A 72089-nucleotide genomic window follows, 5' to 3' on the forward strand; every position below is an offset into this window, starting at 1 on the left:
TATTGCTTGTTTCAGCTTAGAGCAGCGGCCATGCTGATACACCGCCGTTGTATATATATATATATATATATATATATATATATATATATATATATACGACGGGGTTCTTTCAGTTTCCTTCTACCAAATCCACTCACAAGGCTTTGGCTGGCCTGAGGCTATAGTAGAAGACATTTGCCTAAGGTGCCATGCAGTGGAACTGAACCAGGAACCATGTGGTTGGTAAGCAAGCTACTTACCACACAGCCACTCCTGCACATATATAATATGTGAATAAATGTATATAAAAGTTCCTGGCTTTGGGTAAAAGAAAATACAGGGGGATCCGTAAGTTATGATTTTGTTCAACATATTCCCCTCTCAGATTCACACACTTATTGCAGCGGTCCTTTATTTATTCCAAGCCCCGTAAAAGAACTCGAAAGTTTGGGCCTCCAGCCAGGCCTTTCGCGCAGATATCCTTAAAACCAGGAACTTTTCAGCCACCCCCTCGTGTGTGTGTGTATGTGTGTGTGTGTGTGTGTGTGTGTGTGTGTTGTGTGTGTGTGTGTCTGTCTGTGTGTGTGTCTGTGTGTCTGTATGTATGTACGTATGTATGTATGTAAGTATGTATGTATGTATGTATGTATGTATGTATAAGGAAGGAGAGAAGGAAAGAAAGAACAATCTTAACTACTTATAATTCAAACGATAAATATCCAAAATGTTCAGTGATGTATTAAACTCAGTGAAGCGTTGGAGGAAAAGATTTCCAGAATCGATTATTTACATCATTAATGTAGTTTAATCTCATCCAGGAATCAGGAATCCAATAATATCAACCAAAACAATTACGCTAAGACTTTATTTCTCTCAATCATGTACTGACACCATAACATTAGATTCTTACATAACAACAAATGTTTTTAATTAGATATTTGATGCTCACAGGATTAAGTGCGTACTGACTTAACTTCTGTTCCTTATACAGATAGTTTCTATGAATGGTAGAGTGGTTAAGAACTTCGCATTGCAGTCATAAGATCTCGGGTTCGAAGCCCATTGCGTGGCATCTAGCTATATTATCGTCTCAGGTAAAGCGGCAAGCTGGCAGGGACATTAGCACGCGGAGCTGACTGCTTAGCGGCATTTCGTCCGTCTTTATGCTCTGAGTTCAAATGCGACTTTGCCTTTTATTCTTTCGGGGTCGATAAAATAAGTACCAGTTGAGCACTGGGGTCGATGTAATCTACTTATCCCTTCTCCCGATATTTTTGGCCTTGTGCCAAAATTTGAAGTCAATATTATAGTTGCTGGTATACCCAGTCTTAATGAGTAAAATAGGATGGACAGAAATTGTATGAGACCTCGTCGGGTGAATTGTACTTGGAATTCAAAGGTCCAAGCTTGTCATGTATCACGATGTTTCTAGTTCAGAATTACGTTAAGGATACACGAGTCTGTGGAATATTCATCCACAAAGTAATCTAATTCAATAAGTTGCTCGTTCAGTTGATCGAACTTGACGCTCATGCGCCCAAATTGACACAAGCGTCCTTCATCATAATTAACCTCAATGATTACATATACATCGTAGCTGTGTGGTAAGAAGCTTGCTTACCAACTACATGGTTCCGGGTTCAGTTCTTCTGTGAGGCACCTAGGGCAAGTGTCTTCTACTATAGCTTCGGGCCGACCAAAGCCTTGTGAGTGGATTTGGTAGACGGAAACTGAAAGAAGTCCCCCACCATCGCTTGACAACTGATGCTGGTGTGTTTACGTCCCCGTAACATAGCGGTTCGGCAAAAGAGACAAATAGAATAAGTACTAGGCTTACAAAGAATAAGTCCTGGGGGCGATTTGTTCGACTAAAAGCGGTGCTCCAGCATGACCGCAATCAAATGACTGAAACAAGTAAATGAAGAAATGAATACACACATACACACACACATCTTTGCGACGAGCGGGAACGTGAAGCTCTGAGTTACAGCTTATGAAGATATAAGAAGTTATATAAGAGAAAAAAACATGTAATAATCGAAGTAGGAAAAAGTTCAAATTCATACATGAATTTGTGTTTGTTTATTATATGATAATAATGAATTTGTAGTGATCCTATAACGGTGCGCGCGCGCGCACCGTCCATTTTCTATTTCGCGCGTGCGAGTGTTGGTGCCTTCACCAAGGCACAGAAAGGAAGAGCCCTCTCGCGCATGCGCGAAGCACCGGAAGAAGAACCCTATTGCCTACGTAGCAGTTAGCGAGGCAAGGGGGTCGTAGAACGTTTGACCGCTAGCAGCAGCAGCGGGACTTTGAGACATGGCTATCGAAGGCAACGGTCACGTATATTCTCTCTCCGTCAGGACTTGATTCTAGCAGCAGTCGGCCGAATGCCTTTAACCAAATTGTTGCCGACCACATTCAACTTCCCTGTTCGACGCCATCTTGAACCCGTTCTGGTTTTAGCGGCTGAATATTGTAAATATTATAATCGATTAACTTTCAGCCTTGCGCGCCCCGAACCAAGGACATCAGATAACCACTTATTGTTATTGTTACCAAGAAAGAGAATAAAGTAGTATATATATATTTTACGTCTGCGTCTTGTTGTTTCTGACTGGTAGAATTCTGGATTATTAAAGCAACAGCTAGTGATTGCTTTCTTGTACCCCGAAAGTACAAGAGAAGATATTTACACTCACGAAGTTCGTTACAGTGGTGACCCCCCGACGTGATTCTGGTCTAAAACCAGAGATCACTTAACAACAAAAAAAATCCAGGTTTTCTGCGAAGTCGGAACACGATTTAACTCTACGCATTCATCTTTCGACGATTTGTTTCCGGCCACCACAAACAGTTGTAGAAGGAGCCTCTTTCTTATTCTACAGCCATGATGACGGACGCCATCATATATTCGATGCCTTTTCTCCACCTTCGTCATCGCCATCGTCGTCTTTCTACTTCACGTCGTCGTTATCTTCGTCGCCATCATCACTAAGAACGATGTTGTCTCAAGTCCACTACAGTCGCCTTCCTCCACCACCGTCGCCTTTCAACACCGTCGACCAAGATGTAGATAGCAACTCGCGGAACTTTAGCGTGCACGCTGTATGTGCATATGCACACCAAGGATTTACAGCACCGTCAATCTACGAGATTCTTCTGTTCCAGTTAACCTGTCACAGCATTGAAGCCACAACCGCTACACGATATGTGTTCAATCGGCATCTGCATTTGTGATCTCAACATTCTGTTACAGAACGAACTGCTATTGGGCATCAGGCTATTACAGACTGCTAAATTAACTCTTGTCTGGAATAGCCCCGAGAGACATTTTTTTCTATGCGCTGTATTTTTTGTATTTTGCTCGCATTCACCTTGCATGTATTTCTGTCGCACACACGTACACACACATAAATGCTCTCTCTCACATACATACGTCACACATGCTTTTCTCGCTTGTTTTTTCCATGCTAAATTTGCCTTTTGTGGACACACCTCATTTCTATAGACCCTAGCGGTCACGTATACATAGAGAGGGTTGTTTGTCCATTATAACGCGCCAGCATGTCATGCCTTTGTTCCTGTACGAACGAGGCATATAATCGCTCAACCACTGGCATATTCTTGCTGTTTTTTGGTCTGGCAAGCACTATTGCATTTCATGCGCCTTGCTTCGCACGTGTATTGCCTTGTTTTTTGCAACACGTTTGCGCTAGCTTAATTCTTTTCCCGACTCATAGGGCGTCGGATGTTCACATGCGCTGCGCCATGTTTAGGCGTAATTATTTTTCCCTGTTAGACCACTGTTGGTCACGTAATTAACAGAAAATTATCTGTGTCGCGCATCACACCAGCATGTTTGCACTTTTGCCTTTTGTGTTACTAGCGAGCTTCTGTCAATTCCATTTTCTCTCCTGCAGCAATTGATTTAACTGCTATTTTGCAGGATTAACCACCTTTAGAGAAGTTGGATTTAATTTCGCCTAGGTTCATTAACTGTGAGTTTTGCTTTCCCTCCGCTTCCTACAGCGGAAGGCTCTATACTTTGTGACGTATACACTTTCATGCATGCACTCTTGATTTTTGCTCATTGAGTATTTTTTCTCTTTTTCCTTTAGTAAATTTCTTGTGTATGTTATAAATTTTGCCATTATATTATTGTGTGCTATTTGGTTATCTGGTGTCCACCTTGAGTTTTGCAGTCACTACAATAAGTTTCCTTTCGTGCGTACGCACTGGAGGGGAGCCTTGTAGTGATCCTATAACGGTGCGCGCGCGCGCACCGTCCATTTTCTATTTCGCGCGTGCGAGTGTTGGTGCCTTCACCAAGGCACAGAAAGGAAGGGCCCTCTCGCGCATGCGCAAAGCACCGGAAGAAGAACCCTATTGCCTACGTAGCAGTTAGCGAGGCAAGGGGGTCGTAGAACGTTTGACCGCTAGCAGCAGCAGCGGGACTTTGAGACATGGCTATCGAAGGCAACGGTCACGTATATTCTCTCTCCGTCAGGACTTGATTCTAGCAGCAGTCGGCCGAATGCCTTTAACCAAATTGTTGCCGACCACATTCAACTTCCCTGTTCGACGCCATCTTGAACCCGTTCTGGTTTTAGCGGCTGAATATTGTAAATATTACAATCGATTAACTTTCAGCCTTGCGCGCCCCGAACCAAGGACATCAGATAACCACTTATTGTTATTGTTACCAAGAAAGAGAATAAAGTAGTATATATATATTTTACGTCTGCGTCTTGTTGTTTCTGACTGGTAGAATTCTGGATTATTAAAGCAACGGCTAGTGATTGCTTTCTTGTACCCCGAAAGTACAAGAGAAGATATTCACTCACGAAGTTCGTTACAAATTGTATGTCTTATTTCATTTATTAGTACAATAATGACATGCAAATTGAATTACAAATGCTGTGTTCTGTCAGTCAGATTTAAGTTTATTCGTCCTGTATGCGTGTATTACATAAGAGAAAAACATGTAATAACTGAAGTAGAAAAATGATGAATTTCATATACGAACTACTGTTTGTCATTCAAGCAGTAATCCAGCAACTTTTAGTGTTTGGCCCTGGCTTTTATTAATGCTGATTGCAAAAGAAAGCAGAATAGGAAAGTGTAAGGTCTAAAATTTGAATGGGACATTAGATGGTATAACTGGTATTCGAGGAACGGAGACGGTATCACTTTTACCACAACCAGTGAGAATATTTGCCTCAATGCAGTTTGTCATAGGTTTGTGCACAATTAGTGTTGCCTCCCTTGGACCATTTACTTTCATTTTATGGGACAAACAAACACACAAACGAACAGAATCTCTCTTATATATATATATGATGTAATAGTTTAGTGTTTAATTAGAGATGACATGGTTATTATACGGTAATGATTTATTTGGTCAGTGTGATAACACAAAGGCGATATATTTAGAATATTTAGTTAAGAAGTTTTGGTATCCAGAAGACCCAAAAGACAGGTAAGGCTATGTAAGTGCTACGGAAGGAGCGCTGTTAGACTCCTGGTTCGATAATAGTATGAGTGAGGTGTCTAACAAGGGTCGTGTATGAGTGTGTATATGTTAAAAAATGAGACAACAAAGCCAAAGCAGAGTGAAATTTCTAGAACATTTATAAAGAGAAAGGTAGTCTTACAGCTGTTTCAAGGATATAACAGACGTCCCATCATCAGAGACGATATGAGAGAATTAAATAGAAGGAAATAGTAGAGTTAAATATTTTGGAAAGGGGTAGATATAGGAAGTACAAAGGGAAATATGATAGGTGAATATATACTGGCTGGCCAAAAACACCTGGCAGTAAACTAAAACCATTTAATTCCAAGATTTTATGTTTAACAACTGAATGAATTTAATAAAATCATCTAAATATGAAACATCGTGAAAATCGTTCAAACTGAAGTCCTTCTTGAGCGACACATTTTTCCATTCAAGTCAATACAGAATTACAGATAGTATTTATGGAATTTTGATTTACTGTCGGGTGACTTTTGGCCAACCCTGTATATTTAACAATTAGTGACGTAACAGTGGCGGATGTAGGGGTGTCGCCCTAGTTGCCTGGGCAACACCCTTTCTAGCCAAGCTGACATCAGATATAACATTGTTATTTTATTTCCGGCAGTTTCACAGCATTAAAGTTTTATATGCATATGGTCTGCTAAAACAAAGTTAGAATACTTAAAAATGTATCTATTTGTTACGAATTGCGATTCCCACCTTACTTTTTTTACTCTTTTATTTGTTCCAGTCATTTGACTGCGGCCATGCTGGAGCACCGCTTTTAATCTAAGAAATCGACCCCAGGACTCATTCTTTGAAAGCCTAGTACTTATTCTATTGGTCTCTTTTGCCCAACCGCTAACTTACGGGGACGTAAGCACACCAACTTCGGTTGTCAAGTAATGGTGGGGGACAAACACATTCACACAAAGACACACACACATATGTATATATATATTATGCAGGTGTGTGTGGGGGGAGGAGATCGAGGATATTTTTGGGGGCGTTGCCCAAAAGTTTGTGGGTGTTACGAAAAATTGACACAAGCATTCTTCATCATAATTAACCTCAGTGATTACATATACATCGAAGCCTTGCAGAATATCGACGGTGGCGCTGCCCACTATAATAACCAGAGCATTCCGATGAGCGCGTAGTTGCCCAAGGTGCCATGCAGTAGGACTGAACCCGGAACCATGTGGTTGGCAAGCAAGCTACTTACCACACAGCCACGATGTATATGTAATCACTGAGGTTAATTATGATGAACAATGCTTGTGTCAATTTTTGGCAACACCCCCCAAAATATCCTCGATCCCCTCCCCCGACACACCTGCATAATTATTAATAATTCTTTCTAATCTTAGCACAAGGCCAAGAGTTTTGGGCGCGCGGGTTGGGGTGGGGAAAGTCAATTACTCTTACCCCATTGATTGACTTGTACTTTATTTTATCAATGATATTTACCGCAGTACATAACATGTTCTTGATTTAACGACTTAACAAATGTGAAAAGCAAGGTCGAATACGGCAGGATTTGAACTCAGGGCATAAAGGATTGTAGTTAAATTCCGCAAGGTATTTATCATGTGATTTATCATTTTGTATCAATCGCATTTTCCAGTCCGCCGCAGTCACAAATGTAAAGGTGGATGTCCTTTTATTTATATTATTTACATTATTTACATTTGATGGATATTTGTTCTCAACTTGTTTGTTGTTAACACAACATTTCGGCTGATATATCCTCCAGCCTTCATCAGGTATATATATATATATATATTATATATATATATATATATATATATATCTTGATGTGAATCGTCTATGCCAGAAATACATAGAGAAAGAAAAATAGAAATACCGAGACTGAAAGATGACTGAATTACACGTCATACAAATGTACAGCCGCCATCATCTCCATCGCTTCCCCCCCTCCTCTCTCTCTCTCTCTCTCTCTCTCTCTCTCTCTCTTCATGTGTGTGTGTGTGTGTGTGTGTGTGTGTCATTCCCCTCCTCCGCTCTCCTTATTCCACTATTCCACACAGAGAAGAGGGACGTTTGACACAGCCATTTCATTTCAAACTATCTTACTCTACAACGTTTCCTGACTGACAGAGGTTTGTGGTTTGTGGGAGATTTAGCTGTTAGGTCTCAAAATAAATGTTATGCAATACTTCCCAGTAAGATGGCGAACAATGATTTATATAGTTTTGCGGGTGCTTGGGCTTACAGACATAGTTAATTCATATTTAGAAAAACAGTTGATATTGAAACAATGATATGTTACATATGTTGCACAGCAAATGTTTCTAGAATCAATCTTTATTATATGATTATCTTCAAGACTGTTAATTGCGCAATTTATGTTTGAAACACATATTCTCGTCTGAACAGAAATCCGTGTTTAACACAGTATGCTATTTCTGGCTTAAGTTGCTGATGGTAGAAATCATTTTCATCTGCAATCAGCTGTGATTAGCTGCTGTCAGTCTCCGAATTAGATTAGAGGTTTATCAACAATCGACAAAGTAATAAACTGGCCAGAGTTGGCTGCACTGATAAGTCTGTAAAACATTAAAATAAACCCTAGTTTCGTAAGCTTTGGTTTTTATAATTATTAATTAACATTATTGAAAGATTATTGGCACCTGAACTGGCAATAGAAACGGAACTGCATTTTCAGGATAATACCATAAACTGTCTTACAAAAATTATATACTGACAAATGTTGATGTAACACGAATGCCATTTTCTAACTGTTTGAAGATGTTAGACCGGCAACAAGAGAAAGGAAACTAAAAACAAAGGTTGGCTAGATACTACCGCACGTTTCAAACGACAGTATTTTTCACTCATATGAATTTACATACACATATAAATGTACTCACATTCACATAAAGCATACATACATATATACATGGATGGCACTCCGTCGGTTACGAGGGGATTTGGTAGAGGGAAACTGAAAGAAACCCGCCATATATATATATATATATATATTTGTGTGTCTGTTTGTTCTCCGATCATCGCTTGACAACCGATGCTGGTATGTTTTCGTCCCCATAACTCAGCAGTTCGGCGCAAGAGACCGATAGAATAAGTACTAGATTTACAAAGAATAAGTCCTGGAGTCGATGTTTTCGACAAAAGGCGGTGCTCCAGCACAGCCGCAGTCAAATAACTGAAACAAGTAAAAGAACATATGCTACATATCCTACAGGAGTGGATGTGGTAAGAAGCTTGCTTCTCGCGCATGCGTCTGTGTATTCGCTGTGTTGATTTTTGACGAGTCGGACGGAATTTTTTGTGCTGCTTGGCAGCGGGTGTTATACCGGTAAAAACAATGTATTCAGACCTTAGCGAGCATGAGTTATCCTCAGTGGAAGAGGAGCTCGTTGAGGCGGTAAATAGAATGGACGAGCATTTGGAAAGGGTAAAGAGTTTTGCTGAGGCTGCAGAGGTTAAAAAAAGGGAGGTGGATCTAGCCGGACTGAAAGAGCTGAGTAATATAACACAGATGGTGGGCGGTGACGTAAAGTTATTACCCCCGAAAAGGGTAATGGAAAATATGGAAAAGAAGACTATTACCTACAAGGTGTACTCAGTGGAGAGTAGGAAGGTGGAACAGAGAGTAGGAAGGTGGAGCGGAGAGTAGGAAGGTTGAGCGGAGAGTAGGATGGTGGAGCGGAGAGTAGGAAGGTGGAGATGGAAAAAGTAGAAAAAGCATTGAAGGAGCTTTCGAAGGAAGTGACATACATAGCGAAAGGAAATGGATATGGGACGGTGGTTGTCCAGTTTCAGACAGCGGAGGAGGCAAAGAGGCTGGCGAGTGCAACTGTAAAAACGGAGGAAATGGTACTTCTGCCCATGTACCTTGGAAGAAAGACTTCTAAGGTGAGGCTAGAAGGAATTCCATCCGATATAGAAGTGGCTTGGATTGCGGCAGCCGTCCTCGTTGGAAGTGAGGAGGAGGTGGCTGTCCTCCAAGCCACGGAAACGGAGGACGGAGGATGGAGAGGAAAAAGACTGGACCTCATTATACAGGCAGAGGAGAAGCAATTGGAGAGTTTGGCGGAGACGGTGACGTTGGGAGAGATTGTGTTAAGAGTGTGGGTGTAGGGCAGAATCCCACGATGTTTTAAATGTGGCCAAAACGGCCACATTAGAGCACACTGCCCTCTGCAGAGGAAAACGACAGAAGAAGCGGTGATGGAGACGGAGGAGAAAAAGGAAGAAGTACAGATAAATGGAAGGAACAAGGAGGATGAATGGACAGTAACAGAGAATAAAAGGAAAAATAGAAAGAAGAGGAAGAACAGTCAGTGTGATGTGGGACCCCAGACCAACTCCATCCTACCCAAGACCACTCAGACCCACCCTCCCCATACAGACACGAAACCCACCCACCCCTCTCCCCACAGGAAAAAAGAAGAAAGAATGGACATCACAAAATTTACAAGACCCCTCCCCCAGTGAAAAAGGTTACGTATACATGGAGGAGAAAGTGTTGTCACTCAGCGATGGAGAAGACGGTAAACGAAAGACTAGATCAAAGACTAAAGAGGATTCAGGACTCAGAGGTGGCGAGTGGTGTTACTCAGTGTGGGGTGAGTAACACACTTTTCATATTCTCATTTCTCAAGTTATCATTCATGTGTCATTATTTTAATATTTTGATTTTAATGCTTTTCATGTTCATTTTCATGTGTCATTCATAGCATCATATTTTTATTTTAATTGTTATATGTCCTCACATCTGTTGTTGTGTCCCCCTCTATGTAATGCCTTTATGGCAATTTAAAAGAAATAAAAAATGCTTGCTTCCCAACCACATAGTTCTGGGTTCAATCCCACTGCTTGGCGCTTTGGGCAAGTGTCTTCTACTATAGCCTCGGGCTGACCAAAGCCTTGTGAGTGGATGTGGAAGACGGAAACTAAAAGAAGCCCGCGTATGTATATATATATATATATATATATATATATGTATATATGTGTGTGTGTGTGTGTGTGTGTGTGTGTGTATGCATGTATGTATGTATGTATGAATATGTTTGTGTGTCTGTGTTTGTACCCCCACCATCGCTTGACAACCCATATTGGTGTGTTTACGTCCCCGTAACCTAGCAAAAAGAGACCGATAGAATAAGTACTTGACTTATAGAGAATAAGGCCTAGGGTCGATTTTTTTCGACTAAAAAAGGCGGTGCTCCAGCATGGCCGCAGTCAAATGACCGAAACAAATAAAAGAATAAAAGAATATATATCGGGTTGGCAGATGAATTTGTTCGTTTTTTGGTTTCTTCTTGACATTCCGTCATATTAATGAAAAGCGGTAAAATTTATTCAGTTCAAAAACGATAAGCAAAAACTGTAGAGGAAAACTAAAGCTACAAAAAAAAAAGCATAAAATAATACGATGAAAATAATTTTCCTCTTAATTCAAATAACAATGTGAAGGGTCACAATAAAATGCAAACAAACAAATTCCAACTTTTAATTCTGGACACTCTTGCTGTGATAGTAATCGATCCCGTTGTTTATTGATCCCAACTAGATAATGTAAATATTTATAAATGCACTTTGAACATCTCGCAACTTCAAAATGGTATCTCCCAAAAATATGCAAATAATATCAAGATTATTATATAAAGAAAAGTTTGGCACTTTAGATTTTCACGCGGACTTGTTAATTACCCTGTTGTTGTTCATAGTATAGAGAGAGGAAGCCGGGAACTAAGCCGTATAAGAAAAGACGAAACTATGCCGGTTAATATCAACAGAAAAGACTTTTCTTCGAGAAAGGGATTAATCGAAAAAGAAGCAAACCTTTTACTTCACCAATTATTTACGATTTATGATGAGAAATATTTTTATTGCAAACTTACAGGAAATGTAAGAATTAGCTGGAGCAAACGAATGACCTCGTAAGTGTTAATGACGGATATGATGCGATGTCTTCTTTTAATTAATCTTTCAAATATGTCAATTTGTGGGAAAGACTTCCTCCCGTCCCCACCCCATTTTCTCGCAAATTAATGTTTTTTGTTAATTTTTGGGCTAAAAGCCCACCTTTTCGCATTACGGAGATTCCAGAAAATTGCCAAAAGGTCGGAATTTTGAAATGTTTTGCCCCACCTTACTTCTCCCCAATTTCTTCATTTTTCACTTTTTTCCATAATCCTAAAACCCCAACCCTATTTAGAAAATCTCCGCATTTTTCCGCCTATTTTGACAAAAAAATATTTGTGGAAAATTTTTATAGAAATTTTTGGAAAAATTTTTTTTTTCAGAGTCATAATCTCCGTATTTTCTCGCATATATTGTAGGGGACAAAAAACTCTGAAAAAAGTTTGAAATGAAGAATTTGGGTGAGCGGGAGTTAATTTTAAAATGCTGTTTTTTTTTTTTTTTTTTTTTGCTTGCCAATTTTTTTGCTGATTCGTATTCTCTCCTTAGCCGTGTACAAAAAAAAAATTTTTTAAGGGGTATTTGGGGGTGGGATACAAAAGGAAGTCTTGCCCAATTTGTGTTTACGTGTAATATTTACATCACAGCAAATTAACGGTTCGATAAAAAACGACCGATAGAATAAGTATCAAAATTTAAATGAAAATAAGCCCTGGGGTTGATTCGTTCGACTAAAATTCTTCCAAGCAGTGCCCCAGCTTGGCCGGAATCTAATAACAAATAGGGAACAGAATTCCTTTGTGTGGTCGCTTGAGCTGGTAGCAACAGCAGCCAAATTTCCCTTCCACCACAACCTAATTGTTAAAAACAAAGACTATCTCAAGTATATAATAGGGTGTTTGCTTTTAAACCCACATCAAAAGATTGTTCGACTAAAAAAAGGTGGTGCTCCAGCATGGCCGCAGTCAAATGACAAGCAAAAGAATATATATCGGGTTGTCAGATGAATTTTTTTTTCTTGACACTCCGTTACATGTCTGAAAAGCAGTAAAATTTATTCAAAAACGATAAGTAAAAATTGTAGAGAAAAACTAGAGCTACAAAAAAGTATAAAACAAAACGATAAAAATAATTTTCCTCTTAATTCAAATAACAATGTAAAGGATCACAAGGCAATAATTCTTTTTGTACCCCACCCCCAAAACACCCCTTAAATAAATTTTTTCTACACAACCTGCCCCCTTTTCAGCTACGGAGAATGCTTTGGTCCGCCCGAGGTACCACACTGCGGGACTGAACCGAGAACCATGTAGTTGGGAAACAAACTTCTTATCACACAGCGACTTCTGTAATATCATGCACAGGTCGACTTCAAACCGGAGTTGGACTCAAACAACTGTTATCTCTGCCAATGATTTCTGTTGCTGTTTATTTACACATCCAGCCGATTTGGGAAAAGGCTTTCCAACCGAAACCACCCTGATATTTTTATATCTGGCTTCATTATCTAATAAGTTCTCTATCCACCTTTCACCCCAAAATTAGTATTTGTGGATAATGTGACTGTTTTGGGTGACCATATATCGGCCCCTTAGTAGCTGTTGCCTTGATTTATACTTCAGTGGCTGGAATAATTGTTTGTGTCGTATGTGCTTGACAGTTTTGTCCAGATTAAGATACCTGTATGAAATCCTCGAGCAGAATCGAAATTCTTAGTAGCATTTCGTCCGTCTTTACGTTTTGAGTTCAAATTGCGCCGTGGTTGACTTTGCCTTTCATCCCTTTCAGGATTGATGGATCGGTTTCCCCTTCTCCAAACTTGCTGGCCTTGTGCCGAAATTTGAAATCTTCATTTAATCCATATTTAGATATACCCATCTATATTTTTTGCCCATATTAAGAAGCGAATCCGATCCTCCTCTATTTCTCTGCTCATTTTGACCTCCGTATACAATATGCACCTGTCCACCAAATATCTTCATGTACCATTCAGAAGTTATTGTTCTAGCATTAAAGGACAATCATTCTGTATCGGATTTACCTACAAGATTGGAAGGCTTAAACCAAGAGCTTCAATCTAGGGAGCTTCCAACCAAGGTGTGTATAATATAATTCTAATCGTGAGAGACTGGGAGCCACCTCGCGAATGAAATACCATAGGATTTCTCTTCATCTCAACTTGGCGCTGACATCACTTCATAACTTATGTCACCAATTAATTCCGGTTAACAATTATGAAATATCGTGATATTATTCACAAGCAGTTTCGACTTTCAAACTTAAACATTCTATGTTCGAATTGAACGGCCATCTTACATTTGTGTCGAAAAGTAAAGGAGAGCGGCAACAAGGTTACATTATCATTTGGAATCTTTTTACTTAGATACTAATGTTAAATATATTTAACGCTCCTTAGTTGCAAATTTAGACTTTACACCCCAATACATATATTTGTTGGTTTTAAATACACAAGCTATAGACATCAGTTCTCATAACTGAAATTTTTCGTTGTTTCATTTTAAACACCTAAATATCTAGGTTCGAAAAGTTTTTTCTTTTTTTTAACCTTTAATTTTTTTTAATAAGATGTGCTGGTTGTACCCTACAACCTGACGTAGACAGGATATGCAATATATCTTTGAGTCGACCACTTCTTGAACTCAGACCACTAGAGGATCTACTGGAGACGTTACTGGTAAATATATCCGTGTTTATACTCATTACTGCCAATGTTCCAGCTCTTTAAATATATCCACATAGTACTAATTGTAAAGTTAATTTCCAGTTTCATGTATTTGTCTCCTTATTCAGTGTTTCTTAGCCTTTCATAATGGCAAGAGGTAACCAAATTGGCCACCCAACTTCATTAAATGTAACACATGTAAAATGGCCGCCCTCTGCAGTCTGCACATTCTACACCACTGAATTTTCATAATATTCAATATCATTTTGTAATTTTTTTTTCTTAGTTAAAAGTCTCCTAAATTTCAGTTTTTGCTGTAATTGAAATTTTACCAGACTCAATTTTAGTTTTAGCAAAAACTTTCAAAAAACGAGTGGGAATTAGACAGACTAAAAGAAACAACCAAAATAAAGCTTTCGGTTGTCTCTCTTGGCCTTATATTGTCTTCTTTCCACTTGTAACTATACTGTGTGTGTGTGTGTGTGTGTGTATTAAGGTATCCGGCTCACGATCGTAAGGTTGCAGGTTGTATCCTTGAGCAAGACTTTCACGTTGCTTCTGTTCACTCAGCAGGCAAAAATGAGTTGTATCTGTAATTCAAAGGGACCAGCCTTGTAACATTCTGTTATGCTGAATCTCTGAGAACTTAAGGGTTCACGTGACTGTAGAGTGCTTTAGTCAGTTGCACATTAATTTCAGGCGCAGGCTGATCTAATCAAATGGAACACTCGTTCTCGTAGCCGGAGTGCCCAGTCGGAGGCGCATACACGCACTCCCACTCCTGAAGCCCTATTGTTCGATGTACCTTTCCCCTTGTGCAATAATACATTTAATTTCTTATAAAATTGTACCACATTTAATTTGTTAATTTGGGTTTATAAATTAGATTTGTACAAATAATTTTAAAATATTTTAAATTTATTTTTCAGCACGAAATGATCCATGCTTATCTTTGGGTAACTAAGGAGAATGTAAGTAAAATAAAATATATCTATAACTCTAGTTTTCTTGCGTAATGGCAAAGAATCGTATTTGACGTGTTTATTCTGATAAAATAAAACTTCATTATTTTTCTTTTATATGGAGGGCGTTATCGATTTGAAGACAAAATGTGAGTTTTAAAACGGAAGCTGAATCTAAGCACTTATGGAAAAGAACTATGAATCTTGGGGTTTGTAAGGATATTTAACCACTGTAATACGCGGATCAACACTCGTAGGATATTGCGCTAACATTTTGTAGTTAAGTTATCCAGACTAGATTTCTGGGATGCGTTTAATTGGCGGAAACTAGTATCTCACAATATGTCCTAAAGTACCCACACTATTTTATATCACTATTACATTGTGACAGTGAGTCACCTTTAAATTGTTTCGATATAATTGGTCAAATATATCTGAACTAATAGTTATTCCTAACCACTGATAAAGGGTCGTATTATTTTTTGGTAGTAGGGCATGTTTGATTAAATCGACTCCAGTACTTGTCTGGTACTTTAAGCTCAACGACATTCAAATTCAAATCAGAGCTGTCTTATATTTCAACAATTCTGTCACGGTAAAATATTACCCGATGAAATTCGTTGTGACTGAAAAATAGTATTTGATTTAAAGCCTCTTCTACGTTTTTCTTTCAACTTATCAATTTTTATGGGTGACACCAAATTCCGAAGTTTCGAACTAGCGCAAAATTTCAATTATCAGCTGAAAATTATTTTCCACTTTTGAATCTTCAAATAGTCGTGGGTCTAACTTTTAATGTATAACTCCTTCCTGCATTGGCACTTTTTTACTTTTGCAATTAACTTTCTAGAGATTTTTGTGCACAATGAAACGTTTTCTATGGAATTGAATTCCCAGTTCGGATTTCACGGTTTTTCTGATGTCTGGGTCCAAGTGTAGGCCTGGCATCATTGTCCGGACACGGTTTGGATTAGTGATTTTTTTTTCTATCAGATTGTGATTGGATTTTAAATGACTTTGCCTTTAGTCATTGAGGTACTTCAGTCACTGCCCAACATGGCGATCCTGTGTAGTAACAGGGAAAGTATCATGCATAACCTAATACACTCAATATATCAGGTTCGCCTGTCTTTGCCTTCCGGTCGCCTGTCTTTGCGTTTCGAGTGCAAATTCTGCTGAGGTCTACTTTGCCTTTCATCCTTTCGGGGTCGATAAAGTACCAGTTGCGTACTGGGGTCGATCTAATCGACTGGCTCCCTCCCACCAAATTTAGGGCCTTGTATCTAGTAGAAAAGAATATATCGGGTATCTCAATAAAACCTAGGGCGCTGAGTTGCGCTGTCTGGCCACTTCGATCCCGAGTAGGAATAGAACTATGTATGAAACCAATCGATACAGCAAATGGATCTCGAAAATAAATATAGAGGTATGTAACATTATGGCTGTGTGATCGTTTGCTTCGTAAGCCCTTGATTTCGGGTTCAATCCCACTACACAGCACCTCAGATTTTTTCCACAGTTCTAGGCTGACAAATTCCTTCAGTGAATTTGGACGATAGAAATTACGCGTAAGATTGTATGTGTATAATTTCCCCGCTTCTTGGAAACCAGTGTTGGTTAATGTCTCCGTAACAGGTTCAGCAAAAAGAGATCGGTGGAATAAGCAATGGAGTAGATTTGTTCGACTAAATCTTTCAAGGCGGAACTCCAGCATGGCTGCAGTCCAATTGCTGAAACGAGTAAAAGAATAAAATGCAGTTGTATACGGAAGTTAAATCTAAAGTCAGAAATGCGAAGTGCGGATAATTTTTAAAATTTTATTTTAGACGTGATGGTGGGGTGGTGAAGTCTATTGCAATTTATTGGAAACTATTCGCCTGTATTAATATTAGAACATTTTTAAAAATTCGTCTTTTTAATTATTTCTTTGCAGGAGCACCAAGAACATGGCCCGAAATTCCACGCGGAAAAGAAAAGAATTGAGAAACGGTCGGGAATGAAGCTAGAAGTGATTATAACTAATTTATTGAATTTATGTAAATTTCTGGCAGCGTTTGTTATTTGGTGTAGAATGTAAGAAACCAGCGCCAAAGAAAATATAATTTAAGATAATCATTAAAAAAAATTAACAATTTAGCGCTAGTTTGGAGCATTGCCCAAATATTTAATGTAAGTTATCTTTCAAACGTAGTCTTGTTTATAACAAAAGTGTATTGGTGAGTTTGTCTGCCAGCTGCATTTTATAATGCAATACAGCAATCTTTCTTTTGACGCTGTTTATTGAAAATCGGACACGAGTACCTTGCGGCACTTGGGCAATGTGTGGCCTTTTATGATTTGTATGAAACTCAGTACCACTATGTAAACATTACTTTCTAAACTGTAACAATCTCCAGATTCAATCGCGCTTTCTTCTCAGTTTGACGTCGTGCATTTTCTCTCCGAATTCTCAACGGAAGCTTACTGTATACAATGTTCTTTAAATCATTTTACTGCTACAACCTGCTTTATGAATAAAATTTCATAAAACTTAAAATGGTTTCTATACTAGTAAATTATATACACATAGTAAATGATGTACATAGTAAAAATAGCTTTAAACTCATGAAGTCGACTACGCGACATCTGTAATCACCTAAAGCTTTACTACAAAGTGTAAGTATATGGAGTTCTGTGTGAAGGCGCGTGGTCTAGTGGTTAGTGTTGCACTCACAATTGCTAGATCGTGAGTTCGATTCCAGGACGAGGGTGGCGCGCTGTGTTCTTGAGCAAAAACACTTCATTTCACGTTGCGCTTCAGTTCATTCGGTTGTAAATGGGTATCCATGCGATGGAATCTTCTGATAAGGGGAATGTTGGCTTGCTCGCCTAACCTGCAAGGCGGCATCGTCCGAAGGCTAAAACTATGCAAAGCGCATTGGGACCAACAACCGATCAGTACCGTGATATCAAATTCTAATAATTGGCTATTACTATATTTAAGTAAAATTCTTAAAATATAATCTAATATCTTTTATTTCTACAAAATTAATCGAATTGTCTCGTAAATAGTCTTTAATTAAAGACACCAAAACAATCCTTGAAATTTCTCTATCGATTTTAGAAACTTGTCCATAAGACGTGAGTTTGAGTTGCACGGGAATCCATCGACCCTTTTCTCTTTAAATGCGTTTTTCTACCCAATATTTACATGATATCCATAGCTTTTTGTGCTTAAAAATTTACTTCTCCAAAAACAATTTTACAAGAAAACTACTGAATAGTCTGCCATTGAATCATTGACTAAAGTCTGTTACATTTTAATCTATCGCCTAAATATTCTTTCTTCTAAAACAGATTTTCCATGAATTCCATTCTGAATGTCACCATCTGCAGACTCATGTTTGGAAATGTAACGGTCCATGTCGAAAATCTAACTACGAGCATAGAGTTATTCGACGAGCTCAAAACAGGCCTCCTTCCAATAAGGAGAAATGGTTTCGTATCCATGCTAATATCTGTGGCGGTACTTTTGTTAAAGTAAAAGAACCTTCAGAAAAAAAATTTGGTAATTTTGTGTTCATTTAAAAAAAATATTTATGTTGGCATGTAGGGTCAGCTGGCCAATTCGTTAGCATGACGGGCAAAACGATTAGCAGCATTTTTGTTCTTTACAATGAGTTCAAATTCCGCCGAGGTCGACTTCGCCTTTCATCCTTTAGAATTCAATAAAATAAGTATCAGTCGAGCACTGGAGCCGATGTAATGGAATTACCCTCTTTCCCGAGATCATTGCCCTTGTGCTAATATATGAAACCAATATTTATGCAGACAGAATCGTTAGCACGCCGGACAAAATGCTTAGCGGCCCTTCAGATTCTGTTCTGAGTTCAAATTCTGCTGAGATCGACTTTGTCTTTCGGGGTTGATAACAGAAGAGCCAGTCAAATACTGCGGCCAATATAACTGACTGCCCCACTCCCTATAAAATTGCTGGCCTTGTGCCAAAATGTGATCATTACTTTGCGTTGAAATCCCATTTGTTGTAAAGCAAATACTTTTAATTTCATTGGTTTTGTTTCACTTGTTTAATCAGTGGGTGTGTATTCCTGACACTTGTACTCTCAATAGTCATCAAGCAGAATCTTGATACAGGGCTCCTTTTAACTGTATATTCTATCGCGTCAGTAAAAGTTAAATATTTCGATTTGCACGTTATCTTCACAATTACATTATATTTGCGCGTTATTAGGGCATCAAAGGAAATGAGTGGGGGACACAGAAGTAAATAGTTTACGGCACAAAAGAAATCACTTTAAACTTCCTTAAATAACATTCCAAGTAATTTACATGGTCGGAAAAAATATTTTTGTAGTGTTTCTGCTGTTATAGTGAGGATTTGATCAGATTTTGCAATTAAAGTAGAAAAATGTGTAAGTATACAAAAGTAAACATTTTTCATCTTAGTTTGTTCAATTTTGAAAAATAAAAATTCATTTTATGGTTTGTTTACATTTTGAATTACATATAATTGGACACCAAGATCTTAAGAGATAAAGGATTCTTAATCTTAATCTGACCCTGTTTTAGCAATTATATTTTATACAATTGAATAATGGCGTCCTGATTATTGATTCCAGAGATCCAGTTCGTTGTTCACTGCATTTCGAGGCGTGACAAGGGAATGTCTATAACTCCATGCAAAACGGATCTCGAAGGACATTCATAAAATGCCGTTATTTCGGATCTGCAGCCAATATTTATCTGCACAAGAATACATATGCTTACGCCTGTAGAATCCCAGTCAGAAAATATATTACCCTAACCAAAGTAATGCCGCACCTTTCCCAAGGTATCGCACGGTGGGTGGTCGAACTCGGAACCATGTAGTTGCGGAGCGAACATTAACTACTCAGCCAATTCTTTCTTAGTTTGGATTTCACAAAGTTATATCGCTTATGCAACACATAGACATTAAACAAACTGTCTCAAATTAGTTTCTGACTAAAACTATCTTGAATATTAATTACAAACGAGTAATGAATTTGATGCTGACGTTTTGGGCGAGGAGATGTTTTACGGTGTCTTGTTCGGTGCTTTAGTTAAATTATTTCTGCTTGGCTAGCCTTTGTCAGGCCTACACCTGAAAATGCTGAAATTAAGCCTAGCAGGTATTCACTCATCGCTTAAAATCTCATTAAAATAGTACAGCACTTGCACAAACTGCAAAAAAATGCAGACGGTATAAGTTACCATTTTCTCCGTATTGTTTGGTTTGCAGTCACGATGAAACTGAAGAAAATAATGCAGCTTCATGCTGAGTGGTTGGGTAAAATATTGTTTTTATAAATTCGGTTCATTATATTGCTCTAACAATCACTACTTTGAAATTCATTTCCACATTTCTGAACGAAACAAGGCTTTACGATAAATCTCATTTGATAGGCGAATAGTAAGGTTTTTCTTGTTTATAGTCGATTAATTTTTTTTTTCACCTAAAATATTTTTCATTGCGTAAATCATTTCCTGTGTTTTCGTTTTTTCAAGAAAAGCATGTGATCAAAGCATTGCTTGTGTAGCAATTTTGATTACAAGCGCAATGGTATAGCCCTTGTCTGACCCCGTCTCCTCGCCCTTTATACAGGCTTATACAATACACAAAAGATGCAATCATAAAAGCGACTCTCCACCCCAGCTACGTTATTAGGTAATGTAGATATTTTTTTCTACTCTAGGCACAAGGCACAAAATATTGGGGGAGGGGCCAGTCCATTAGATCGGCCCAAGTTGGCAACTGGTACTTAATTTATCAACCCGAAAGGATGAAAGGTAAAGTCGACCTCGGCGGAATTTGAACTCAGAACGTAGACAGACGAAATACTGCTAAACATTTCGCTCGGCGTGCTAACGTTTCTGCCAGCTCGTTGCCTTAGATAATGTCTCCAGCAACAGATACAAGCGAACAAGTCACAGCGAGGTCATTCGATGGGCTAGAAATAGAAACCATATATTCCGCAAATCAATTTGTCTTTAATCCCCTTTTCCGCGGGCCTTTATTAAAGACAAAAGATTGCTGTTTTATCTGTTAATTTCAAACTTTAAAAGAAAAGTTGAAAAAAAAAATTGTATTCGAAATTTCCATTCTACATTTCTACTAATTTCGTTGGTTATTTTCCCCTCAGCTGTATCTAATCAAGAATCCGTCCAGGCAACTTTTGTTGGGTTCAGTCGGTAACTGAATCTTAAATGGTTTGAACAACGCTTCTCGATGTTCCCCAACGAAGTAATCCTCTGGGTACAGGAGTTGTACCAAAGTATCAAGTCTGGAAACCGAACTGTTAAGTGTACACAGACCTGCATCTGTTCGAACATGGCTAAATCAATGCCTATTACTCCCTTTTGGTAACAGAATATGGAAACCTCTTAAATCTCATCTCTAGAGAGATAGTTGTCTAGAATGACTCGAGTATTTGTTCCAAATCTTTTCTGAGATCAAATCCTGTAAAGATCGATTTTGCTTGTCATTCTCTAGGTATCGTTAAAAAATAGTATCAGTCTAGGATGCTGTATTGGTGGAACTGTTTCAGAGTTGGACATGGTGCCTTGTGTCTGTTCTGGTCCTCTGAGTTCTGAATGCGACGACACCAGTTCCAGGATGTATAGACCCAAATTAGTGACCTTTCGCGTGGATAAACATCAGCGGCGTGGAGAGACAACTTGGATGCGTGAATCAAATCAAGTCCTTCCGCAGAAAGAAAATCAGGCAAATTTATGAACTTCAACGTGGCGGGCGGCAGGCGTGGGGTGGGCACACATACATCATACGAATTGGTTTTTAACGGTAGAACTGTAAGTAGATAACACTATAACTGCGCGTAAGTATTGGTTTGAAAAAATCCTTACATTGACGCGCTGCTTATAGTTAGATCTACTTCGTGTTCTACCGTTAAAAATCATTTCGTGTCTGGAAGTTTGTAATTTCTAATGACATAAAGTCTATTTCTCTCTCTCTCTCTCTCTCTCTCGTTATTATGCAAAATTATCGTAAGTCCAAAACGTTTTTTTTCACCATTCCATGGCAAAACCGTTATACTACACTGACAATTTATGATATATTGGCAGCTGAAGATACAATAGTTTGACCAAAAGAACCGGCTATTGCAAGCAAAAATATTGAAAAAGATTTTTTAAAACGCCGAATTTGGATATACGACAGTTTAACATAATAGCAACGATATATATATAGTTACCATGTTTCAAGAAATATGGCATTTAAATATGGAATATTGGAAATTTTTTTTTCTCTAGAATTTAATCCAAGAATTGAAGAGGAACTAAGAACATATATTTCCAAAACGTGGAAAATTACCATAGAAGGTATTTATAGATTTTTCTAAAATTGTTGAAAACTTGGCATTTTTAAAAATATCAAATTCGTCAATGCTTTCGGGGTTTTATCAAAATTGTTCTTGCTATAAGTATTGGTCTTTATCAGTCACATTTGAGAATTGAGCCTTTTCCAAGATTCTAAATTAGTTTATTCTACAAACTGTTAAACATTCTTAGTCTAGGTTTAATGAACCTATATGTGGTCGTTTGAGTTGCTAGAAATATCGGTCAGGTTTCTCGAATCATACTTCATCGTCGTTAAAAATAAATAAAATTGTTTGGTAATCAGATTAACTGTTCCGGTTCGAATGGCTTTCAGATCTGTTCAGTCAGGGCAGATCCGGGGCTAAGTAACCGTACATAAAATCCGAGGTAGATATTGCACTGTATGTTGTCCTTCCACCTACATGGAAGATCCCTTGCGCTATGACTTCTGGAATGTCTGTACATGAGCTTGATATTTCAGATTTACAAAGTGGATACATCAATTCTTTAAGCCGAAGTTGACTTCCTTCTTCGAAAAGCGGTGGATAATATCAACATTTCCCATTTGTATTGCAAAATATTTTAGTTATTGACGTTTGCGATAAGATGGTCAAACGACTGTTTCATTGTCCAAAACTGTTAAAGAAATTAACAAGAAACTAATGGATAAGTCCCATACCATAAAATGAGTTAGTATTAAATTAACCAAGTTCTTCATGAAGTTCCTTGAAATTTGCTTTTAGCTTTTGTCACTGCACTGCGCCATGCTGAGGCACTGTCTTGAGTTTAGAACAAATAGACCCCGCCCCAACCAGTGCTAATTTTTAAAGCTTGATACGGGGACGTAAATAAATCAAAACTGGTTGTCAAGCGGCGGCAAGACATACATATACACATAACGGGCTTCATCCAGTTTCCGTCCACTAAATTCAATCACAAAGCTTTAGTTATCCCGGCACTATAGAAGACACTTACCCGAGGTGCAACGCAGTTGGACTGAACCTGGAACCATGTGGGTGGGAGATTCTTTGATCTCTACTTCAGAGTACGAAACTTGCTTTGAAGAGATTTAATAAGACCGAAACATAGTTGTCTCCCGTATTTACCAGATGAAATATAGCCATTGGCTAATAGTTTTTTCCTTCTCACTACATAGCTATTTCTAATTAGTTTTCGTACTGCTTACATTAAAGAAAGGTACATTTTTTAAGTACATTCTGCACATTTCTTGCAAAATCTCTTAAACCTTACTTTATTGCCTGGTGTTTTGCGTTCATTTGAGTTCATTTGTAGTCTCTTACTTATACAGTAGTTGACAGCTGTATTTACGATTTCGGAGTGAAATCTATTAACCCTTCTAGGGCCGGTGGGGTTGGAATTACACAAAAAGCCATTGGGGTCCCCTTTTATTTTTGCGCATTTTCGCACTATCCATAAAGTAATTTTTTAAAATCTTGTACATGATACAAAACAAGAAATTTAGCACTTTTATTAACTATACATTTGGCACTAAATATAGAATAAAAGAAAAAGTATATCGATTCCTACCAGTACAAATACGAAGAAAATTAACATAGTTTATCAGAATATCTGAAAAAGAACAAAAATTTCGCAAAAGACCAATGGGGTCCAGTTAAATCCTAATGACCGTATTTTATAACATCCATATGACTGGAAATTTATAACTACAAATTTGTATGTGCATACAGTAGGACCTCGGTTTTCGAACAACTCAGATCACGAATAAATCACGCTTTATATATATATATATATATATATATATATATATATATATATATATATATATATATATATAAAATAAATAAAGTGCGATTAGGTGTTCGAAAATCGAGGTATTACTGTATATAAACTATTGACAAGTCATGAGATTTAAAATCACTTAAATAAAAATTGTAAAAGTTGCATGACTTTTAAAATCTGCTGGGGCCCCAAGGGACCCCCGCCGGCCCACGAAGGATTAAGTATATGTATTTTAGACAGTCACCGTATTCATTGTTACTCTAAAGTGTTAAAACCTTTGAAAATCCTACACTTCAATTTGATGGTTTCAAAAACAGAATCAAGACAGCTTATATTTCTTGATTTCGAACATTTGTAATTTAAACACAAATTTAATTTTTTTTTACCCCATTATATTTATCCCATTTGAGCTTCGGAATTGACCAATGTTTGATTGTAATAAATGAAACTGTAAATTTTCGAAGATAAAACAGCCATCTAATTAATTTTGTGCAAATTGTTTGAAAATTGTTTCCATTTCCCAGGTCTTTACTAACCAGACCCGACTACGTATAACAAGGAGGATTATCTTGGTTTCTTTAGATCGTTTATCAAATTTGATAAGCAACTATAAAAAGAAATTTAGACAATACTTAATATATTCTACCAAGCTTATTTCTTACAGCAAGCGGATATCTTTAATATGAAATACAACTATGAATTGTTTCCGTTTTAAATCTTGGGATTAGTCTTTCATTTACTTGAATTCTGGGTTACTGATGTGGAAAAAATCAGAATATCTCAGCATTCTTTCTTTCCAAGAAAGAATACTTAATTCTAGCTGTTCGAAGGCTGAAAATGTAAATTAATCTGTATTTGTCTATGAATACTGTCAGATCTAAATATAAATGTGTACAACAATGTAAAATTACTTCCCGAATTGAAATGGGTCAAGGATTCCGTTTTGCAAAACATTTAGTAGACGAAATGGATTTTCAGGCAGCTTATTTCTATGTGATGTATAAAAGATCGATCGGATAATTTTGTCTGTGATAAAATAAAACCCTGATCTTTTTTCTTTCTTAGATTTCTAAGATTGGACATCCTTTATACTTAAACAATTTTTTGTATTAGACTTTCTCGGTCTTTTCAACGTAACACTAAAATAGAAATGCAATTCAGAAAGTTTAGTAGCTTTGCTTGGACTTCAAAACTAGGATCGCCGCTGTTTTGAAAGAAAACCCAATCTAATTATCGTTCAGTTCTTAGTGGAAACCAGTTTACTCGATTTATGTTGCAAATGTTCTTTGAGAAAGTGGTAATGTTGTAGCTTTGTATTTCCTCGATGACTTTATTTTATAACCCGTTTTGTGTATGTGTCTATTAAATGTTAGTCTATTAAATGTTAGTCTATTAAATGTTAGTCTATTAAATGTTAGTCTATTAAATGTTAGCCTATTAAATGTTAGTCTATTAAATGTTAGCCTATTAAATGTTAGCCTATTAAATGTTAGCCTATTAAATGTTAGCCTATTAAATGTTAGCCTATTAAATGTTAGCCTATTAAATGTTAGCCTATTAAATGTTAGCCTATTAAATGTTAGCCTATTAAATGTTAGCCTATAAATGTTAGCCTATTAAATGTTAGCCTATTAAATGTTAGCCTATTAAATGTTAGCCTATTAAATGTTAGCCTATTAAATGTTAGCCTATTAAATGTTAGCCTATTAAATGTTAGCCTATTAAATGTTAGCTCAATAATCTAGATATGAAGTGTTATCACTGAGGAGTAACCACTTTTGAAGAGGACTTCATCTATAGTCAATAAAATGTAAAAAAAAAAAATGATTAATTCTGTTTACTATAGCTAGACCTTTTTTTTTTATAAGAAAATGTACAATTAAATCAATTTTTTAGTTGGAAACCAAACGTTGACTTGTAAAACAAAACAAATTGATCTTATCTCTTGGATAAATCGGAAAAGAACAAAATGGTATTATCTTTCATTCAAGTCTTGGATACCAGAATTTTTAATTTACAACATGGAAGTTATTTTACCCAATTTCGAAGTTACATTTATTTTCATTTGTTCATTATCAGAACTATACCAATCGAATACACTTAAGTTTCTTAACGGAAGTCCCTTTTGATAGTTGTCTTATTCTAATGCCATCATTAATTTTGACTCAATTTACTTCAAATCTGCTTGCTGTTCTCATACTTTCTCATATAAAGGAAATATTTAGACAGGGTTGTATGGTTACCAAATTCTCTTCGCGACCACGTAGTTCCGAGTTTACACTGGACAAGATTTTCCAATAAAATTGAATAAATTCAGTAAGCGAGTTCACCATTTTTGTACATTTTCATGAGACTTGCTAACTGAAATGTCCGATCCTTTAAAGAATTATGGGTGTTGTAAAGTGCAGCTGCCACAAATGACAGACTGAGGTTGGATTTCGATATTTGCTAAGCCAGCCCTCAGATTAAGTCTGTTGGCTTCGTGTCTGGAGAATATAATATTCGATTGTTTAAATCCATTCAGTGTATTGAAACCGTTAATGCTACATTTCCAGATCTGTTTTTCACAAGCATAGAACATTCTGGTCAGAGCCTTAAATTTTGCAAGGTTGAACAAGACTTTTCTGGATGTAAGTTTAAGAGGGTCCTCGACTTTCTATCGCTCAGAATTATGCACCAGTTGAGCTTCCTATAGGACCTAAACTCTTGCTTGTTTGAAAAACATTTTAGGAAGTATAAAAATTTCATTAGTTTCAAGTAAGTATAACGGTAACGCAGCGGTATCTTTTAGTAAATGGGTTAAATCTAATATTCGAGCGACTTAAGGTAAGTCAGCCAGTGGGAGAATGGTATGGCTCCATCTAGGAACAGCAGGTGAATCATAGTCTGTAAAAGACATTACATAATGAAATATTAGATACACTGGTAGGACGTAGATGGTCTGAGATGGAATTCCTATGATCAGATTTGTTTGATCATAGCTGACCTGAAACTAAACAACGCCAAAGATAAACAACGAACCATTTTTGATTCCCAATTGTTGGCATTTAATTCTTGCTAAAGTTGTTTAGAAATCTTCACAGGAGCTCTTGTCTATTTCATAAATCTAGTCTCGTTGATCTGAATCACCAATTACAAACTCTAATTGAATTCGGATATAAGTTTGTGTGCATTATATTAAAACTTTGAAATATAAACTCCAGCTCTAAATGTACAAATATAAATTACTTGCAACGACGACTTTTCAAATCGATTTTTGAAACTGCTGTCAATATAATTTCGAAACTCTTGTACCACACCCTATTAGTTTTTTATTTTTTAATGTTTTTTTTTTTTCGAACAATGGTTAGATTTTAATCGTTACTTTTAAACATTCTCTTAAAGCTATGAAAAAACCCGCGTCATCTTCAGAAAGTGATTTCTCAAGCGACAGTGATGACATGATTCTCAATTGTTATTCATGGAGTAGCTATTCCGATTCTTTTAGCGATTCAGGTGAGCAAGAACGAAATGTCTCTTTCTATCTCCATTCTCTCTCTCTCTCTCTCTCTCTCTCTGTATATCTTTCGAGCATTTCATTGCGGCCATGTTGGAGCCCCGCCTTAAAGGGTTTTAGTTGCAGTAATCGACCCCAGGACTTGTTTTATCGATCACTTTTGCCGAACTGCTAAGTTGCGGGGATATATATAAACACAATCATCGGTTGTCAAGCGATGGTGGGTGAGGAACATAGATGCATGTATATATATAGTATACAACAGGCTCCCAGTTTCCGTCTACCAAATCCACTCACAAGGCTTTGGTCGGCTCGAGGCTAAAGTAGACATTTGCCCAAAGTGCCATGCAGTGGGACTGAACCCGGAACCATGTGGTGTTGGGAAGCAAACTTCTGAACTTTCTCTTTCTCTCTAGTACGTGTGTTTGTGCTTTCAAAAAAAAAATAGTGACCAGAGATGCGTTTCTGCAAAATCTCCATTTGTATTGATTTACCATTATGTCCGACTTAACCATTCTTTCTCAGAACTACTTCCTTTTAACTTGCAATAATTCGAATCCTTTTTTCAATATGCAAACCTTCTGTCCTAATCTATGGAAGGTAGTTTTACTAAGGTCAAACGTTGACAATTAAGTCTGTAGCAAGATTTCAGTTTTTATTGCTATAAGTTATGCACTTCAATTGAGCACAAAATGGAGCAAGTTTCTATGACCCTACAATACCCAACCGTAGCTAATAGCTAAGTTCTTTTGTTAAATACAAAAGGATATTCAACGCTTCATTCACGCTTGTGAATTTTATTGGTCAATTCTTGTCTTTATTCTAAGCCAGAGTATTTTGTTGAAAACAATTTCAATATTTATGTATTTAGGAAAAAAATCAACTTATTGTAATCACATTCGTTCAGGCTTACATCATTAAAGAATTTCCACTTGACTTCAAATTTGCCAGATATTTATGCTTTCTCAAATGAAGGAAAAATTAGTCTACAGACATGATCATTTTACAAATTCCCTTTGTGAACACGTAATTTTTTAGCTCAATCGCAATGCGCGCCACATTGTGCAAGTTCCTTCTACTCTGAACAAATTCAATAAGCGAGTTCGCTATTTTTTCTCTTTTCATGACTCCATTTCTGAAATCTTCAATTTTTAAAAGGTCATCTGGAGCTAGATTTCGACATATAAACCGGCCCACATTAAGTTTAAGACCTCTATATCTGTTGCAGAGAATAAGACCGCATTATTTAATCGGCAAAGAAATATGTTCAGTTTCAACATTTCATGAATATTTAAATGTCATTTTTTTTATTTCAGATTTTTCTACCGATGAAGAGTCAGGTGAGCTTAGCTACCCAAAACTTAATCCAGATGACATAGTATATATTCAAATCTAATAAACCCTATATTCTGTTTTGATTTTCAGTTTAACCTAAATCTTAATGGTTGTTGAATGATTAAAGATAGTTTTGTCGACACGTGTTGGAAGAGAGACGGACGATTAGCAGACATTAGAGATTGATTTGCGATAGTCACTTCGGCTGTCGACGCTCTTGGGTTAAATCTCACTGAAGCCAACTTTGCTTGTCATACTTTCAGGGTGATAATATACTAGTCATCTCGACATTCTCTAACTCTTTGTTTTCTAATTTCTGGTAGAAATCGGCTGTCGTCAGACCTGAGGAGAGATGAGCTCCTCCATGTCTTAAAATGTATCACACGTTATATCATGACGGGATCTTACGATTCTATCAAAGAATTGAGGATTCAAGCCAAAGCAAGGCAATATTGACATATTTATCTTGCAGTTCGAAAATCTTCAATTCTAGGTTTTCTTTACAAATCTATTTTAACAAATAGACCATTTCGAACGTATTTATTGATTTCAGCCTAGTCTAAATCTATTCACATTACATAGCTGTAAGATAATGTAACAACTGGATTCACCATCAACTTTGAGTCATCGGTTTATCAAATCAATGTAACGTTTTCTTTTGGGATTGTAAAAATATTTCAAAAACAGGGTTGATAGTTTAATCTAAAGACTGTTAGGATTTGATCACTAGTTTAAGTAGACGATTGACAAATTTCAATATTTAGTTGAACATCACCAACTTGTTAGAATAAACTTATCGCAGGAATTATGAAATAACTTATTAGTTCAGATTAGGTAGATGACTTGCATTTTATTTCATTTGCATTAAAGAATTTGTAATCAATGTTTTGTTTGACTTTCTAAACTAGATAATTTTGCATCTAATGAAAAAACCGAAATGAAAGCACCAAAGACCAGTTACTATAACTGATATTTTTTTTAACATTTTGCATTTCTTGACTGATTTGAAATCGTTGACAGTTTGACGCAACATTTTAAACAATTGAATAATTTTTGAGTCGGAATAATCAGCTATCTAATAAGGCGAAAATAGACAATGAAAACCAAAAGTTGTTTTGAAACAGGAAAAATAACATTTTTTCACAAACGCTTAATGATCAATACAAACTAATTGCTATTCCATGCATAGCAACTCTATAATTGAAGAGTATTTTTAAAGTCAGTAAATTTAATTGAATTTCCGACGAATTCAAATTAAAATGGATGAATTGAACTGTGGATATAGTAAATTTATGGTTTAATTTCGATTTTTCATAGTAAATTTACTTACGTCGTTGGTGGCTATCGACAGACGTCAAAGCTAACATATCCCTGCAGCCTTCACCTCAAGACTTTTAATTTGAAAAATTAACTTCTATCTCTTAATAGATTTCTTAACTTTTATTTAAGCAACTAAAATGGTTACTTTCAGCTAAATCAGTTAAACCACGGATGGAAAATAAATGTGAGTTTAGTTCAATTATTTTAAAATAAAACTAATATTTGGGGATAAAATGAGCTGTTCATTAAAAAAAAAAAATCTGGTTTTTCATTTTTCATAATTAACACTTTTCCTAGCTAGAACCGCTTTAACTGGAGCTGTATCAGTTACACTTCTAACAAATGATAAACATTACTAAAAATTAAATTCGAATTAAAACAATTAAGTTCACGTAGGGATGAAATTCCTTTCACTAAAATCTCTATCATTCGAGCACAAACTCTTTCAACATTGAACAAGTAAAGTAGAGACTTATCATTTAAGACTAATATTTTAGGATGAGTACAGCTAAAATGTCCATTTTAGTTGTTGCTTGATCTCTTTGTTCAGAATTTAATTTAAAATTCTTTTTAGCTGCAAAATCCACAGCTCAAGTTACACCAGTAAAGGAAAATCGATGTAAGTATAGATATTAAGGTTATTTTGGTTTTCGTAATTTTTTCTAGCTAAAACCGTTTAAACTCTAGCTACAGCACTCACACTACCACCAAGATAAGATAAACGCGAGTAAAAATTCTAGTTAAAACTATAATTGTCAAGTAGATGAAATTACTTTCAACAAAATCCCTATCACTCATTCCCCCACAATTGAACAAGTAAACTTCTCATTTAAAACTAATATTAATGGAGGAGTACAGCTAAAATGTCCATTTTAGTTGTTGCTTGATCTTTGTTCAGAATTTAATTTCAAATTCTTTTTAGCTCTAAAAACCACAGCCCAAGTTAAAGTCGTAACCCCACCAAAGGAAAATCGATGTAAGTATAGATCTTAAGGTTAAGATCTATACTTAACCTTGCTTTCTGATCTTTGTAAAGTTTTCAAGTTAAAACCGTTTTAACTCTAGCTACAGCACTTACACCACCAACAACAGAAGATAAACGAGAGTAAAAAATAAATTCCAATTAAAACTATAATTGTCCTATTGATGAAATTCCTTTCAATAAACTCCATCACTCAAGCTCAAACTCTTTCACCATTGAACAAGAAAAGTAAACTGATTTAAACCTAATATTCATGGATGAGTACAGATAAAACGTCGAATTTAGTTGTTACTTGGTCTCTTTGTTCAGAATTTAATTTTTAATCCTTTTTAGCTACAAAATCCTCAACTCCACTTAAACCAGTAACACTACCAAATGAAAATCGATGTAAGTTTAGATCTTATTCGTGGATAAGATGTTCAATTTAGCTTGTCGCTTGCCTTCTGATCTTCGTAATTTTTTTTCCAGCTAAAACTGCTTCAACACAAGATGTATTATTAACACCACCTCCGACAGAAAATAAACGTGAGTAAAAAAAAATGTAATTCCTATTAAGACTGAGACATGTAGGGATGAAATCTAGATTTATAGATCATATGCTTTGCTTTCTGTTAACTTCACATGACTGCTTGACATGCTTGTATTGCAGCCAGACCACCCTCAAATCACAAACTTTCACCTTAGAAAAAAGATGCAATGGATACTTTGGGCCTTTGTTACCTGTACACAGGAAAAGAATGACTGGTCATAGCTGCAACCCACTTCATCCTACATCTGCTCGATCAAGGATGACAAATGAAAATGCCAAGTTCCTTCTTGGTATAAAGTTAAACATACTTGTATTCCGCTCTGCGGATCTGGCTGGGCTCATGTCACCTCCAGGTTTTGCTAGCCTATCTCTCCCCATCTCATTATCCTACTTGTGTCCAATTGCCATCAAACCCCTGCACATTAGCCTCGAGTCCTATGATTCATAGTCGCTCACTTGCTTTGCGTGGCGTATTGATGACCTAGACCACAACATTCCCCCTGAATGGGACTCCAGTCCATATCATAGTTACTGGTTTACAGCGGAGTGAAGCTGGAAAAAGTAATTTGCTCAAGAGCACAACACCCGATCTGGGAATCGAAACCATCTTGTAAATGAGTGCAATATCCTAACCACTAGTGCTTTCGTGTCTTTTCTCACAGGCCCTCTACACCCAAACTTCCCTTTCTGGAATGTAAACCTCATAGAAGTCCCTTACTGTTCATATATCCCGCTGGCGTTGATTTATAAAGGTTCAAGAACCGGTCTCGGAGTCTGAGATACATGGACTCTGGCACTGCCTTCAGACTCAGCATTAGGACCATTGAACTTTTAGATTTAGCTTCTTTCCTGCTCGTGCATTATCCACTTAAGTTATACTTATAGATATATATGAAACGACTCGATACCTATTTTTTCTCTTTAAGTCTTTAATGCTGATATAGATTTCAAATTACTATTTACATGTCTGCAGAGAATATCTAATTTCTTTAGTTGCTAAATTTACGGTCACTATTTCACCATTGGAGAAAAAAAAAGTGAGTAAAAATTTTAATAAAACACGGACGAAATGTCAATTTAAAAGTTTGCATATTGTTCGTCTTTTTATTCCTAATTTAATTTTACTCTTCTAGATACTAAAATGAGAGTTCTGTTTAAATCATCAACAGAAAGTAAACGTGAGTAAAAATTAAATTCTAATTAAAACAATAGTCATGTAGAGATGAAATATAGATTTATAGATCATATGGTTTGCTTGTTACTTTGAAAACATGATTGCTTGGCATGCTTGAATAAAACTAAATTGCCCTCAGATTACGAACTACATGACAGAAAAGACATAGTATTCTGTGGATCTTAGTTACTCTCACTCAGGAAAAGACTTACTATGGGTGAAATGCTTTTCACAATAGGCTTGCTCCATCGGGGCGACACAATACTAAAATCTTATTTTCTCTGGCATGAAGTTGCATATACGCTCCAGCATACTATCCCGCCGCTCTGCCCTTTCTGTCTCTACTACAACGGTCTCTACTCCACGGGTCTGGCTGGGCTCGTGTCATCTCCACTGAAGCTGTGCCATCCTATTTATCGCTTCTCTTCTCATCGCTCTATTTGGGTCCAACTAATTACTGGCACTCTGGTTAGTTACAACAAGGGTTCCAGTTGATCAAATCAACGGAACAATCTACTCGTGAAATTAACATGCAAGTGAGTGAGCACTCCACAAATATGTGTACATTTAGCATAGTTATCAGTAAGATTCAGCGTAATACAGAATGTGACAATGCTGACCCTTTGAATTATAGTTCATTGTCCCCAGCTGAGATAGTATCTCGCTCAATAGCGCAACGAATCTCCTGGAATCGAACTTGCTGTCGTGAGCCGAATACCTTAACCACTGTCATGTGCCTTTATTACTAGGCCCTCAGCAAATTCCTTCCAAGATTCTCAGCAAATTCCTTCCAAGACTCTCAGCCCTCTGAACTCACCCTCTAATAACATCGGTTTCATTGATTTAGGAGCGCTTGTGAAGATACAAGAGTATAGCCGGTCTTCATCGAGACCAAACATGTAGAGAGAGAAAAAATGCCGATTAGTGCCGTAGAACTTTAGATTTAGCTTGCCTTCTATTCGTGACGTATTCACTTCGATTGTTTGTACTTCAAGAAAGATATGAAGCGATGTCCAATCTTGTCTCAAATTCTTCAATAGTATAACAGATTGAAAAATATTTGCAAGACTTAGGATATTTCATTTCTTTTTTAGTTTCTAAAATCAGTTTCACCGCTGAACAATAGTAATGACTTTTCATTTAAAACAAATGTATGTTGAGAACAGATAAAATGTCGATTTTAGTTGTTGCTTGGTCTCGTTGCTCAGAATTTAACTTTTTAGCTACAAAAACCACAATTCAAGTTGAATCAGTAACACCACTAACAAAAAATCCACTTAAGACCTTGAGGCTGTTCGTGAATAAGATGTTCAATTTAGCTTGTCATTTGCTTTCTGATTTTCTTAATTTTTTTCTAGTTAAAACCGCTTCAACACGAGATGCATTAGTTATACCACCACCAACGGAAAATAAACGTTAGTAGAAATTAAATTTTGATTAAAACTGAGACGTGTCTAGGTCATATGATTTGCTTTCTATTCACATGACTACTTGACATGCTAATATTGCAACCAAACCGCCTTCAAATCATGAACCTTTCAAAAAAGATATTAGGCACTGTGAGTTTTCGTTACCGATACACAGGAAACGAATGCCATCGGTGGATACCGCTTCGTCTTAGATCTCCTCGATCAGGGCGGGAAAACATCTAATTCCTTATTGCGGTAAAATTAGACACATTCTAGCCTGATGTCTCACAGGTATGGTGTCTCCTCACTGGCTCTGGCTGGAATTGTGCCACCTCTACTAACGCTTTGTCTCTCTTTTTCTCCCCATCCGTCCCATTCTTAATTACACCCAATCCTTCCTTCCCAGAACGTCTTCCTTCTGGAATTCATTCTCTGCTTGTATTTCTCGCTAGTATTGACTCAGTTTCAAGAGGAATGTTAATGATATCGATCTCATAGGTTTTAGGAGAGCTTACAAAGGTAATGGACCCTGCCCTCTCTTTGAGCCTCAGAAAACAATTAGCACCATAGAATTATAAATTTATTTTGTTTTCTGTTTGACTCATTTAAAATTCTCCAATTTTCTCTTTAAAATTCTTCCACTTTCTCTTTAAAATTCTTCCACTTTCTCTTTAAAATTCTTCCACTTTCTCTTTAAAATTCTTCCACTTTCTCTTTAAAATTCTTCCACTTTCTCTTTAAAATTCTTCCACTTTCTCTTTAAAATTCTTCCACTTTCTCTTTAAAATTCTTCCACTTTCTCTTTAAAGTTCTTCCACTTTCTCTTTAAAGTTCTTCCACTTTCTCTTTAAAGTTCTTCCACTTTCTCTTTAAAGTTCTTCCACTTTCTCTTTAAAGTTCTTCCACTTTCTCTTTAAAGTTCTTCCACTTTCTCTTTAAAGTTCTTCCACTTTCTCTTTAAAGTTCTTCCACTTCTCTTTAAAGTTCTTCCACTTTCTCTTTAAAGTTCTTCCACTTTCTCTTAAAGTTCTTCCACTTTCTCTTTAAAGTTCTTCCACTTTCTCTTTAAAGTTCTTCCACTTTCTCTTTAAAGTTCTTCCACTTTCTCTTTAAAGTTCTTCCACTTTCTCTTTAAAGTTCTTCCACTTTCTCTTTAAAGTTCTTCCACTTTCTCTTTAAAGTTCTTCCACTTTCTCTTTAAAGTTCTTTCTCTTTAAAGTTCTTTCTCTTTAAAGTTCTTTCTCTTTAAAGTTCTTTCTCTTTAAAGTTCTTTCTCTTTAAAGTTCTTTCTCTTTAAAGTTCTTTCTCTTAAAGTTCTTTCTCTTTAAAGTTCTTTCTCTTTAAAGTTCTTTCTCTTTAAAGTTCTTTCTCTTTAAAGTTCTTTCTCTTTAAAGTTCTTTCTCTTTAAAGTTCTTTCTCTTTAAAGTTCTTTCTCTTTAAAGTTCTTTCTCTTTAAAGTTCTTTCTCTTTAAAGTTCTTTCTCTTTAAAGTTCTTTCTCTTTAAAGTTCTTTCTCTTTAAAGTTCTTTCTTTCTTTCTCTTTAAAGTTCTTTCTCTTTAAAGTTCTTTCTCTTAAAGTTCTTTCTCTTTAAAGTTCTTTCTCTTTAAAGTTCTTCTCTTTAAAGTTCTTTCTCTTTAAAGTTCTTTCTCTTTAAAGTTCTTTCTCTTTAAAGTTCTTTCTCTTTAAAGTTCTTTCTCTTTAAAGTTCTTTCTCTTAAAGTTCTTTCTCTTTAAAGTTCTTTCTCTTTAAAGTTCTTTCTCTTTAAAGTTCTTCTCTTTAAAGTTCTTTCTCTTAAAGTTCTTTCTCTTTAAAGTTCTTTCTCTTTAAAGTTCTTCTCTTTAAAGTTCTTTCTCTTTAAAGTTCTTTCTCTTTAAGTTCTTTCTCTTTAAAGTTCTTTCTCTTTAAAGTTCTTTCTCTTTAAAGTTCTTTCTCTTTAAAGTTCTTTCTCTTTAAAGTTCTTTCTCTTTAAAGTTCTTTCTCTTTAAAGTTCTTTCTCTTTAAGTTCTTTCTCTTTAAAGTTCTTTCTCTTTAAAGTTCTTTCTCTTTAAAGTTCTTTCTCTTAAAGTTCTTTCTCTTTAAAGTTCTTCTCTTTAAAGTTCTTTCTCTTTAAAGTTCTTTCTCTCTTTAAAGTTCTTTCTCTTTAAAGTTCTTTCTCTTTAAAGTTCTTTCTCTTTAAAGTTCTTTCTCTTTAAAGTTCTTTCTCTTTAAAGTTCTTTCTCTTTAAAGTTCTTTCTCTTTAAAGTTCTTTCTCTTAAAGTTCTTTCTCTTTAAAGTTCTTCTCTTTAAAGTTCTTTCTCTTAAAGTTCTTTCTCTTTAAAGTTCTTTCTCTTTAAAGTTCTTTCTCTTTAAAGTTCTTTCTCTTTAAAGTTCTTTCTCTTTAAAGTTCTTTCTCTTTAAAGTTCTTTCTCTTTAAAGTTCTTTCTCTTTAAAGTTTTTCTCTTTAAAGTTCTTTCTCTTTAAAGTTCTTTCTCTTTAAAGTTCTTTCTCTTTAAAGTTCTTTCTCTTTAAAGTTCTTTCTCTTTAAAGTTCTTTCTCTTTAAAGTTCTTTCTCTTTAAAGTTCTTTCTCTTTAAAGTTCTTTCTCTTTAAAGTTCTTTCTCTTTAAAGTTCTTTCTCTTTAAAGTTCTTTCTCTTTAAAGTTCTTTCTCTTTAAAGTTCTTTCTCTTTAAAGTTCTTTCTCTTTAAAGTTCTTTCTCTTTAAAGTTCTTTCTCTTAAAGTTCTTTCTCTTTAAAGTTCTTTCTCTTTAAAGTTCTTTCTCTTTAAAGTTCTTTCTCTTTAAGTTCTTTCTCTTTAAAGTTCTTCTCTTTAAAGTTCTTTCTCTTTAAAGTTCTTTCTCTTTAAAGTTCTTTCTCTTTAAAGTTCGTTCTTTCTCTTTAAAGTTCTTTCTCTTTAAAGTTCTTTCTCTTTAAAGTTTTCTCTTTAAAGTTCTTTCTCTTAAAGTTCTTTCTCTTTAAAGTTCTTTCTCTTTAAAGTTCTTTCTCTTTAAAGTTCTTTCTCTTTAAAGTTCTTTCTCTTTAAAGTTCTTTCTCTTTAAAGTTCTTTCTCTTTAAAGTTCTTTCTCTTTAAAGTTCTTTCTCTTTAAAGTTCTTTCTCTTTAAAGTTCTTTCTCTTTAAAGTTCTTTCTCTTTAAAGTTCTTTCTCTTTAAAGTTCTTTCTCTTTAAAGTTCTTTCTCTTTAAAGTTCTTTCTCTTTAAAGTTCTTCTCTTTAAAGTTCTTTCTCTTTAAAGTTCTTTCTCTTTAAAGTTCTTTCTCTTTAAAGTTCTTTCTCTTTAAAGTTCTTTCTCTTTAAAGTTCTTTCTCTTTAAAGTTCTTTCTCTTTAAAGTTCTTTCTCTTTAAAGTTCTTTCTCTTTAAAGTTCTTTCTCTTAAAGTTCTTTCTCTTTAAAGTTCTTTCTCTTTAAAGTTCTTTCTCTTTAAAGTTCTTTCTCTTTAAAGTTCTTTCTCTTTAAAGTTCTTTCTCTTTAAAGTTCTTTCTCTTTAAAGTTCTTTCTCTTTAAAGTTCTTTCTCTTTAAAGTTCTTTCTCTTTAAAGTTCTTTCTCTTTAAAGTTCTTTCTCTTTAAAATTCTTTCTCTTTAAAATTCTTCCACTTTCTCTCTTCAAAAGTTATGTATTTTCTTTTTCAGTTACTGGAGTCCGTACCGTTGAAGCTGAAACTTCTTTACCATTGGACAAGAAAAGTAAATATTTGATTTAAACGAGCAGATACGAAATATCGATTTAGTTCTCTTTATTCATAATCTATTTTCAAAAATATTTTTTATTTTCTTTTAGCCACTAAATCCACAACTCGGGATAAACCAGCTACATTACTAACGAAAAATACATGTAAGACCATTTTCTTGAAGCTAATTATCAAGGATAAGATTCAATCTGCTTTGTCGTCTTTGTTTTGTAAGTTTTTTCCAGCTAAATTCATAACTCGTGCTAAATTGCTTACACTCAGCGAAATGCAGGCAAAGATAGTTTTATTTGAAATTCTAATGCAAAATTTGTCTTGATGAACTGGAAATCTCGATACTGTGGTTTGTTTCCATTCCTCATGCCTTTACTATTAAGGTTACGTCCACTTGATCGTCGACTTGTTAGAAATGTAGCCAAATTTCCCTCAAGTTGTACCCTGCCGTCTTAGAAAAGGGCGCGTTGAAAAGACAGACTGGTAATATTTTGGTCATAGATCTATTGTCCGAGCTAACCTTGAGCTAAAAGAACATGTAAAGAGTAATTTCCAATGAGATCACTTTTATACGGAAGCTGAATGCATTAGATTCAATCTTTCTGTTCATAACTTGTGCCAAACATTTTAAGGAAAATTTGAAATGTTATTGTAACCTTTTCTCCAAAAGATTTTGAATGCTGATGAGATTTTGAAGGGTTTTTTTTACATGTACGGCACATAGGATTGTGCGAAAATGGAATTTTTGTTACTAATGTAGTCTCAAGTTTTTACTGTAACCTCGAACCGGCCAAATCACTTGTGTGAAATTTGGTAGACGGAAACTGTATGGAAGCCTATTTATGTATAGAAATGTATGTTTACATTCAGACTTCTAGCATGAAGCGTTGAGAAAAAAAAAACGGTGGCGTTTGTTGATAGTCCTTAACGAATCACTTCGTAACTTTGTGCGTTGGAAAAGGGGTGGAATGGAGTAACAATATCTCTAACCCGAGCAATGGTTAGCGACAAGAAAAATATCGATATAAAACAATGTTTTGATACGTATTCGTCCGGTCCATGCTATGCTAGCATAGAAAAACGAACGTGAAATGAAGACTTCGGGCGATATTTAATTTCTATTTAGCGGCTGAAACTCCTGTTACTGCAGCTCAAATTCCTTTGCCATCAACGAACAAGGAAAGTAAATAAGGTTGATTTAAATAAAGCTAATATTCGTGAGTTTCATGAGAAAAAAGGGAGATGACGTATCGATTTAAGTAGTTTAATTTCTTTTTATTCACAATTCAATTTTAAATACTTTTTTAGCGTCGAAAGCTACCGCGACCCGAACGAAATCAGTATCACCACCACCAACTAAAAGTAAAAGTAAAAATCAATTTTTAATTCAATAAAACTAAGAGCATTGTAAAGAGTTATAGGTCGTGCGGTTCGCTTTCTATTTCCTCTTCACATTACCATCAGTGAACAAAAAAGTGAAAATCAATTTTCAACGAAATCAATTGGAAGATGAACGTAGTTGAAATTAACTCTTTTCATAGCTTTCTTTTCATAACTTAGTCACTTATAGTTTATACGTATAAAGATATATAAAAACGTCATGATATACTAGTTAATCTTGCTTTCTAAAGATCTTGGCTGCTGAAACACAGCTGAGAGTGGATCTCATGGAGCAGTTAGTTCCCAGATCGTATCGTACTAACACTTTATCCGGACTAGAAATATTCTCAAATTCCACTAAACAGATGATCACTTGGGGAGGAAGTTTGCCATATATCAGCTGGTGCAGCAGTGCAGAAACCAGGGCTTGCAGGCAGGTTGCGACGCAATAGTAGTGGGCTGTCGAGGGTTTTGTGGGGCATTCATTCTGCAAAGCCTTTGATGCAACAAAGAGGGCTATAAATTTCATTATTGAAGCTGCAAAGATAGCCTCTTGGGGACATTGAATAAAGGGCAGACCAGTGATTTGCTGCAACAGGAATGCAAACTGGGACTTCATCAAACTTGATCAACCCGGGGTGAGTCAACTAGGCGAAGTAAATATTATGTTGAAAGACCCTACCTCCACTTCCCTTTGAAACACAAGAAACATCACTGATGATGCATTCCAAAGCATCTGCGAGACATCTTAAAACTAACATACAAAAATATTCGAAAATATTTGCGTCGTTTAAATGAATGTCTTCAATCAAATAACATTCTTTTTATTTATTTAGCAAAGAAATTGCCTGAAACTTCTAAAAATTCAGCGGCGAAGGAAAAAGGTAAATGAAGTACCAACAACTATAAATAATGAATACTGTTTGAGTAAATTAGTTTACAACCTTTCGCTTCTTCAGAATTTACTTACTTGAGTTCCATTAAACAAAAGAACGTGAGGACTTCACAAGTCTGTCGTTCTATTAATAAAGGATTTATCCGTAAGAGTGTTAAAAGCGACAAATAAACTGAAAATCGTTACTGTGAAGTTCAATAACGGTGAACATGTTTTTGAATTCAGTGAAATTATTTCTCTAAATTTATTCAACCTGTATAGTACAGATATTCTGAAGTTACATGAGGTTTGTATCAAGAACTAATGGACGATAACTGGTATTTTAAGACTAGAGCAACTACTTTTAAAAATAGCAAGAGAAAATGCCAGATTTTAGAGATAGGGTATTGCAGTATGTAGTCGTTGACAACTGCGAATTTCTCCAGTCTTTTTCACGAGCTAGCGAGAAATACAAGCAGAGGCAATTTTTCCAATCTTTTTCACATGCCAGATCAAAAATGCTTTCCCCCTACTCTCAAAAATGCTGTTGAGTAAATACCTCCTTTAAAAAAAAAAAGGCTACTTAATTCTAAACCTAGTTTCCAATTCTAGTCGTCTCCACTTTTGACAAAGTTTAAACGTATTTCAATGATTTTATAGATGGCCCATTTTACAAATTAAGATATGCAGTTATTCCTGAACTGCTTCTACGAAGATAAACGTCACGATAGCTTAATCTTGTTTCCCAAAAAATCTTAAATACATTTAAAGTATAACGGAATAACATTTTTAAACAATTTGTTTTAAGCTAAGAAAACTGAAGCTCCAGCTAAGGTTTCATCAGTGAAGAAAAAACGTGAGTAATTTTACAAAATCAAATGTTATGACCTTTCGATTTTAATGAGTATGCAGCTAGTTTTCAATTCCAATCAACAAAAACACAAAACCTCACAACAGACTTTTTTCCCTTAATTCCTTTCTTTAATGAATTTAATAAAGGTTAAAAGCAACAATCAAAGTTTACTTTCCTAACATTCTGGTCAAATATTGATTTCAAATTCTGGCACAAAGCCAGCAATTTCGGGGCAAGTCGATTACGTTGACCCAATATTTACCTGGTACTCAGAGATCCCAAAAGAATGAAAGGCAAAGTCGATCCCGGCGGAATTTGAACTCAGAACTCGACGAAATGCTAAGTATTTTCATTGGTGTGTTAACGATTCTGCTCGCTGCCTAATTGTCAAATTATTGAAAATAATAAATAGTACAGATGTTGCAGTGGCACTAATTAAAACGAAATTTCTATTTGAAGAATTTTTTTCATTAACGTGAAATGTTTGAAGATACGTTGTCGAGATTGTATGCGCTGTAAAATATTCTTGAATGTCTTCTGATGTCTTAGCGTTGTACATTGTGAAAATCACTCAAAGAAGTAAAATGGCAAATTCTTGAATTTTACTTATAAAAACATTTTCTATCTCCAAAGTTTGAAATACAACAGAAATCCAGCATTTTGGGGTCTGAACTTGAAAATGAGATCCAAGCCGTTTCAAGTCTTTCTAAATGAAGTTCTCTCATTGTTATGCAGGATTACAATTAAAGAAATGTTATTGTAACAGTAACTAAAATGAATATTTTTCCAGCAAAAATATTTTTCACACTTTTTACACACTTCAGCAATTATTTTTGTTCATTTTCATTGTATGTCAAACCTACATTAAATCTTTGTTCTGAGAGTATGTGCTAAGGTGCCAAAGAAAAGTTCTGACTGCGCCTGAGGTGTGATGGCTAACACGGTTCCGAATACACATACAGACGCAACATCTGACGAAGTGTTTCCCACCGCATCTACGGTTGTAGTGGTTAGCTATGCGATTACGATGTCACACCGGCTGTGACAGCCTAATTGAAATTGCGATACTTCTATTCTCCAGTCATACATCACTCATGATCTTGTATACAGGCTTTATATATATACAGTCATTTGGCTGCAGCCATGCTGGGGCACCGCTTTGAATTTTAGTCGAACAAATCGACCCGGGACTTTTGAAAGCTTCGTATTTTATCGATCTTTTTGCCGAACCGCTAAGTTACGAGGGCTTAGACGCACCAATACCGGTTGTCAAGCGATGATGGACACACGGACATACACAGATACGACGGGCTTTCAATTTCCGTCCACCAAATCCACTCACAAGGCTTTGGTCGACTAGAGGCTATAGTAGACATTTGCCCAAGATACCACGCAGTGGGACTGAAAATGAAACCATATGGTTGAGAAGGAAGCTTATCACACAGCCATATGTAAATATACTGCATGAAGAGTAGAACTGATGCTCCCCACTCAGTCCCCACCTCCTCTTTTTTTTTGAAAATGCAATAGTTTGCGTGCTCCATAATTCTATGCCTTGATGTTGGACAACTTCAAACTTTTAAACCATCGAATTAAGCATAGCAATTTCCTTTTTTTTTTTTTCCAACTCTCACAGCCCTATTTAGGAGTGCTTATCCCACTGTTATGAGAAATACTGTGAGTAAAAAAACCTCATTGAGCAGTATTTCCTTTGATTTTTTGCTAGGCGTGTTCTAATTTTCTCTTTACAAAGTATGTACGCTTCTTTGTGAGCAACCATCTTCAATTAAGAATGTTCGATTGCATCTTAAGCTTCGTGTGTGCATATTTCCTTTGTTCTCTAATTAAGGTAGTGCATTGCTGTTGACTTTAACTCACATAGTCTTAAGCTTAGTTTCGAATTCCTATGTTGAGTCCCGCCCCCTCTCTTCAGTTCGCGAATCAATAACAGATACTTATCAAGTTCTCTCCTAACCTCAAATGATTCCCTTCGATTCAATTAAAACTAAATACCCCGTTTCAACTGTATTGATCATAGCGTATTGATTATATTGGTTTTATCTTCTAAAGACTATAGATAACTATAATATTAGAAATTTTAACTTTTAGCCGCTGATTCTTCTTCAAAGACTGCAAAAACTAAGAAAAAGGGTAAGTAAAGATCAATTTCTAACAAAATCAAATTTAACGTGTCTGAAACTTTTTTTTCATGGCGTTATTTGAGTCTTATTGGTCAGTTTGTTACTAAGCCCTCAGCAAATTCATTCGCAGACTCTCAGCCCCTTCTGTTTATATTTCTCACTGGTTTTGATTTTATAAAGTCTCGAGCCAGCTGTCACTCATGAACAAGTATGGCTTAGAAAGAGGTTTCACGCTTTTACTAATTCTTTGAACTGTCTACGCTATTGCGAGCAGACAAGGGCACCCATACGGTTCTTCTGTATTGACACTTAAATATCAATAACTAGAGCTTTTTTACCAAAATCTCTTCCTGCAAATGACTGTCCGATTTATTGAAATGTTGAGATAATACTTGTTCTTCCTGAATAAATCCTTATAGCTAAAGATCATGAAGTGCAATTCAAATCCTGTCTCCTAAAGATTATAACTGCTGACATAGTTACATTTGTCTCCAAACAAGAAATTTTTACGCTACTAAAAATACTGAAACTCCATCTAAAACAAACAAAAAGAAATGGGAGTCGAGATCAATTTGCAGCCAATTTTCCCCGTTAATTTAAAGCAACAAGATCGCAAGGTGGGTCATGTTCTATATTGTCTTGTCACGTTGCTTCTCACTTTATCAATATTGCAGAACGATTACTGTTCTGAAGCTACCAATAGAAGGGGTGAAGAAGACCGACCATCTGAGGCGACACTTTTATGCAGGGTAACACTCGTATATCTACAGTGTAAACCTGTACAGGGTTCGGGGCCTAGCTGTGGCGGCAATCTCAAGGTCTACCCATGCAGTACTTTTACTACGCTACTAGTTGCAAAGGACATAGTGATAAGTTTCCCAAAAAGAGAAACTGCTTTTCCATTCAATCGAAATTTTATTTCTAGATGCTATTTAGGTGATTATTTCTAGATACTCAATGCTAGATATTTTTGATTTTTACCTAGAAATAATTTCCTTTCCAGAATTACCAACAAATGAGAAAACGAAAATGGCTCCTAAATTCCCTGAGAGTAATATTACTTTTTTATATTTAATTTATATTTCGTAGAGTAAGCATAGCAAACTCAATATAATCAATTAGAAGCTGGTCTTTTGTTCAATAACAAGTTTTTCTACAACATAAGGTGGGCAGACAAATCGGCAATTGTTTGTGATGGTTTTAGATGCTCTGCACTAATCATTACGATTCGTTGTGTTGAAATCCCTCAGAAGTCAACTTTGCCTATCGTTCCTTCAAGGTTGATAAAATACCCGTCAAGTACTGAGATCGATATAGAGTAGATAACCCACTTGTCCCACAAATTTCAGATCTCGTGCCAAAGAAATCATGGCAGAACTCAGTATCTGTAAAAATTTATTGCAATATGTTTTACGCTCAAACTCTCACCGAAGTAGTTTATCATTTTGAAGCCGATAGTACTAATCTAAAACAGGCTGCGAACAGGTCTGACACTGCCATTTTGGACCACTCGTTTAGCGTCGCTGATTTGACGCTGCCTTGCTTGCTATGTATTGTCACCGGGACATCATGGCACCGTAAAAACTTACTACTCTAGTTAACAACTAACTTATAATCACTTCTAAACTTTTAGCTTCCTGCTCCACATGTGAGATTGCTGGTGAAATAGTGATGAAATGTGGAAAACAATTTTCTTACAATGGGTTTCTGCAGGTTTTTGACAAAGTAGAACCGAGTTAATTTAAATTTTAACGCTGTGAGCAGAAAAATTAAAGAGAAACAAGATTTATTAGATAACACCTATTACCACAAACACTTCTCCATCTTGCCTCTTTGTATTTCTGTACGTGCGTGTGTGTATTTGCTTCTGTCACTAAAAGAAGCCATTACCAAAATGGATTCGGTGTCCACTCCGCCGTACAAAATAGCCAGCGTCTAAACAGCCGCACTACATCGTTTCATTCGGGAGGTTTGCTTTAAGGGGAAATCTAACGTAAATTCGAACAAAACTTTAATCTTTGCTTCTAATTTGTAATTTTTTCACATGCTACGCCGCGGCACATCAGCAAATAGATTCCAGTCTTTTTGCAAATAAGCCATAGACCAGCGATTAACTTTGTTTGGAGATTATCCGGGTACTTGGTATTAATACGTTACAATTGACAAAATATCGATATCTATCATTTTCAGGGATTCCGAGGTGAGTTGTCTCGGCTGGTCAGTGACATTCAGGTGTTCTTTAACACTCGGCGTCAGTTGAGGAGCTTTCCTTGAACGCTATACCGCAGCAAATTTGACTAAAATATATACACTATGTAAGTGCGACCAATAATGTTCACATTACTTGAACGGTTTTTAATTCGGGACTTAAATTTAATATTTCAGAAACCAAGAAATACAAATGGCAATGTTATGGCCCATGTCAAAACGAGGCTCCAATGTTTGGTCGTGTAGAACGTTTAATTAACAGACCACCAAATACAAGAGAAAAATGGTTTTTGCTTCACGAAAAAAATTGTGGAGGAAGTTTCGTTAGGCTCGATTAAACCGGTAAGTTTAAACTGAACGCTTTTAGTGTGTGTGTGCGTGTGTTTAATGAGCTACTTTCCATAAGTAGTTATTTACAGCTGTTCAACACTAGGTTAGTTTTGATTGATCAAAAGCCTTCCAACCGTGATCGTTCCATCTATTTCAGCTACGGCTACATTATTTTACCTTTTCTAAGACGGGATGATTTAAAAGAATTTGGATCTTTTTCGTTTGACGTACAAAGCGATATTTTTGAAAATATCTACATAATATACTTTTGTATTTTAATTACGAAAAATTTTTTTTGAGGCCTTTTTGTAGCAAGCATTCAGGATAGATTTCTAGTTCGAGAATCCTTTTTCCTCCTTCCCACCAGTCTTAGAGACTAAGTAATGCGTCATGGATACTGTCTTCCTTATCTCTAAAAAGATGAAAAAAATAGAACTCTTTCTGGTGTAGCTTTACTCGATGGGCTACACAGCTCAGTCGTAAGGAGTCCCTCCAGGTCGAGCTGCTGCATCTCCATATTAAAAGCTCGGGTACATTGAACACGTGTTCAGAATGTCACAGGAAATAATCGTAAGACAGATTCTTCAAGCCAACTCTCAGGAGAGCCAAGGAGTGACAAAGAACGAGATAGCTAGATAATATCCATAGTTTTCGTTGGTCACACTTGAGCATCTAGCCAGAAATCAGTTGCTTCTGATAGGACCAGGCTTTTGAAAACTTTATCCCAACATTATCATAGGAATACTGGGCGGGAAAAATTGCTAAATGGGCAGAATTTTAACTTAAAATTGTAATTGCATGCGCGCAATTGTAGACATTTAATGTTGTCCGAGTTACAAAAATTTGATTTCAATCCTTAACTATTCTTGGAATTTGCTTTCTATACACATTGATCGAGTGGCTTATTTTTGGATCAGCTGACAGTTGGAGTTAACTTGGTTGGGATTTTTTTGGCTACAAGTGGAGGAAAGGAATATACAGCCAAGTTTTGAGTACTTTTAGCCCCATTTGTGTACGTGTGCTAGCGAGAACATGAGTGCAAAACAGTGGAAAAGTAAAGTGAACCTTAGCTGCATTCATGCTGAAAATTTTCATGTTCATTCCAACTTCCACGTAACAGATCGGATCGGTTACATGAAAGTCACTCCCCGCCACCGGCTTCTTTTTCTCTGTATAACTGTTACTCACTTGAAGACCAATAATTCAATCAGACCAGTTTTTCTCCATGTTTAAAATTATTTGAAAGGTTTTTTTGTTTTTTTTTTTTCTTCCAGGTTTCACATTTCGCCCATTTTCATTATTCTGAATCGAAGCCTCAAATTTCAGCATCCGTTAAAGACTCGCGAGATAGGTTTTAAACTACTTTTCTTCGGAATTGTTTCGAAATCCTTTTAGATTTGTGAAATCTAAAAGTTTCTAAAATGTCATTCTTGGCTTTTAAAGAACTTTTTGTTTTGTTTTTTTCGTTTTAACAATATTTCTTGTTTTGCATCTACTGTATGATTTGTTTGTTATGACAGCGATATTTCTATATAAAGAGTTACGATTATCTATTTCATAAGATATCCAAAGCGTACCAAATTTCCCGTCAAGAATAAATTGTCTTCTGTCTTTAATTTTTTTGTTAGGAAATTTCATTAAAGCCTGAATGCTCGTTACAGTAACTAATACTACTGTTTTTATTTTTTTACAATTTCATCTGAACAGAACTAATTTTTTTTTCTTTGTCTTCATTTGAATGAAGTCTTAATGTTTTTATATTTGTTTTAAACTTCTACAATAAAATGCGCTTTTATCTGAAATCTCGCAAAAATGTATTAAATGCTGATTGAAAATATTAAACCAAAACATTTAATCTCAAGCATCGTGTTGAGTTTTTAATTTTTATATTTAACAAGTTTACTCTGCAAATAATTAACTAACCTAGATACTAGATAGTTGGTTGATAATTCTTTCACCGGTTCACTGATTGAATTAATATCGATTTAGACGAAGCCGAGCCAAATATGACGTACTTGTCACTAGGACAGATGTAATGAAGTTTATCTTGGACCTATGCCTAAAGTAGTAACCCACACTCCTCTACAAAGTACACTAACAACTGGTTATGTCATTTTGAATGTTTACACCTCTAGTCTCTCGGGTGACTCAAAGTTGACTATACCCCGTCTCCTCTCTCTGCTCTGAGGTGAGATGGTTCGACACCACAAATTGCCAACTTTGATGCGGGGTGGGTGTGGGGGCAGTGCTGCTCTAAGCAAAATGAATGAAATTAGAACTTTGGTCCATGCATTGCAAATTCGACTTAAACATCGAACCAACTAAAACAAGTAGAGATAATGGTACCTGTAATTCAAGCAGCATTCGTGTTGGTGAAATGATCTAGTTTAATTTGAAGTTTTAAGTCCTTATGTTCTAAGGAAATGAGAAGGTAAAACCGTTCATAACAAACACGAAATTTGATTCCTCTTTGCATTTCCATATAGTTGCATTGTTTACTCTATAGACTGACACTCCATCGGTTACGAGGGTTCCAATTGATCTAATCAACGGAACAGCCTGCTCGTGAAATTAACGTGCAAATGGCTGAGCAATCTACAAACACGTGTACCTTTAATATAGATCTTAGGGAGATTCAGCGTGATACAAAATGACAATGCTGGCCCCTTGAATTACAGATTCAACTCCTTTTTGTCAACTCATTGGACTGGAGTAACGTGAAATAGTGTCTTACACAAGGCCACAACATGCCCCCGGGAATCGAACTCTCGACTTTAGGACCATGAACCAAATACCCTAAGCCACGCACCTTCGCACTAGTTTAGATAATACACTCGTAATTATTGAATGTATCGATTTAAGCCTATGTAGGGAATTTCTGTTTTTAAATGTAAAATTAAATATGAAAAATTTAACAATGCAATTATTGACAGTATTAATAAAGCCACAAATGAACGTAGCTTGAGAACATTTTAGAAAGTAGTATATTAATCTTAATATTTGGTCATATGACACGCTTAATATTGATTATATATTTGATGGGTAAATGAAGAAAATTGTCAAAATGATCGTAAATTTTCCAACTGCATAAACCAAAATGAAAATTTAGAGTTGAAGTCGAATGTTCACTGACTGCTGCTCGCCATGCCGTGAACATCTCCACTGAAACTAGTCGTTATTCTGCCTTTCTAAGTAGCTAGCTGTTAAAAATAACTACTGAAAAGGTAGACCAATACATTTACAATTTGCTGTTGAACAGGAAAATATCTGCCAAAGTCTTTCATCAGAAATGTATCTAAAATGTCAGTGCCATCAAAAATGAACTAAAAGGTTCGAGTTTGTGACGTTGCACGTAGAAAACAAATGCACATTTCTCTGAAGAACGGATACTCTTGCATACAAATGAACAATTCATGCATACTAACATTACATATCCAGTGGAGCAAACTAGATTCATATATTTTTCTCTAGTCTTTGCAATGGCCTACATCTTTCTATCGTACAGCAGTTGCAAATAAGCACCATCCTCTTCCACGCAGACTTTTTTTCAACCTGTTTTGAAATTTCTCAGCTTTTCCACATGTACACTAATCAGATGTTCTAAAATATTTCAAATGCCCTGACAGCACCCCTACAAGTAAATGACAGCTGCCTAAGTGTTAAACTTCTCAGGATTTATCGTAGTGTCTTTTCTTAACCTTTAATGCCACTTACACACCTTGCACATCCATAGTTTACACTGAAGAATTCCTAATTTTTTTACGGCTTAGAATTTTTTAATGGGTTTAGTTGTAAGAACTGTCATCAGCTTATGGGTGTTCACATGGGCAAATGACCTGGCCATGATAGACTAAGAAATTTTTTAGTCTTACCTAATGAGCAAAATTCATTGCTGATTGCACCTCTGTACAACATAGCTTGTGCAGAGATTGCAGGCCATTCATCTATCGCTAATTTCCTTAGCAACCCTCAAATTAGTGGAGCCTTATCAAAGACCTTGTAGTATGAGTATTTCTCTCCAGCACAAAATCAACCTGCATCTCATCTAGGCTGTTTTGTTTGTAATGAATTCCATAACTTAATCCTACAGTTTGAAGCCCTCAAGTGTATCTCCTGTTGCCCTTGACTCTCATGGTGCTATGCTAATTATTAGCTTTTACATCTTTATTACCTAATTAATCACACAAGTGACCAATATGTGACCTTGCATTGTTAAGCATCTTGGTGACTTCCTTAAAGACCAGCTGCCTTCATATCCTTAATTGTGCTTGCTACTATACTGTCAACTTCATTGACTGGTCTCTCTGATCAACTTTATAGAGATTCTGTTTCTCCCATGCATTCCCCACATTGACATCTTGTAATAGCACTTTCACACCTTTCTTTTCAATGTCACTAAGAGAAAGTGTCATTTCATACACATTTCCCCCCATTAACATCTCATTTCATTGTAGTACAGTGCCTTGCCATGTGGAACATTATCACATGCCATTGGTAAATCATTTCCTTTTTGCTTCTCTTACTAATTACTAGCTTCTAATTACTTGATATGGTTCGGTTGCCCCTTTCTCTTAGCTTTTATAGCTCTAACTACAGTATTATTCCATCACCATGTTATGTTCTGTCTTGCACATTTATATCTAGTTATTCAGTTTATCTATTTCTCTACTTTTCTCAAATCATCTACATTCAAAATCCACATCCCTTTTTACCATGCAACATTGCATGGTAGATATGTGGGTCCTTTATGTTCTTTCTCTAGAAATTAGCTAATTATCTTTTGCTTCCTTTTGAATGTAATTTTAAAAAACCATTTAGCTTGCAACATTATATATATAAACACCCACTTCAAAGACTGGAAGAGCTTTCTTTGGTTTTTATTTTACATCAAAAAACAGTCACCATAATCTACAATTCACAACTCAAAATAAATTGAAAATACTAGTCCAGGATAAAAAATTGTAAATATACATTTACATTTGACAGATATTTGTCCTCATCTTGTTAACTACTACACCATATGCCCATGGTGTTAACAGCACTGGCTACTTAACCCCAAGATTCAGAGTTCAATTCCAGGTAGTGACCTGAATAGTAATAATATTGGAAATTACCTTAGGAATGAAAACCCAGGTTCGAAATTTCCCCCAAGACACCTGATGAAAGCTGGAAGGTATATCAACAGAAATGTGTTAACAACAAACAAGATGAGGACAAATATCCATCCAAATGTAAATAATTCCTCATCTCTTAAATATAGAACTGTATCAAAAATTAATCTAATCCACTCACAAATCATATCAGCCCACAAAGCTGATACTTAACTTTGGTACTGTTAAGAATCTCTTTTAGATGAAAGATAATTGTCTTGTAACTATTATGCAATGGAATATAAGTTTTAGTTGATGCTAGTTGGATGAACAGGGCAAATGGAAGCAAATAAACTTTCCATGAGTAGAAAACAGGGGAGGGGGTTGGTCAAGTGGGTATAGTCCTACTTGGATACACAAGAACTTCTCACCCATTATGTCATGCTAACCCTATTTCTATGCACATAAATTGTATAGGCATTCATTAATATTTTCCTGGCACATCCAATTAAACATGCAGTTTTGGCTAAAAGGTATACTGCAATAAATTTACAATTAGTTTTTAAAAACTTGCTACTTCGACCGTTTTAATGTTATGCTGTCACAGTTAGCTTCTATTATAGGCAGCTGTGTTTGTACATGTCATTGTCTCTGGATGAACTGAGTGTGCATATCTTTTATTTGCTTCAGTCAATCTGCAGCCATGCATGTGTATATTATATAGCATGAGCTTGGAGCAGGCAGTAGTCTGTTTCTCTCTGCTGCATGTACAATTGATCTTTCCAATAAATTAACCAACGAAGCCACTAAGTGGTTGCATGATCTGCAGAAAACAGCAGTAAAATTATACCTACTCTCAGTTTTTCTCTCCAAAGAGCACATTGGAAATTATAATTCTGAATAAAAGATGGGATAGTCAAAGCTGGAGACCTTTTTGATCATATCTGCTTGATCAGGGCTAACTGGGTTAAACAGCAAGTGTTAAAGAAATGAGACATCGGCTGGATGTAATACAAACCTCATACAGGACATGATCTTTCTGGGGAAATGTCAGTTGGCTATCCAAAAACATTGGTTGCAGCTGACCTGTTAAGATACTGGCTGAAGGGTTGGAAATTCACACCAACAGATGACCCCTATTTCTCTGTATGCAGGTACCATATGGTAGGAATATTTCACTGCTATAGACAACAGTAGCTCCATAAAACATTTTTCATTAATTTAGTACTGAACTCAACATATTGCATAAGTAACTTCGCTGGGTTTCACAAAATTGACATGTGCTACATCATAATTATAATCAATCACCATTCTGTTTTTCTGTGCTTGTATAGGTAAGATAAACTTTGTTGAGGCATATTTTTAATGACTGGACATTTTTCCTGTAACCAACACTCACCTGTTTCCAGACAAGGTAATATTTCCCCAAGTCTTAATACAAAAAAAAAACAATAGCTGGACATGTTTTAAAAGAGTGCAAACAAACAACACTGTTTGTGTGACAGTGGCATTTGTTTACAATTAGTGCAGTTTCGAGACAAGGACACCCAAACATAGACTTCAATGAAGTGACATTGTCAATTTTCTTTTAAATTTATAAATGTATTGGAACTCATGGCCATCTGACAACAAGGTTCTACCACTGGGACATGAAATCATGATTTCAGTCAGTCTGAGACAATCCACACTTATCCATTCTAGCAAAGGGACAACTATGTGGTGGGTTGATCTGCAACAAATAATACTCAAATCTCCCTCAAACACTCATCTTAAAAGGGTACACTAAATATAGTGGCCCTAGGTTTTCTGCAATAGGAAAAAGATGGAATGTATTTGATCATAAAGTCTGCTTAAACAGAGCTACCTGGGATTAAAACATTAACGACAATGTTAAAGTAGAACATTGGCAGTATACACCATTACTAAAGCTGCCATTTCCTTGAATGTTGTTGTTCATCTGAAATTGATCCTTCCCAAATTTATATCCAAATGTATAACTTCACTACAAACTCACTGAACAATCATCAGTTTCACAGAGTGGTAAACTATAGACAATGTGAAGGAGCCTGGCCTAGAAGTTAGCATTGCACTCCTGATAGCAGTTTTGATTCCCAGGCTGCATTGTGTTCTTGATTAGAAACACTTCATTCCATGTTGCTCCAGTCCACTTGGCTGTAAAGGAGCTCCAGCAGGAGCCGAGGAGTTAATTGTGCAACAGAATGGCATGTCCAGGAAGCAGGGAATTACATAATTTGTCACTTGTATGCCATGGAAACCAGACCAAACCCCCAGTCTTATGAATTCTAAGGTTTATGACAGACCCTAAACTATACATAAACCTGTGTTATCAATTTACAGCCAAGTGGACTGAGCTATTTAAGATAAGTATCCCTGCTATAGATACAATGCAATAACACAACATTTTCGTTCATAGTGCAATGCTTCCATTCTCTTTTCAACTTTTCAGTTCTCACTAATTCCACAGAAATTACTGAACAAACAAATGAATCAAATGTCAATTTAAAGTGTTTGTTTTTCCAAGTGATCATAGATTAGAGGAGGAGGTAGCTGAGGCTAGATGATATTCCTTACCTGTTTTTCAAAGGTTATTTTACTTCAAAGGAATTTGAAAGCACAGAGCTTCTAGATAATCTGTTGACAGGAAATATCAACAAACATCACCAGTTGCTGCCCAGCTAGAAATGGTGATGTTTCTGACTGTAGCTCAATGAAAATAGTAAGCATTCATACACACATATAGTTGTTTCATTTATGTTTCTTGAGCCCTAAGACTCATAATGATAGTCACTTGGTTTCCATGGCTTGTAAGTAAACAATCTCATAACATCACCTTGAACGAGATGGTGGTCTACCAGAGAATTCAAGGGCAGCAGGGGATAAATTGATTACACTAACCTTGGTATTTGACTGGTACTGTATTTTTGTTACCCTGAAAGGATGAATGGCAAACTTGAGCTCAGCAGTATTTGAACTCAGAACACAAAGAGCCAGAAGATATGCAGCTAAGCATTTTGTCCAACATGCTAATGATTTTGTCAGCTTGCTACCTTACACACACAAGCTTCTTTCAGTTTCCATCTGATTCCTTCATTAAGCATTGGTTGGGTCATGGGTTATAGAAGACAATACTTTCCAAACGTGCTACAGGGTGGTACTGAACCCAAAGCTACATGATTGAGAAACCAGATGATTTTTTAATCATACCTGATAGTGAAAAAAAATAAATGAATTTCTGTACTTGGGCTTCAACTTTCATTGGATTTCAGTAAATCACAAAGGCATTAAAATAACAACTAAAATACAATTTAGTGACTATGTCAGAATATAGAATTTATTCTTATATATATATAATTTATATGTGTGTGTATGTGTCTATATACTTATATACAAGATGGGATGTAGCTTTAAAAGTAAGCTTTAAGATTGTAGAAAGCAGATCTTGTTTCAGGAAGAACATCCGTAGTTTAAGTTTTTCATTATCCATTAACTCTGTAAAACCACAGGATATCTTTAGTTACCAATTTTGATTTCTTTTAACTAGACACAAAGTAAATAGAGAAATTGTGACGTTCATGGTTTTCAAAAGGGCATTAATGGCATTTAACTGGGAAACTAAAATCATTTTCATGGGCTTGACTTGCCGAAAGCTAACCTCTCATTCGATGATGAATGTCACATATGTATGTGTTACTGTGTTACTAACAGTGATGTCTGATGTAAACATGAGACCTCAACTTCATAGGGGCAGAGAAATGTAGCATTGAGACATTCATGCCTTTCTAAAAGACATTAGAAGCATAAGTGCATTGAAATAACTTCAACTAGGAATCAAAACTAAGTCACTGACTTGATTTGTTGGGAGCTTACCTTGTGGTACTCACCACTTTTCATTAGCAATACTGACAAAAAAAAAAATGAAAGTGAAAGCTAAGCTTTAATTCCCAAACAGCTAGATGTCTGAAGAATCTACTAATGGTAAAGGCATTAGCAACAATTAAACTTTAAATGATTCTCAGGAGTTGAAGGTTTCTTTCTCTTCATTCCTCTCATCCTGTTTCTGTTCAACTTTAATCCCTTTAAAGTGAAATATATCAAAATGTTCGGATTATCTCTGAATCCTACAAAATATGTTTTTTTTCTCTTGGCAAGAATAGTCAATTTAAAACAGCTTTTGAGAGTAGTGCTAACGAAAAAAATAATATTTATATTATTTCCTTAACTTCTGATTGCCAACCATCGAAATCACTAAATAATAAATAGTTCTTGATTTTTAATGGAATTTCCAAGGCCTGTATGTCATTAGAAACTTTCCCACCCTTACCAAAAGTAGTGCGGATGCACTGCCTACAGTGTTCCATTAATGGCCTGGTATTACAAGAAAGAGTCTGTACCATTTCTATGGTACTTTTGTTCACAGATGGCATTTTACGTAGAATGTGTAAATGACTTCGAAATGCGTTTAAAGCTTTTGACCCATAAGCTTTTGCAAGCCAGATGATCAATGTCTCTTTTTGTTGATGAAGTACATGTTCCAGAGGACTACAAGGTCCACAGGACTCCAAGAAAGTAGAAACCTGATTTGATCGAGCATTGGCAAGCAGCAATACTTTGGCCATATCAAGGTTTAAATTATCAATAGCAAACCAAAGTGGTAAGGTACCCACAGCATCTTCAATATCTGGGTCTGCGCCATACTGCAGGAGTAATACTACAAGTGGGAAGTTGTTATAGAAAACTGCTTCGTTAAGTGCTGTCATTCCATGCAAGCCTCGATGATTCACCTTACAACCATAGTCCAGCAAAAGTTTTGATGTTGAAATCTGTTGATGTTTTACAGCATTTACAAGTGGCGTAATCCCATCATAGTTCTGTGCATCAATGTCAAAACTGCGTTCAATGAGAAACTTACAGATTTCTGTGTTGCCACCAGCAGCAGCAAAGTGCAGAAGCATGTCACCATTGGAAGTTCTTTCATAAATATCAGCACCATTAGATATGAGGAATTTCAATACATCCATATGCCCTTTGCTAGCCGCTACATGAAGTGGAGTGCAGCCAAGAACATCTTGTGCGTTAATGGAGGATCCAGCTTCAAATAGTAATTTGCAGCATCCCAGTTTTCCTCGTTCAGAAGCCAAATGTAGTGCTGTGCGTTTGTTATAAGCAACCATGTTGATATTGCATCTATGCTGCACCAATAGTTCAACGATTTTATCATGACCATTAAGTGAAGCCATCATCAGTGGAGTGAAACGACGAATGTCTTGTGCATCAATCTCAGCCCCATGCTCAAGCAACAAACAGGTGCATTCATAGTCTCCATGTTGTGTGGTCAAGTGAAGTGCAGTAACTGCACTGTGGCTCATATGATTCACATCACAACTTCGATTCAGCAGCATTGCTAAAACCTGATAATGGCCTTTTTCTGCAGCACACATCAATGGAGTATTACCAAAGTTATCCTCACTCTCAACATCAGCTTTAGCAGTCAATAAGGTCTGACAACAATTAATATGGCCATTACTGGCAGCCATGTGTAGAGCACTTGCTTCGTGAGATCCTCCTCGACGTACAGATGCATTCCATTTGAGCAAAAGTTTCACAATATGATCATGACCATTTGTTGCTGCTAAAATCAATGGTGTATTGTCTTCAGCATTTTCAGCATTGGCTTCAGATCCAGACTCTAACAAAGACTGACAACATTCTAAATGTCCCTCACTGGCACTGAAGTGAAGAGCTGTGTTCTGTAAAGGGCCAACACTGAGATCAATTGTACAATCCCAGCGAATGATGAGATCAAGGATAGGGTTTTGTCCATATTTGGAGGCTGTTGCCAAAGGTGTAAACCCTTCAGAATCTAACATATTGCATGATATTCCAGCCTCTAAAATTGTTGCAGCACAATTGATGGATCCAATTTTACAAGAAAGAATCAAGTTCACCTTCAATTCATCTTCGGTGATCTCTTTAGCAGATATCATTCGGCGAAGAGTTTTGCTATCATCTTTATAGAAAAGTTCTCGTATTCTGGAAAAAGAAAAGAAAAAAAATTGTTAAATATAGAGAATAAAAAAATTGCCATAAATTAAGTTAATTTAAAACAGTGCTTCTCAAACATTTTTAACTACTGTTGAAATTTATAAAAAAACCAAAAAAGATGAAGACAGGTGTAGGAACAACAAGCAGGTGTATTAGTTTGACACTCAGGAAAAATGAAGTCTTTTATGTTTCAAGCCTATGCTATTCAACAGAAAGGAACAAGAGAAAATAAACAGAGAGAGAGAGAGAGAGAGAGAGTGAAAAAACTATTGCTTTTTTTTCTTTTACTAATATTGTTTTCAATGCTACCCCTGTCATCTGCTACGATTCTATGTCCCACCATCTGGAGTAGTCATGTACAACAAGGCACTTGTCCCTGACCTTCATACATATTTTAGCTCAGTGGTTCTCAACCAGGGTCTATATGACCCTTGAGGGTCCATATAAGATTTTATTGTTAAAATTGATGTGCAATACATTGGTTATACTTCTACAATTCTTTTATTCTTTTATATATTTCAGCCTTGAGGCTGCAGCCATGCTGGAGCACTGCCATTTTAAAAAGAAGGACAAGGTTCTGGCAATGCACAAAATATTATTTTTTATATACAATTCTTAGTAATATTTAATTGTGAAAATATAAAAGGATTTTTTTAAAACATTGAATGGCTTTGCAGGGTCTAGTAGAACAAAATAGGAATCAAAAGGGTCTACAGACAAAAAAAAGAGTTGAGAACCATGAGTTTAGCTTCTCGACACCTGGCACAAAGTCACCTCCCTCAATACTGCACCCACCTGCCAGCGTCAAAGAGTGTTTGTCCCACAAATTACTTGGTGTCCTCACCATACTGGTGCCATGAAAAAAGGCACCTGGCACATTCTATAAAGTCGTTTGCATTAGAAAGGGCATCCAATTGTAGAAACCTTGTCAAAGGAGACAATGGAGACCAACACAGCCCTCAGGCTAGTCAGATCTTCTCAAACCATCCAGTCCATGCCAGCTTTGAATACAGACTCTAAAAGATGATAAATGTGATACAAATAATGTCAAGCCAGAGTAATTTAGTTGATGGTACTAGTTAGATATTGGTGACTACTTAGCATAACACAACTCTACATTATTATCATCATCACATTTTGACATCCATCTTCCATGCTGGCATGAGTCAGATGGAATTCACTGAAGGAGATTTTCTACAGCCAAGATGACTTCCTGACTCTAAATTCTAAGAGAAATCAGCTCCTGGATTCATACACCACAAATGAACACAATATCAGGGACAATAAACATTTGCAAGACCTTCTGAAGATTTAAAGGATGATAAATAAAGACACTTTCCTTCACAACCTGGATATAAAGTACCTAGCCAATCAAAATTAAATTAAAACAAGAAAAAGAACATATACACAAAGGTACAGAAGCGACTGCATGGTAAGAAGCTTACTTCTCAACCACATGGTTCCAGGTTCAGTCCCACTGCATGGCACCTTGGGCAAGTGCCTTCTGCTATAGCCTCAGGCTGACCAAAGCCTTGTGAGTAGAGAGAAACTGAAAGAAGCCAGTCATATTAATCTGTGTGTGTGTGTGTGTGTGTGTGTGTGTATTTGTGTGTCTGTGCTTGTCCTCTCAATATTGCATGACAACCGATGTTGGTGTGTTTACATCCCCATAACTTAGCAGTTTGGCAAAAGAAACCAATAGAATAAGTACTAGATCTACAAAGAATAAGTCCAGGGGTCGATTCGTTCGACTAAAGGCGGTGCTCCAGCATGGCCACAGTCAAATGACTGAAACAAGTAAAAGAATAAAAGAATACATACATACATTGTATACACACACATACACAGATACATACAGTCATACATATACAGGGTGTTTAAAAAATCTCTCTACAGTAAGTATTTTATTGCAAAATAAATATTTATAAGATGGTATAAGACTACAAAAAAATATATTAGGCTTTACAAGGCTTTATAAAAACTTTATTAAGAGGTGTTGAAAGTGTCGTCCTTCATTTTCAATACGTAAGTTGACTCTTCTAACACATGTTTTGATGTACATCTTGGAGAGTCTGACTCAGTATGAAAAAAATTCCCTGTGGAGAGACTTCTTGAACACTCTGTATACGTACAAACATACACATATATATTCTCTAATTAGTGTCAGTTATTAGAGTGTAAATGTGCTTAGACACTGCCATCATGAATATTAGTTCATTTCATTAACTCCAGCACATACTTCAGCCAGGTATTTATTTTATCAAATCTCTATGAAACAATTACCTGTTTAAGGTCAAGAGCTGCACCTAGAGACCTCTAGCCTTTATTTTCCCCTTTTTTTACATGAACAGAGGCACATATAAGCTTCCATGCCATTTCTGTCTGTCAAATGGCATTCACAGAAAAATGGTTAAACTGATGCTACAATAGAAGACACTTGCTCAAAACACCACATGGGGTGATCGAGCCTTTAAGGTTTGGACCAAAAAGGGCCATATGATTGCAAAGCAAAATATTAACAACACACACATCTATATCATATATACAGAATATGGGGGTTTAGTTCACTGATGATCAAAATGAATAGGTACACTGGGTTAAGTGCTGTAACGGATTATCAGGGATCCAAACTTGTAACTGAGACGGGAGTTATGGATCCATTTTAGGTTTCCGATTTAGCAGATATATATTTGTAGAGTTTGTTGTCCTCATTCACAAATGTATATATAATATATTTATATAGTAACAAGTTTGCTTTCCAATCACATGGTTCCAGGTTCAGTCCCACTGTGTAGCACCCTGGGCAAGTGTCTTCTACTATAGCCTCAGACCAATCAAAGCCTTGTGGGTGGACTTGGTAGATGGAAACTGAAAGAAGCCCGTCATATATAATTTTATATATCTAAGTATGTGTGTGTGTCTTTGTGTTTGTCCTGACCCCACCACTTGACAACCAGTGTTGTTGTGTTTACATCCCCATAACTTAGCAATTTGGCAAAAAAGACTGATAGAATATGTACCAGGCTTAAAAACAATAAACACTGGTGTTGATTCATCATCATCACCATCATCATCATCATCTTATTTAACATCCACCTTCCATGCTGGCATGGATGAGATGGCTCAACAAGAGCCAGTCAGGCAGAAGCTTGCACCAGATCTCTGTGTCTGTTTTGTCAGGGCTTTTATGATTGAATGCCCTTCCAAACACCAACCACCCAGCAGAGTGGACCGAGTGCTTTTTACATGGCACAAGCACAGGCGAGGTCAGTTTTTGTATGGTTTTTATAGCTGGATGCCCTTCCAAATGCTAACCACTTTACAATGTGGACTGGATGCTATCTAAGTGACACCTGTATTGACAGGGTCAACAAGTAACTCACAAGACAAAGATTCTTTGAGAAAGGAGGAGGCATTGGAGGAGATGATCTTGCCGCAGATGATGAAAGGTTATAGTGAGACAGCGATGCAGAAACAGGTGCCTTGCTATAGAGGAGGTACATGGTTACCTGGCCAGAGAGAGAGAGAGAGAGGGGGGAGAACAGGAATCATAGAATTAATATTCTTCAAGGTGGTGCCCCAGCATGGCCAAAGTCTAATGACTGAGACAAGTAAAAGATAAGAGATAAAAGATATATATATCCATAGTAGAGTGGATTGATCAAGTGAGCGGTAGTATTGATGATGATGATAATGATGATCATGTCAGACAATTATTAAGTAGCTGTGAACTGACATTTAACATACCTCAGTCTGTTTACAATATAAACTGTCTTGAACTACTAAACAATGTGCCAAAAGTTGATCTTAGTTTTTGTCCCTTGAGCTGCCAGATTGTGTGTGTGTGTGTGAGCACATATGCATGTATGATGAGTCAGAGAAGTTGAGTAAGATATGAATATAATTATTTACAATAAGAAAAATAGATAAACAAATAAATTAACCAGATTTTTATCTTAACTAAATAACAGTCAGCATGTGGTTATTTTAAGAAAACTATCAACTATCATCAACATGAAAGTACTACTATTTTATTGACTACATCCTCTTCTAAACACTGCTCTTCTTACCAGGAGGGTAGACCTGTAGAGCTCCACATTTAATGTTCAAATAGGTATCTATGTATCATAGTGAATGTATATACACTGCTGATAGGCAAGATACTGAACTTTGTCCAGATTACATTCTCACTAGCTGCTACCAGGAGGACTTTTTTCTTTCATACATTCATACATACATACATACATACATACATACAAACAAACAAACAAACAAACAAACATATGTATATGTTTGAAGTGGTGTACAGATTTTATATATTCAGAATAAGATGGTAATAATTATTTAACTAGCACTTTCATCTCATTTCAGAGATTCATCAGGAATGATTTTTTTTAACAGAAACTTTAGACCTTTTATATATACGCAAGTTAGTTGAAAAAATCTGGAGTTGAATAGGGAAGAGAATGTTCATTGTTATTTTGAAACTGTGTGTGTGTGATAATTTTTGGAGACTTGGTTAGAGGGAGAAAAAATGGAAAAAAGAATAAAAAACACATTATATATATAAAAAGCACCATCCGACCGTGGCCGTTTGCCAGCCTCGTCTGGCACGTAAAAAGCACTCACTACACTCATGGAGTTGTTGGCATTAGGAAGGGCATTCAGCCGTAGAAACATTACCAGATCAGACTGGGCCTAGTGCAGCCTTCTGACTTCCCAGACCCCAGTTAAACCGTCCAACCCATTCCAGCATGGAAAGCGGATGCTACACGATGATGATGATGATATAAAGTCGGGATGCATAGCATTCAGTTATTCCATAAATGAAAAATGCATTACATACCACAAAACGTACATATAGGACAGACATAGAAGGGCTCTAATCTTTCTTCAGTTATTGATCAAAAATATTAATACTTAGTTTCGTGCCTTTAATGATAAAGGCATGAAACCAGGTATTAGCATTTTGGGTCGATAACTGAGGAAGGATTAGTGCCCTTTTGTGTCTGTCCTACATGTACGTTTTGTAGTATTTAATGCATTTTTCAATTATATATATGTATATATATATATATATATATATATATATATATATGTATATATATATATATATATATATATATATATATATTTTAATACATCACATCTATAAGAGATTTTATCTCAGCAAAAAAACTTATTTTATCAACCCTGATAAGATGAAAAGCAAAATTGATATCAGTAGGATTTGAACTCAAAACATAAAGAACCAAAAGAAATACCACTGAGTAGTTTGTTGGATATGTTAACAATTCTGCCAGCTTGTTGCCTTAAAAAAATAATTTTTTTCTAATTTTTGGCACAAAGGCAACAATTTTGAAGAAAACGGGTACGTCAATAACACCAATCCTAGTGCTCAGCTGGTACTTATTTCATTAACTCTGAAAGGATGAAAAGTAAAGTCGACCTGGGCAGAATTTGAACTCAGAATGTAATGAGTTGGAAGAAATATCACAAAGTATTGTTTCCAACACACTGGCAAGTCTACTAGCACACCACCTTAATAATAATTAGTTGTAATTATGATTGTAAACTTTATTTCTCAATTATTCAGAAGAATGACTTAAATAGCTATAGTAGTAATACATAATACAGTTACCGCCCTTTAAATGTGTGTGTGTGTGTGTAGCTAAAATACTCTCTGAGGAAATTTGCCAAATTACATTAATCCTATTGCGCCTTGTTCCTGCAATAGCAGGAATAGCCTACGCGTAATCGTTACCAGATCCTCGTTAAAGTGGTAATGAACAACACTCATAAAAAAGAAGATAAAATACTAGAATTAGACAACCGATCACATTGCAGCTTTGTAATCAAGTGTATTTATAACTCAAAGGGTATCCCCCGGAGCAGTTGTTTATTTTTGCTTTTAACTGGAAAAAAAAAAAAGATTTTAGTGATGAAATGAGCATGTGAGGAACCTAGCACTTTGTCTGGTAAATGAGCAAAGCCTACACTCTTTATAGTTGATGAAAATTATTGATGATATTTATTCGTTAGACAAAGAGTTTACCCTTACGCAGACAATGAGAATGATGTGGGCACTAAAACTGGTGAAAGTGATGAGGGAAATAGAGATTCAGGGGGACAAACACAGTAGTTGAGAGAGATAGGTCTATTATTATTATTTTTTATTTTTTTTTTTTGTGTGATTCTGTCCATTAGCTTGCCTGCAATTATTACTCTTGAGCTGTGTATACAACTATTATTTTTTTTTTTTTAGCTCAGGATTCCTGGGACTTATCAACTCTCTCAGGCCCAGGTCTGAGAGAGTTGATAAAAGCAATTACTGCTATCTCACGTGGAACCATAATACCCAGTAATATTGTACCCACACTGTTTCCCATTACAGTAATCCCTCGACTATCACAGGTGTTACATTCCAAACCCCCACCCCCACAATAGATGAAAATTCACGAAGTAGAAACAGTACTGTAGTGCATTTTTTTTCATTATTTTTATAATTTGTATATATTTATTTTATTGTAAATGCAAAACAACACCACGGAGAAATCGATGGAAGCTTAAATAATAAACCCCAATAGGTGAACCATGATACAGTGAGGGATTGCAGTATTACAATCTACTAAACAGTTAAATAGCTACTAAATGATTTTCTAGATTGCTACCCTGAATAAAGAGGTGGAGGGGTGGGCAGGGTTAGAAAGGGAATATAACTGCCACAGTTTGTCAACCCCAGAGGATGTAAACATCTCCAAATAATGGATTTGACCCTGGAATGTAAAGACAACCTACAGTTTGTACCAATCTGCTTTCAAGTAATTAACAAGCAAGATAATTGATTATTATCCGGCTGCTTTGGAAAGGTAGATCAAACTTGCTAATTTTGTTTAATTAATGAGCAAGCTGCAGCAACTAAATAAACTATGAAATTAATTATTTCTGCTTTGTTGCTTGTTGTTTTTCTTTATCTCCTTTCAGGTCACCAAGCTGCTGGCCTTCATTTTGACCTCATTGATGAAGTTGACCTCAATACAATCTAGCAAGAGCCTTTGAGCAGTTGCTTAAGCTGCTAGAAATAGCAACAAAAAATTCCCTGACATCACATCTTCTCAACTTAATAAAAAAAAATCAAGAGGTAGTGAATATAAAAGGATTGGATGGCCATAGTTGGAACATCTGTGATTATTGATCTACTCAATAAGAGTCAAACTGAGGTTGGACAACAAACTTCCAATGAATATTATTGTCATATGTCAAGTTCAGAGATTAACAGTGATAAAGAGCTCAAACTCAGTTAATTGAACCAGGTTCACATCCTGCAAAAGGTCATATTATTTACAGAGGAAATATCATCAATTTATGTCTGCTTTCTATGCTGGCATGGGTTATATAATCATCATGGTTTAAATCATTTCTTGTTAGAAGCTATCACCCTCATTTATCTGTATCATTTGGCTTGGTTTCTACAGCTGGTTTGCCTTCCTATTGCTGACCACTTTATAGTACAGATAGGATGCATTTTCTCGTAACACCAGCACTGAACAGGTTAAATAGCTCTTGGTGTAACAAGACTAAAGAGATTTCTCAACTCTGCACATTTGCTGTTCATCTACCAACCACTTATAGTGTGCACTGGATGCATCTTTTCATGGCACCTGCACTCAAGAGGTTGATCTGATCACCAATTACTCTGCAGGGAGCATGGCAGGGGTAGGCAGTTTCTTGTGGAACCAGTACAAAAAGAGAGTGGAAAATATAGACATTTACAAAATAACTGAATGATTTAAAAGTTTCTACATTTTATTACAAATTAAGGATGTGAGATGAAAAAGTAGTTGAAAGGCCTTCCCAAGCCATAGGTTCATAAAGCTGGTTTCCCAGATCCTGTAACATACATATTTCTCACCTGTTGCAGGATTAGTCATTTTTGCCAGGTGAGTGAGCAGGAACAAAATGAAATGAAGAGTTTTGCTCAAGAACAGAGGCATCATCTGGTCCAGGGTTTGAAACCACAAGAAAGAAACACTTAGAATATTGTGCTTAAATGATATTGTCAATAATATTGCCAATGTCAGGCTATGGTAGAGTGGACCACTGAGAGAAAACCAGGTGTTATAGTTCTAGGTCAGTGGTTCCCAACCTTTTCACTACCAAGGACTCCTTTTATTTAAATGAGTTTTCCCATGAACCCCTTTTAATATGTTTATCCATATATATATATCATCATCATCATCATTTAGCGTCCGTTCTCCATGCTAGCATGGGTTGGACAGTTCAACTGGGGTCTGTGAAGCTGGAAGGCTTCATCAGGCCCAGTCAGATCTGGCAGTGTTTCTACGTCTGGATGCCCTTCCTAACGCCAACCACTCCGTGAGTGTAGTGGGTGCTTTTTACGTGCCACCTGCACAGGTGCCAGACAGAGCTGGCAAATGGCCACGAACGGATGGTGCTTTTACGTGTCACCGGCACGGGGCCAGGCGAGGCTGGCAACGGACACGAACGGATGGTGCTTTTACGTGCCACCAACATGGGGGCCAGACAGAGCTGGCAAACGGCCACGAAACGGATGGTGCTTTTACGTGTCACCGGCACGGGGGCCAGGCGAGGCTGAGGCGAGGCTGGCAACGGACACGAACGGATGGTGCTTTTACATGTCACCGACATGGGGGCCAGACAGGGCTGGCAAACGGCCACGAACGGATGGTGCTTTTACGTGTCACCGGCACGGGGGCCAGACAGAGCTGGCAAACGGCCACGAACGGATGGTGCTTTTACGTGTCACCGGCACGGGGGCCAGACAGAGCTGGCAAACGGCCACAAACGGATGGTACTTTTACGTGTCACCAGCACGGGGGCCAGGCCAGGCTGGCAACGAACACGAACGGATGGTGCTTTTACGTGCCACCTACACGGGGGCCAGACAGGGCTGGCGAACGGCTACGAACGGATGGTATTTTTACGTGTCACCTGCACGGGGGCCCTGATGTTGATCGACCTCAATTTGGTTTGATCTTGATTTTGACTGTTCTCACTGGTCTTGCCGGGTTTTCTCACGCACAGCATACCTCCAAAGGTCTCGGTCACTGGTCATTTCCTTGGTGAGACCTAAAGTTCGAAGGTCGTGCTTCACCGCCTCGACCCAGGTTTTCCTGGGTCTACATCTTCCACAGGTCCCCTCAACTGCCAGGGTGTGGCACTTTCGCACACAACTATCTTCAGCCATTCTCATCACATGACCATACCAGCGCATACGTCTCTCTTGTACACAACAACTGATACTTCTTAGGTTCAACTTTTCTCTCAAGGTACTTACACTCTGTCGATTATGAACACTGACGTTACACATCCATCGGAGCATACTAGCTTCATTTCTTGCGAGCTTACGCAAATCCTCAGCAGTCACAGCCCAAGTTTCACTACCATGTAGCATGGCTGTACGTACACATGCATCATACAGTCTGCCCTTTACTTTGAGCGAGAGGCCTTTTGTCACCAGCAGAGGTAAGAGCTCTCTAAACTTTGCCCAGGCTATTCTTACTCTAGCAGTTATACTCTCAGCGCACCCGCCCCCGCTACTGACTTGGTCACCTAGGTAACGGAAACTATCAACTACTTCTAGCTTTTCTCCCTGGAAAGTGACGGAAGTTGGTCTCAGAGCATCTTCAGTGTTAATTGTTCCTGAGCATCTGCCACATACAAAAACCATCTTCCTAGTTAGCCTTCCTTTGACATTGCTGCACCTCTTATGTGTCCATAGCTTACACTTGGTGCATCTTATAGAGTTTCTACCTACACCTTTTCTACAGATCGAGCAGGGCCATCTACCTGAAGGCGTTTGTGATTGGTCTACCTTCCTACTTATTAGGACTTTGGTTTTGGCTAGGTTGATTCTAAGGCCCTTCGATTCTAAACCTTGTTTCCATACCTGAAACTTCTCCTCTAGTTCTGATAGAGACTCAGCAATTAGAGCAAGGTCATCAGCATAGAGGAGCTCCCAGGGGCATCCTGTCTTGAATTCCTCCGTTATTGCCTGGAGGACTATGATAAATAGGAGGGGACTGAGGACTGAACCTTGGTGGACCCCAACCTCTACCCTGAATTCTTCACTGTACTCGGTGCCAACCCTCACCTTACTAGCAGCGTCTCTGTACATGGCTTGTACAGCTTTCACTAACCATTCATCTATCCCTAGTTTCCTCATTGACCACCAGATGAGGGATCGGGGGACCCTGGCGAAGGCTTTCTCCATATCAACAAAAGCCAGGTATAGGGGCTTGTCTTTGGCTAGGTATTTCTCTTGCAGCTGTCTTACCATGAAAATAGCATCAGTAGTACTTTTCCCTGGCACGAACCCAAACTGCATCTGATCTAGGCTAACTCTCTCTCTAATTAGTTGGGCTATAACCCTCTCCGTAACCTTCATTACCTGATCCAGCAGCTTGATACCCCTGTAGCTATTTGTATCTAGGGCGTCACCTTTACCTTTGTAGCAGCTGACTATTATGCTGCTACACCAGTCATTGGGAATGACTCCTTCGTGTATCACCTGGTTAACTATACGGGTGACTAGGCTATAGCCAACACTACCAGATATTTTGAGCATCTCTGCAGTAATTCCTGATGGGCCTGGGGCTTTCCCTGTTTTCATGCTTTTAATTGCCTTATCTACTAAGGAACTGTCAACTCGGATTGCTGGTCCCTCTGTTGGGTCAACATTCGGCAGACTCTCTTTATCCCATTCATTTTTCTCATTCAGCAACCTTTCATAGTGGCTTCTCCAAACCTCTCTCTTTGCATCCTCATTTAGCGCAAGTGAACCATCATCCATGCGAGCACACTTCTCTCCTACCACATCACGGTTCTCTCTCACACACTGTCTTGCAACACGAAATACCTCAAGTCTTTCATCCTCACGGCGCAGGACATTGGCAAATTTTTTCCTATCTGCTTCCCCTCTGGCTAAATAAACCTGCCTCCTAGCTTCCCTTCTTGCAGTCTGATACACTTCCCTGCTACCACCGTTCTTCCAGTCCTTCCAAGCCTGTTTCTTTTGTCTAATAGCCCTGTCAACAGTATTGTTCCACCACCACGTTATTTTGGGTCTTGTGGGGACTTTGCACCAGCCACAGATCTGGTCAGTGGCTTTCAGCAGGTTGTCCCTTAGAAGCGCCCAGTTATCTTCTACCCCATGTGTAGCTATGCCCCCTTCTATTTCGTCGAAGGCTTCAAGTAACATGTCTCTAAATCTCTGTCCATTAGCAGGATCTTTAAGCTTCCAGACCCTTCTTCTCCATGTTGGTCGTCTTCTAGTCGTCCTCTTAGTCCTGATCCTAAAGTCACTGATTACCATTCTATGTTGTGGGGTACATTCTTCGCCTGGGAAGGTTTTGGCATTCATAAGCAGCCATCTTTCCCTTTTTCTGGCAAGGATGTAGTCGATTTGGCTAGTATGCTGGCCCGAACGGTAGGTGACCAGGTGGCTTGTTGGTTTCCTGAAGTTAGTGTTGCAAACCATAAGACTATTCGCATCACAGAACTCCAGCAGCCTGGTTCCCTCCTCATTGCGAGAACCATAACCATAGCCTCCATGAACTCCATAGAAGCCCTCAGCATATCGTCCAACATGCCCATTGAAGTCACCAGCCACAAAGAGAAGGTCCCTGTTGTTCGTCAATGAGGTGGTCTGCAGTAGGGTGTCATAGAAACTGTCTTTCTGTCCATCGGGTAACCCTGGCTGAGGGGCATAGGCCGATATAATAGTTGCTAAACTATGATGGAGCACTAATCTAATCTTCAATATTCTGTCACATACTCTGACTACCTCGATAACTTTATCTACCCATTTTTCGGCAATAAGCATACCCACTCCCCCGACTCCTTCAGTATTCCCGGCCCAGAAAATTTTATACCTCTGTCCTTTACCTGTGAGGAACCTAGCAGAACCTCCTCTCCACCTCACCTCTTGAATACAGCATATATCTACACACCTCCGTTCAAGCAATTCGACGATCTCACCAGATCTGCCTTTCAGTGTGCCAACGTTGAGAGTGCCAACCCTGAGGAAGTGGGAGGCAATGGACCTAGTAGCATCATGAACCTGAAAAGATATATATATATATATATATATATATATGAAATTTTGAATTTAGTTCATGGACCCCCAGTACTACCTTTGCAGAACACAGGTTGAGAACCACTGTTCTAGACACAGGATGAACCATCATGGTTCTTGGGCCAATAACCTCGTAACAAACCAGTAGAATTACTTTATGTGCATAGATGTTGTACACAAACAAACACCTGCACACAAAAGTAAACATGCAGAGATACTGGCTTTAGTGAACCAAACACACACATACCTGCACTGACATCTTTTTTATTGGTTTATGAGAATTTGATAGAGGGGAACTGTGTGGAAACCTGTTTGTGTGTGTGTCTTTGTGCTTGTTTTTAAACAAACCAACACTGCTTGACAACCAGTGTTGGTTTGTTTACATCCCCATAGTCTAGCAGTTCAGCAAAAGAGACAGAAAGAATAAGCACCAGATTTCTCAAGAAATAAGTACTGGGGTTAATTTGTTCAATTAAACTGCTTAAGGCAATGCTCCAGCATGGTCGCAGTCCAGTGACTGAAACAAGTAAAAGATAAAGAAAAAGAAGAAAAAATAAAGTAACAATAATGTCCACAATTAGAAATTCAAATATCAAAATATACCGAACCATCTTAGTTTGAGAAGCATCCACAAAGAATGAAATCCACAAAACACACACTATTCAATAGACTAGAATCCTGAACACCCCCACATAACTGAAGGTGGACTAACCAATTACAATATATAAGAAATGAGTGAACTGTCAGGGGGAGTTATTGACAGGTGTTAGTTCGACCGTGTGTGTTGGTTCACCAGTTGGTAGCTGAACAGTGAATACTGAGTATCATACCCACATCTGAGTAATACAGATTGCATCCTGTTTTAACATATATTTGTGTAATACCATTTTACACCAGACATGTATACCCATGTCATAACACTTATATACACTGGTTATTAACTAAGAATTATGCCTTCACCATGGTCTACCATTCACTTCATTCATCTCTAACCTCATCACTAACCATCTGTCACTTTCCTCCCACATTCATGCAATCTTTTCCCACCAGCCCTTTCAGATTTTCTGTCCCCATTATCTCTTCTACTCATCTTTTGTTTTTTGAAGATTTGCCCTGACATCTTGACAGCATTATCTTAATCTCTCTTTCCAGTTACTCTTGCCCACCCCTACAAAATGTGAGGTAGCCATGTATTTCCACTACAGCAAAAAACCTGCTCCTGTCCCCCTGCCATACTTTAACCTCTCAACCACTACTATCAGCTGAGGAGGGCTTTTCAGTCTTGCGAGTAACATGGCAACCTCACTAATGCTGGTGCCACAAAAACAGTACCCAGTACACTCTGTAAAATAAGCAGTTACATTAGGAAGGTTATCTAGCCATAGAAACCATGTCAAAGCAGACATTGGAGCTCGAGGGCTTATCAGATCATGGCAAACTGCTCAACACATACCAGTATTGAAGACAGCCATTAACCTTTAGCATGATGTAAGCAAATCATGTTACCATATGAGTTTTCTCCCCTCTCAATACACAAACAGCTACAGGAGCAAAAGAAAACTCATACAGCTAGATGATTCACCTGAATATGTCAAAGGTTAAATGATGATGATGAGGAAGAGGATGAGTCTTGAAGAGAATGAAGTTAGTTCCTACACAGCATATTACTCTTTTTAAGCCTCACACCAAACAGTACATGTGGACTTCATCCCTAAGACCAGCTTCTTGCAGCTCTTACTCTCTGTTTTTCTTTTTCTCCCAGCCTACATGTTTCTGCTAAATACTAATCTATAATATTTTATAACTAAATACCTTTCCATATTTTTTGCATACAAGACAGTTCTCCTGGTCAGTGGCAGATATAGGTAACATACAATGCTCAGGAAGTATACAGCCTTTCATAACATTTTGTATGGCATGCATGATATTACCTTTCGATTAATATAGCACTGGTGATGGTGCAACGTAAAAAGTACACAGAACACTTTGTAAAGTGCTTCTGGCTATAGAAACCAAGCTAAAACAGACTATGGAAGCTGATGTGACCCCTGGCCTTGCCAGCTCCTGTCAAGCCATTCAACCCATGCCAACATGGAAAATGGACATTAAAGGATGACAATGATGATGGATTAATATAAAAGTCTGTGTTATTTTTTTAATTTGTTGGTTTTATTATGCAAGGAATGTTTCACTCACATATACACAAGGAGTTCACTCAACTGACCTCACACTCATACACTGATAGCTAGCTAACACTCATACTCTATCTCTCTCTCTCTCTCTCTCACACACACTTTCCTAATACCTAATTACTCTCACTTCCATCATCAGCTTAATACCATCAATGTCTATATCAGCCTATTTCATTACATACATAAACTCTTTCACATAATTTACTCACCACTTAAATAACTCTGCCCATATCATATTTGCAAGGTACAACAGCAGTTAACCTGCCTTGACTAAAGACAGCTTTCAGTGCTATCCACCACCACTCCTATATACATATATATTAACTGTTTTACAGGCTAGCAAGAGATGCTCTTTAACCCCCAGACAAGCACCATCCATCTCATCTTTTTGAAGACTGTATTAAATAAGTGTGTCCTTTCTTTTTTAAAAAAGGATGAGTTTAGTTTGAGAGAGATCTAACTGCTTTTGCATGTAGGCTAAAGTGATAGATCGGAAACTATAGCACTTGCCATGCTGGAGCAATTGTTTTTAAAGTTGGGAGCTCTTCCTACAATGAATTGTGAAATGAGAGGAGCTAGTTGGGCAAACTGAAATAAATAGAGTTGTGTGTCTTGCCCAACAGTAACATCATGTCTGCTGTAAGGTCTGAACAAATATTTATATTTTTTGCATTTGTGTATTAGATTCGGTTACTGAAATGTGGCCATGCTGGGGCAGCGTTTTCAAGGGAGTTATTCAATTTTCCGGAA

General features: G+C 36.9%; 2 protein-coding genes across 5 annotated transcripts in view; one reads left to right on the forward strand and one right to left on the reverse strand.

Moving 5' to 3' along the window:
• Positions 1-11241: 11241 nt before the first annotated feature.
• Positions 11242-47457, forward strand: LOC115232666 (sprT-like domain-containing protein Spartan). 3 transcript variants are annotated; one of them, XM_036514777.1, is made up of 20 exons: positions 11242-11430; positions 14000-14108; positions 15026-15067; positions 16992-17066; positions 18395-18605; positions 22346-22414; positions 27557-27667; positions 28985-29008; positions 30898-30942; positions 31774-31830; positions 32968-33012; positions 34367-34423; positions 38041-38094; positions 38189-38242; positions 40307-40354; positions 41153-41200; positions 43307-43348; positions 44342-44389; positions 45724-45888; positions 47151-47457. In XM_036514777.1, the coding sequence occupies exons 1-19, from the start codon at positions 11267-11269 to the stop codon at positions 45882-45884; spliced, it is 1464 nt and encodes a 487-aa protein (XP_036370670.1). In that variant the 5' UTR covers positions 11242-11266; the 3' UTR covers positions 45885-45888; positions 47151-47457. The 3 variants fall into 3 exon arrangements, with proteins under 3 accessions (XP_036370670.1, XP_036370675.1, XP_029658544.1); XM_036514782.1 differs by lacking the exon at positions 44342-44389; XM_029802684.2 differs by lacking the exon at positions 34367-34423.
• A 6839-nt stretch (positions 47458-54296) lies between these two features.
• Positions 54297-72089, reverse strand: part of LOC115228168 (ankyrin-1) — a 72282-nt gene continuing 54489 nt past the window's right edge. For both annotated transcript variants that reach the window (XM_029798815.2, XM_036514793.1), the window contains exon 2: positions 54297-57017. In XM_029798815.2, coding sequence (XP_029654675.1) covers positions 55190-57017 — 1828 coding nt within the window. In that variant the 3' untranslated portion in view covers positions 54297-55189. The remainder of the gene's footprint in view (positions 57018-72089) is intronic.

Source organism: Octopus sinensis, linkage group LG2 (assembly GCF_006345805.1).
Source record: "Octopus sinensis linkage group LG2, ASM634580v1, whole genome shotgun sequence".
Classification (NCBI taxonomy): Eukaryota; Metazoa; Mollusca; class Cephalopoda; order Octopoda; family Octopodidae; genus Octopus; species Octopus sinensis.

What these genes read in the sequence shown, in the direction of transcription:
- LOC115232666 (XM_036514777.1), top strand. Translation starts at nt 11,267, where the DNA reads ATGCCGGTTAATATCAACAGAAAAGACTTTTCTTCGAGAAAGGGATTA. An exon ending in ACCTTCAGAAAAAAAATTTG is followed by an intron (nt 18,606 to 22,345) that starts GTAATTTTGTGT and finishes TTTTTTCTCTAG; the next exon opens with AATTTAATCCAAGAATTGAA. An exon ending in ATCATCAACAGAAAGTAAAC is followed by an intron (nt 33,013 to 34,366) that starts GTGAGTAAAAAT and finishes ATTTTTTTCTAG; the next exon opens with TTAAAACCGCTTCAACACGA.